The 70217-nt window shown below is 51.1% G+C and overlaps 3 protein-coding genes across 5 annotated transcripts in view; 1 reads left to right on the top strand and 2 right to left on the bottom strand.

Moving 5' to 3' along the window:
- Positions 1 to 18615, bottom strand: part of LOC309817253 (plasmanylethanolamine desaturase 1) — a 24314-nt gene extending 5699 nt beyond the window's left edge. Inside the window, exons 1-4 of one of the 2 annotated variants that reach the window (XM_082645379.1) lie at positions 18375 to 18615; positions 10463 to 10582; positions 1320 to 1411; positions 1 to 110 (exon numbers count right to left, since the gene is read on the bottom strand). The exon at positions 1 to 110 is cut by the window's left edge and continues 35 nt beyond it. In XM_082645379.1, coding sequence (XP_082501505.1) covers positions 1 to 110; positions 1320 to 1411; positions 10463 to 10582; positions 18375 to 18498 — 446 coding nt within the window. In that variant the 5' untranslated portion in view covers positions 18499 to 18615. The remainder of the gene's footprint in view (positions 111 to 1319; positions 1412 to 10462; positions 10583 to 18374) is intronic. The other variant, XM_082645380.1, reaches the window with a different exon arrangement.
- A 13178-nt stretch (positions 18616 to 31793) lies between these two features.
- LOC309816268 (protein SSXT-like) lies at positions 31794 to 34733 on the bottom strand. Of its 2 annotated transcripts, XM_082643522.1 has the most exons (2): positions 33707 to 34733; positions 31794 to 33572 (listed from the first exon to the last, which is right to left on the bottom strand). In XM_082643522.1, exons 1-2 carry the CDS (start codon positions 34707 to 34709, stop codon positions 33511 to 33513), a joined length of 1065 nt encoding a protein of 354 aa, XP_082499648.1. In that variant the 5' UTR covers positions 34710 to 34733; the 3' UTR covers positions 31794 to 33510. The 2 variants fall into 2 exon arrangements, with proteins under 2 accessions (XP_082499648.1, XP_082499647.1); XM_082643521.1 differs by having other exon boundaries at positions 31794 to 34733.
- Positions 34734 to 46501: 11768 nt separating this feature from the next.
- CEBPB (CCAAT enhancer binding protein beta) lies at positions 46502 to 48614 on the top strand. Its single transcript, XM_082645793.1, has one exon. It carries the CDS (start codon positions 46959 to 46961, stop codon positions 48000 to 48002), a length of 1044 nt encoding a protein of 347 aa, XP_082501919.1. The 5' UTR covers positions 46502 to 46958; the 3' UTR covers positions 48003 to 48614.
- The last annotated feature ends 21603 nt before the right edge of the window (positions 48615 to 70217 follow it).

Genomic DNA, 70217 nt, shown 5'->3' with positions numbered 1-70217 from the left:
AACAGCGGTAGCAGCGTCACCAGGCAGTTGTCCCCGTTGGTCTCGATGAAGTCGTGCCGCGTAATGGCTGTCGGGTCGATGTGATGCTCCCGGAATGGCCGGATGAAAGCCTGGGTTGGGTAGGGGGGCGGGAGGGGGGATCCATCCGACCAGTCAGCCTATGGTGGTCAGCCACGCTCCCCGACCTCCTGCACACACTCCGCGCGGGCTCACCTCCTTGCCTTTGAGATGCTGTCCCACCACGCCACTGCTGCAGATCCCACCCAGCCTTCAGGGTCTGGGTCTAACAGCTTTAGCGCAAGATGGGTCGAAATGACCTGGTGGGGACCTTGGGCTGGCACTGCCCCCCTGTGGGCCTCAGCCTCCTGACCTGGGCTATGGGGGGGTTGGAGACAATCTCCACCCTCCTTTCCTACCCTAAGACAAACGAGGAGGCCCCTCCCAGTGACAGGCAGGACCTTTCTTTCTTTCCAACGTCCAAGCCCCTCCTTCTGGTAACAGCCTCCCCTTCTTCTTTTAGTACCAGCTGTTCCAATGGGCTGACTCCTCCGCCCCCTAGTTAAGAGTGAGCACAGGACCCTGGCCTGGCCAATCAGAGCACCCCACCCCACTGGCCACCTTGACTGGATGAAGGATGGGTGTGTGATCCAAGCTGGGCCAATGGGAATGAGCTATGGGACTCTGGCCGAAACTATGGGAAAGGGGAGTTCTTCTACTGGGGGCACTGAGCTGGGAGGATGGAAGTCTAGGCAGCTGTGAGCCATCCTGACCACCTTACGGGGGAAAGCCTACACGAGAGTGGAGCCAGCAGAGACAGACATGGAGAGGGACTGAGTCCAAAGAATATGGTCTGTCCGTCCCACTGGACCCAGCCATGCCCTAATTTGGCTCTACTACTAACATTTTCATTACACGAATCAGTACCTTTCTTTGGTTAAGTTTGTACCAGATTTTCTACCACAATCAAAAAAGTCAGACTGACTCAAGATAAAGTTCAATGAAAACAGTGCGGTGTAGCAGGGCAGGCAAAAGAGAATAAGATGTGGCGTGGTCCCCAAATTCAAGGGGTTCCGGTGAGGTGGACATGTATCAAAGCTCTCTGTCCCACGCCTGATGCTTCCAGAAAATCCCAGGGAATTCTTGTTCTAGTCTTGGAGGTGGGGCATGGCGGGGGGGGGGTGTCAGGCTGGAACCACAGTTCCCATCTTTCAGATAGGGAAACAGGCTCAGAGAGGAAAGGGGACTCACCCAAGGTCAGACAGCCCGACCTCCTCCTGGAGGAGATGGGCTGGGCTTCGGGGCTGGGTCAACATACGCACCTTCCCCACGATGGGCAGCTCCACGGAGCCCCAGGTGTCGGCTCCCCAGTGCACCAGGCCAGACAAGAAGTCAGCAATGAGAGCCCCTGCAACTGTGGACACGAGGAGCATGAGCTGGGCGGTGGGGGGGAGGTGGACAAGAGGGATATCCCTGCCCACTCCCCACCCCAAATCAGGAAGTCACTCGCTTGCTTGCTCACTCATTCACTCATTTGTTGGGGCAGGAGGTGTTCCTTGTCTACGTGGGACACTTTGCTCCCTGTGAATGGAGCCTCAGGAATAACATTCCTGGCCTCAACCTGCCCCTTTACCTGCTCTTCCCCAGGGAGATGTGGGGCCTCATTTGCACGGTGAGTCTGGAGAGAGTAAACCAGGCGTGCTCAGATCAGCCCAACCTTTCCCTATTAGGAGCCAATGGTCCCTTTCTCTCTGACCCCCAATCGCCCCAGGTAGGGAAGCCCACTCTGCCCCAGTGCTGCTGGTAACCAGATGAAAATGTCCTTCCGGGGTTTGGTGTCGGGAAGTACCTTAGGTCCAGATGGAAGCCACATTCCCCGCAGCCTAAGTTTTATCAACAGTAAGTGGGATAGTTTGGCCTCCAGCAGCCTTTTCCTTGTCTTCGTTCTGAATTTGTTCAGAACTGGAGTGGAGTCCCCTCAGAGACCCCCAAACCATCCGCTCACTTGAGGGTTCAGTATAATACAGAGGTTAAGTGTTGTTACATCTGGACGCACATTCCAGCTGTCACTCACTAGCTGTGTGACACTGGGCATGTTACTCACCCTCTCTGTGCCCCCGTTTCCTCTAGATGGATGCGAATGATGATGATTAAAAAAAAAACCACAGCAGCTACCATTTATCGAGCACTTGCTCAGTGCCAGACACAGGTGCTTTACATGCTTGATCTTTTTTTTTTTTTTTTTTAACATGCTTGATCTTAACGAATTCTCACAATCTGTTAGAAGTTGGTACCATTTTTATTCTTACTTTATAGAGGCGGAAACTGAGGCTTGGAGAACAGAAATAACTAGACTGAGGTCGCATAGATGGCAAGTGGCAGAGCTGGGCTCTTAACCTGCCTTGGGGTCCAAATATAACACAGCAGGATGCACCACGACACTGTCCACATGCGGACACCGAGGTGGAGTGGCCAGCAAGCTGCCCAAGGTAACACACCAGTGCCACCCCCGTCACGCTCCCCTCCCTCTGTGTCTCAGCCCTACTGGCATGTTCCCCTTCCCTTACACCCCCTACATGCCTCTGGGTCTCTGCATTTGCTCTTCACTCTGCTGGAACATTCTTTCCCAAGAGGTAACACAGCTCACTCCCTCACTTCCTTCAGATCTTTGCCTCAAAGGTCCTCTGGGGACGCCTAATCTAAAATTGTAACCACTCCCATCTTCCAGCATTTCCTAGCACCTATCTTCTTTTCCGAGCACCTATCACCTTGGACTTCATTTCTGTTTGTTTACTGTCTCCCCTACAGGAATATCAGCTCCACAAAGTCAGGGACTTTAGTCTTGTGTTTATGGCTACATTCCAATTCCTCACACATAATGTGGTTCAGTAAACATTCGTTGAATGAATCAATGCAAAGCATTAAGTACAGTGTGGGGCACATAGTGAGCCCTCAATACATATTATTATTGTTGTTATTCAGTCATTCAGTCTGTCAAGTGACATTCTGTGAGGACCTACTGTGTGCCAAGCTCTAGAGCCAGAGGTGCATCAGACATTGAGCTCACGTCGTTGGGACAGAGATATGGGGGGGTGGGGGGGAGGAAGCTGTAAACAAATACACAAAACAAATGCAGTTTTAAGTGCTGGTAAATGCAGCCCACTGGGTCACATGACTTCAGGCAACCCCTCCTTCCCTCCCAGACTCAGTTTCTCGGTGTGAACTGGTTGTCCAAGGGTCAGCTGGGCCATTTAAAGGTTATTCGAGTTCTGCTAGGTCCCATAGCCCCTTAGTGACAGGGGACCAGGGCCCTGAGGTACTGTGAAGGCTGAGAAAATCCCCTAGATGCCTCCCTGGAGAGCAGGACTCATGAGCGAGGGAACAAGAGTGAGTGTGTGCGTCACCGTGGACATGCAGCTCTGGTGTGTGGGCCCGAGTTAGGGGTGGCTGTGAATGAAGGCTTTCCAGAGGCCCTGGAGCATCCACCCCACATACGCCAAACATGGGAGGGATGGCGGGGGGGGGGGGCAGGGGAGATACAGCTGCATACATTGCAAGTTCCTGGTGACAAGTGGGCCGCCAGGTGGAGACATACAGCACCTCCTGGCATGCAGAAGCCAAAGGTCAGGGCGGGGAAGGGGGTGACACTGCATGGGTCGCTGGGCTGGGGAGAGGGGAGGGCTTGGCAGGGCTCGAAGGCCAGTGCACACAAGGCCCCGCCCAGGGCTACGGAGTCATGCTCCTTAGTGACGGTGCTGGGAGGGTGGACCTGGGCTGGGGGAGGGGTTGGGGAATCTGGGGAAGCCTAGGGCGTTTGCACTTGCTGGTCCTCTACCTGGCACCCCACCTTCTCCCTGAAGATCCCCGAGTGGCTGGCTCCTCTTCAGCCTTCTAGCTCAGAGCAAACGTCACCAAAACCCTGGCGAAGCCCTCCTCCCAGGCAGGTGCTCTTGCTCACATCTCCCTGCTTTACTTCTTTCACAGCACTTGTCACCATCTGAGGTGACAGCCTCATTTATTTTCCCCACTTCTCTGATGAGGAAAGGGGCTCAGGGAGGTTGAAGCGTCACCCCTGGTCCCATGGCTTGGAAGTGGCAGCCATGGGATGGGAAGAGGTGAGTCTACCAGCCTCCAAAACCAGCATGCTTTCGTGCCCTTAAACTGTACCTCAGTAGGTCCAGGGGCATTAATAGAGCTCCTACTGCAAACTACACAGGATGCTGTGTACACACTGCCTTGCGTCTACCAGGAGGGACTAGAGGCACTGTGGCCAAGAGCTAAGGGGGAGCTAGATCAAGGGTCGGGGGCCTCACCTCTTGCTACCATATTGCTGTGTGACCCTGGGCAAGCCCTTTGCCCCCTCTGGGCCTCAGCATCTTCACTTGCACAGCGAGGGGTCAGCTGAGGTGCCTCTTGAGCCCCTGTCCCAAAAGCTTGGACTAATCCTGCCCCTAAATGCTGCCTTCAGGAGAACGCAGCCCCCGAGCAGTCCCCCTAGTGCCTCCCCACCCCTGTTCCGTGCAACCACCGATCTGCTTCCCATAATTATACTTTGGTTTTGGCCAATTCTAGAAATTTACACAAATTGATTCTTATGGTATGTGCTTTTTTGGGTCTAGCTTCCTTCACTAGCATAATGCTTCTAGAGTCATCCATGTGGTTGTGTGTATCAGGAGTTCATCCTTTTTACTGCTGAGTAGTATTCCACCATCTGGATGTACCAGAGTAATTTATCCGTTTTGCTCCTGGACGACTAGGTTGTTCCCAGGTTGGGGCTGGTATGACTCAGGCTCCTGTGAACATGCATTCACGAGCCTGTGTGAAGATCTATGCCCTCATCTTCTTAGGGTAAAGATGTCAGCTATCTATCTATTCATCCATCCATTCATTTATTTACTTATTTATTTTTCCTTGACATTTATTGAGCACTTATAGTTACCAGGCTCTGTGCCAGAGACGTTTTATAACGTTTTATCTCTCTTAATCCCTAAACTGTACCAAGGCCGGTCCTAAGCTGGTTATACATTTATCTCCTTAATCGTCCTAAGCATTTAATCCTTACAGATGATGACAATGATAATAAAAACAATATTAGAAAAATGTCTTGTGATTACGGTTAACATTGGGGTGCTTCCTGTGTGCTGGGTGCTTTGTCAAAGGTGTTAAAAAGTGCATCATCAGGTGTTTAACTCCCCACAGATTAAATATGGGCTGTACACAGTGACTTCTCTCCAAGGGGAATACAGTACAGAAGCGGGGGCAGGGCGGGGGAGAGTACCTTTACAGTGGAGAAACCTGACAAATACCACTTGGGCTAGGTGGTCAAGGTCAACATTATGGTGATAAGTCATGCTGATAGTACATACCCTTGCTACGATGTGATGAAAATGGCACTTGACCTCTGAGCGCTTCCTCCCCAAGACACATAACCCACTAAGAAAAACACCAGACAAATTCCAGCAGATGGGCAATCCTACAAAACACGAGCACTCCTCCAAACTGTTCAGACCACTGAAAACAGGGAAAACCTGAGAAACTGTCACAGCTAAGGAGCCTCAAGGGACGTGACAACTAAATGTGATGTGGAATCCTGCATGGGATCCTGGAACAGAAAAAGGACATTAGCTAAAAACTAAGGACATCTGAATAAACTATGGACTTTAGTTCATAATAATGTATCCATATTGGTGTACTAATTTTAACAAACGTATGATACTAATATAAGATGTTACTAATAAGGGAAATTGGGGGCAGGGCGTATATGGGAACTCGCTGTACTATCTACTCATCTTCCGTAAATCTAAAGCAGTCCTAAAAAATAAAGCCCATTTAAAAAAACGTGTATTATCTCACGGCATTGTGATAGGCCCCACCACATCCCGCGTGCCAGAGGAGGAAAGGAGATCTGAAGGGCGAGGACTGCCCTGAGGCGGTCAGGGCTGCTGGCGAGTGGCCAGAGACCAAGGCGGGGGCCATTCATGACGATGCTGACCCTTCACGTCCACGTCTGGGAAATGGGGATATTAATGGTACTTACTTCACTTAACTACAGTCAGTTAATAACAGTGGGCTAATGCAGGTCCTTGGGACATAGTAAGTGCTCCCCAAATGTAGCTACAGTTAGTAGTTAAATATTACTTCTCTCTCTGAGCCTCAAGCCCCTGGCCTTGTCAGGCTGCTGAGCAGGGAGGGATGTGGGCTTTAGGCAGACGTCAGGAATTTTTTTGGAGAGACAGAGCCCTCCCCTGGCCTAAGGGAGGAACCGGCTCTGTGATCTACGGGCGGTGGCTGTTTCTAGAGCAGCAATGCCAGGCCTTCAGGCCTGCTGCCCAAGTCCTCTTTAATGGGGGTAGGGGTGGCGGAGGCGGGCACACAGAAGCTTCTTTGTCCCAATGCTGGTGTCAGCGCCCGGTGGCTGGCTCACTCTGGGGGCAGCTTGGGCCTAGTTACCACCCTGCCTGCAGGACACTGGGACAGCATAGGAGATGATGATTCACTCCAGGCTACCCTGACTCACCAGGTGACCTTGAGACAGTCCCTGGGCCCCTTGGGGCCTCCATCTCCCCACAGGTCACCCGGCTGGGACTTCTTTGCGCCCTGCCCACCTCAAGGCCTGGTGTGGAGACAGAGGGGCTGAGACAGGAGCAGACACTGCTGAAGGCTGGTCCCTACGGTCCTGGGGCCCAAGCCTGTCTTTACCACCTTTCAGCTCAGATCCCGTGGAGACTTCGCACCTGACCTACGAGGCTGGCCATGACCTGGGGCCCTGCGAGTGCTGACCTCACTACTGACCTTTGCATTCACTGTGCCCCCCGCCTGGAACCCCCTGCCCCCCCCCACCCATTTGTCTGCCACAAACTCCCACTCACTCCTTCAGGCACCGGCTCAGAGCCCTCACACTTTCCCTCCAGTTTCCCCAAGTGCGGCAAATAGCTCGGGGCTCCCGGGGCCACTCATTTATTACTCATTCACACCGTCCTTGTCAAGGTCACTAATGACCTCCACGGGCCAAATCCGGTGGTCCCCTCGCTGCCCATCTTGCTGCTCTGCTCGGCTGGCTGCTCCTAGTTGATCCCTGAGTCTTCTGGAAACACACTCTCCTCTCGGCCTGTGCAAGCCTGCCCAGTTCCCCTTCCTCCCCCTTGGCTGGCTCTTCCTCCTCTCCCGGTCCCAGCACTGGAGGCCACTTGCACACAGTCCCTCGGCCCCACCCCGGGGCCCTATGCCAGCATCTGGGCTTCAAACCCCATCTCTACTCTCAGGACACCCACATTTCCGGATTTCCAGCTTCCTGCTCAACACCTTGCCTTGGCCCTCAGGCAGGCATCCCAAGCGTCTCCCCTCACGCGGGTCCTCTGTTAATGGTCCCTTCTTCCATAGTTCAGGCCACTGACTCCTCCCCCCTCCCCTCCACAGCCAACCTGACAGCACATTCTGGCGCTCACCTTTCACAGCTCACCCAGAAGCTGACGACTTGTCACCACCTCCACTGCCCTACAGGGTTCCGGGCCACCACCTTCACCTCCTCTCTGGCCCTCCCTGCCCCCATCCATCCTCCCTGCAGCATGAGATGATGTCAGCTCCCTGTGGGAAAATCGCCAGTGGCTTCTCACGGCCTGTAGAATAAAACCCCCAATCCAGACCATGGCCTTCAAGGCCCTGCACGACCTGCCCCCACTGCCCCCAGCTGTCCCTCAGCTGCCACCAACTACTTTTCCTTTGGTCAGTTTTCTCAGGCCACACGGGCCTCCTCTCTATCCTCCAAATGCTCAGGGCTCACCCCAGCCTCAAGGCCTTTGCAACACTTGCTGTTCCCTCTGCCTGGAACACCCCAGGGACCACTGTTTGCCTCCCCTCCCTCACGTCCTTCAGGTCTCTGTGCAAATGTCACTTTTCCAGAGAGCCTTCCCTGACCTCTTACCTCTCCTCTTCCCTGCCAGTTCCCCTATCTTGACTTTGCTACCCAGGATTGCGTCATCTGTCTGTATTTATTCACTGGGCACCTTTTCAGGGCTTCTGGGGCCTGCCAGGGGCACCAGGACCTCTTGGGAGACAGCAGCAGGTGGGCTGTGTGGGCTGGCACGGTGCCCTTGCTTTCGGTGCCCTTGCTTTCGGTGCCCTTGCTTTCGGCATGTCAACACACAAATCAGGGCAGCTACTTAAATCCATTAGGAACTGTGCAAACACCACTGTCAGGGGATTGTCCGCCCTCGTCAGCCCAGAGGCAAAGGCGCTGGGCGGAAGAGCTGCCATCACAGGCAGGTGCGAAGTCTCCTGGGTCTGGTCCCCACCGACCTGCCTGGGATGCCCACCCTCCCAGTTCACACAACATACACCCGGGGCTCTGGGGCTACTGATCCTCTGCCCAGACCGGGCCCACTGCCTAGAACACCCTTTCCACCTAGTGCCAACTAGAGGCTGCAGAGTCCCCGGCCAGGTCTGGATATGAAATCCCAGACTCTGCTGCTGCCCGGGTTAGGGTCGACGGGCAAGTCACCTGGCCTCTCAGAGCACGGTGATCAGACCCTCCTCACTCAGTTGCCACCAAGAGTTAAAAGAGCCCAGCATGGGGCCTGCACACGGTAGGCTTGGGAAATATCCACTGTTAGACTGACCACTGAGGCAGAAGGTCTGAGCCCTGGGGCGTGAATGTTGGGCGGTGTCCCCTCCTCACCTCTACTCAGTTGCTGCCCTCTCGGCAGTTATGCACACCTGCATTTTGCCCTCACAAAGGCCCTAGGAGGCAGGGGCTGTGAGCAGTCTCACTTTCCAGATGTGGAAGACAAGGCTCAGAGGTGCACTGACACTTGCCCAAGGCCACACAGCCAGCAAGTGGCAGAGCTGGGACTTGAACCCAGGACCGTAGGGACCTGCTCGTGACCACCCCCAGATGGGGCGTCGGGGCTCACACCGTCTACATTCCTGCCCCTGAATGTGCTGCTCCAAGGCAGAGAGGCTGGAGGTGCAGGTCCTTCTCACCCCTGGGCAGAGGGGACATGTCTGGCTCCTGTGGGCGGGGCCCAGGCTCCCTGGCACTAGATGGGTTAACCTCCTTCCGCTTCAGCTGGTCCGCCCCCAGCACATGCCTATCCCCACCCCAGACCCAGATGGCTCAATTAGCTGGCCTGAGCGCTCCTGGCTCAGGCGACCAGAATGCTTTTAATGCCACTATGGAAGCTGAACACTTGGGGCTGGCTAGGCGGACCAAGGGCACAGCCGCTGCCCTGTCAGCCTGGGAGCCCAGGGTGGGGGAGGGGATGAACACCTGAATTAGAGGGAAGAGGGGAGGGGCGGTGTGCGGAGAGGAAGGAACTGAGTCACTCCAGGACCTGGGAGTGGAGACAGTGAACTAAGAACTATGTCGTGCTCTCTGTTTTGAGGTGTGACTCTGGCCGGTCCCTTCTCTGAGGCTCGGTCTCCTCGTCTGGAAAATGATGACAACTGCAGCCTCCACCCTCCCAGTCTGTGGATGGGTGAGGACTGACCGATGGAAAACACTCAACAGGTACTAATACACTGCAGCTCATTCATGCACTGATTCAATAAAAATTTACCGAGCACCTACTGCGTGAGGCTTTGTGCTTGGGGCTGGGGACACAGTAGCAGACAAAAATCCCTACTCTCAGGGAGCTGATATTTGAGTGGAGGAGATAGGTAATAAACAAAGAAACAGACTGTATAACAGAGTGGGGTGAGGGATGGTGTATGGCAGGGCTGCTATTGTTGAGGGAGAGCCTCCCGGAGGAGGTGACCTAGACGAGGCAGGGAACCACGCAGGTACCTGCTGGAAGAGAGTTCCAGGCACAGGAACAGCATGTGCAAAGGCCCTGAGCTAGGGGTGTGCCTGACAGCACCTGGTGGAGGCACAGCGAGAGGCCACTGTGGCCGGCAGCAGGGGTGAGCCAGAGGAGAGGAAGGAAATGATGTGAGGTGGGGCTGGGGCCAGGCCGCGCTGAGGAGTTGGTGTTTTATTCTAAGTATACAGGGGACAACAGGCCAGTGGCGTGACCTCACGGAGGATCCAACGGGATTCTCCCAGCTGCCTGTGGAGAATGGACAGTGGGGGACAGAGGTGGAGGCGGGGAGACCAGGGAGGAGGCTTCCACCATAGTCCAGGCTGGAGGGTGGTGCTGGACCAGGGAGGGGATGTAGAGGTGGACAGTAATGGATGCTGGATGCATCTCGAAAAGGACAGCCAAGAGCATTTGCTGATGCTTTGAAGTGGAACATGAGAGAAAGGAACAGAGGATGACACCCAGGTTTTTGGCCCAAGTGACAGGAATGACACAGGTGCCACTGACTGAGATGGGAGCCAGGGTTCCCACAACCTGTACCCCATTTGTGTGCACACAAGCACACACACACACACGCACGTGTGTAAGTCGCCATCAGAGTGGCGCAGACACTAGGTAGGTCCCTGGCCCCCGGGCAAACCGAGGCAGGCGGCAGGGCTGCGGGCACTCACCGACCCCCAGCATTACGAGGGGCGTGTGCTCCCAGTGAGCCAGCAGCAGGAGGTGGACCGTGTTGTGGGCGATGAGGCTGAAGCACAGCAACACACAGCACCACTCCTGGAAGCGCTTGCCTGCAGGGAGAGGAGGCGAGAGGTGAGTGCAGGGCGGGTAGCAAAGGCCAAGGGATCAAGGATCAAAGCCAGGCAGAGCCAGGCCCATGGGGGCTCTTCGACTGTGTTCTGAGAGTCTGCAGTGCTGACTACAGGCTGAACGCAGGGATTGCCTGCCCATTTCACAGATGATGTCACCGAGGCCTGGAGAAGGGGAAGGGCCTGCCGAAGGTCAGACGCTCAGGGCCAAGAGTGTTAAACCAAGCCCTGCTGGTGGGGCCCTTCTGAGCGCAGGCCCCTGTGCACAGGTCTGATGCCCCTGAAGCTGGCCCTGCACATGCTGATTCTTTGGCAGACAGGATCAGAATACTGGTCTTTTGGGCCCCTTCGGGCTCCCTCTGGAGACATGTGAAGGAATTTTAATGAGCTTCTTTTTTAACTGTCATCATCCCATCACCTGTCCCCTTTTGTCGGTAATTATTTGGAGGCAGAGGCTACAAACAGCTTTTAATCATGGAGGTTCAGACCCCGCCCAACCTCCATTAAGCAGGGCTCCAGGCAATGAGTCAGGAATTAAGGAGAAATAAGGCCTTGGTTATCCCCTCTAGGGCTCCAGCCACAGGGAGAAGAGGCAGTGCTGATGAGGAGTCTCAAATTCCAGGGGCCAGGCAGGTGATTTGAAGAAGTGAGGTGGGCCGGGTGGGGACAGTGGAACACCACAGCACATGTGTCCTTTCTAAAGCAGTAGCCACTAACTGGCTGACTACTGCCAAGGGGGAGTGTGGGCCCTGGGAGGCCAGACCTTCTAATTCTCAAGAGAAGCCAGCAATCAGGATGTGGGTGTGAAATCGTCTCTTTAAATCTTGGCACCTGTTTTAATAGCACATGAGCTCAGACAAGCTGATTCACTCACTGCAGCTTTGCTGAAGGTATAGCAACTGAAAATAACCTTTGTGTCCATTGCTGGGGGACTCAGACAAATTAATTTGATTTATGGCATCTCTGTAGCCAGGAAAAAAGCCTGGTCGACTGTTAATACGTGGCTATGGAGGGACATCCAGGACAAACTGGTAAATGCAAACAGCAAAGTGCTAAACAGCCATTTATGTGAAAAAAGGGAAAAAAACCTATACGGTCAAGACTTTTTCACGTACTCCCTTTTGAACTTAAAATTTGTGAATGTAGGGCTTCCCTAGTGGCGCAGTGGTTAAGAATCCGCCTGCCAATGCAGGGGACACAGGTTCGATCCCTGGTCCAGGAAGATCCCACATGCCGCGGAGCAACTAAGCCCACGAGCCACAACTGCTGAGCCCATGTGCCACAACTACTAAAGCCTGTGTGCTTAGAGCCCGTGCTCTGCAGCAAGAGAATCCACCGCAACGAGAAGCCCACACACCGCAATGAAGAGTAACCCCTGCTCACCGCAACTAGAGAAAGCCCTCGTGCAGCAACGAAGACTCAACACAGCCAAAAATAAATAAATAAAATACATTAATAAAAACAAAAAAGAGAAGCCACAGCAATGAGTAGCCCGCGAACCGCAATGAAGAGTAGCCCCCGCTCGCCGCAACTAGAGAAAGCCCGCGTACAGCAACGAAGACTCAACACAGCCAAAAATAAATAAATAAATAAATAAATAAATAAATAAATAAATAAATAAAAGACTATTAAAGCAAAAGGACATAGAAAGACCACGTGAGTGATACAACATGTGACAGGGCCCCTGGGAATACTGTTTCTCAGGCAGCTGGTCCCAAGGACAAATCTGCTCTTTCATATCTCTACCTGGAACCTCCACCTCCAGGAAGCCATCCATGATGCCTCCTTTAACCCCCAGGCTCCCCTAGCATGGGACCCACATCATGAGGGACTGTCACTGCCTGTCTAATATCCATCTTCCCCTCCCTAAATGTGAACTCAGGAGGCCTAGGACCATGCCTGGCTTGCTCACCAGGGTCCTGGCACACAGTTGTTGCTTAATAACTGCTTGTGGAATGAACAAATTCCCAACCACGATCCTAGAGAAAGACTGCCAGGCTTTGTCTCTGGGCACCCCTCACTGAAGCACCGTGAGACGGAAATATGAGGTGTCCCACTGTTCCTGACAGGAAACAGGCTCAGAGAGAAAGGGCCTTGTCCAGGCTGTACAGCAGCAGACTGCACCCTGAGCCAGAATCCGAACAGCTGCCCTGTGAAAAGACCAAGGCTCAGAGTGGGAAAGGACATGCCCAGGGTCACATCCCTCAGCCCCTCTCATACAGATGAGGACCCCGAGGCCCAGAAAGGGCTAGGATCCCAACAGCATCACACAGCAGCAGATGCAGAAGCCCCTTGCTGCTTACTTCGCAGTCAGGGGCGGTTCCCCTTGGGCCACGGGGCCCTGCCACCCCAGGGGCCCCCACCTGGGGTCACCATGACCAGGCCCAGAAGGGCCTTCCCTTTTGTGGCTCCTGTTTGTGGCCAGGACCTGGGGCTCAGAAGCAGGAAGCCAGGAGGGGTGGTGGTAAGGGACAGGTGATTCTTCAGTACAGATCTGCTGCCGCCCAGCCTGTAGGGAAAGCAACAACAACAATGGCTAACACCCACTGAGGCCTATTATGGGCTGGGGTACAGGGTGCAGCCCACATCAGAGATGCTGCAGACCCACTCCCTCTGTCATATTTTGCTCTCAGTTTTGAAAAAATCAGCTACACTTAAAAAAAAAACACACACACACGAAATTTGTATTCTCCTACTTCCTTTGAGAACATAGGGCTCTGGCCAGCCCAAGCCTGCCTCCATCAGGTGGGGCAAGAGCTCCTGGTTGACCCCAGTCCTCTCCCCTCCTTGCAGCCTCATACTGGGCGGCTTCCCTTGGTGGCGGTCCTGGCCAAGCCCCTGCAGTCATCTGAGGTTTCAAGCCCAAGGCATAGTCTCTCAGTCTCTCATTCGAGTCTCAGTCCCTCCAGGGAGTTACTGTGTGATCCCAACTTCCTAGATGAGGAAACTGAGGCTCAGCGGGTAAAAATGAAAACTGGGTTTGGATCCTGAGCTCGTTAGCCTGGATGTTTGGGGCTGTCCTGATTCCAAAGACAGCCCAGCTCTCTCCCCTTGCCACGAAGAATGTCCCCAAATCTGAATATTTTCCCACCTAAACTCTCTCTCTGGCCTCTGAATCCTTCTGCAGAACAAGTGCCTCAACTATGACCCATAAAAAATACATCTATTATAATAAGCGGCCTTCACGGAGCACCTATTACATGCCAGGGACAGTGTCAGGGACGATCCCAACAAGCCCTTGCCTGCCGTACGCCATGGGCTGGGGGCTATTTGCCCCATCCTTCAGAAGGAGAAACTAGGCCTGGAGAGATGAAGTGTGTTGTCCAAAGTACCTCAAGAATCACCAGAGTCACAGCATGGACAGTCAGCTTGGCACGAACTGCGTGGTCAGGTGGTCTAAACGGTGTCGCTTCACAGATGCGCAGACTGAGGCCCAGGGAGGGGAAGGATTTTCCTCAGGACAGAAGGGCTCAGGCCACCTCTGGCAGAGTGCTGAGCCTTGTTTCCCTGAGCCAGCCCCTGGCCTGGCCAGGGTCCACGATCTGGGCTAAGTGACCGTAGTGACTGCCTGTTGGCCTGGGGAGGGGGCCAGGCTTGTGTGTGGAGGGCTGGGAGGTGCAGGGGAGGCCATCTCTGCTTGCCTGGGGACAGGCCACAGCCAAAGACTTGGTATCAGGCCCGACTCTTCTGGTTTCAGTCAGACAAGCCCTGGAACCTGCACTTCTGATGGTCCTTGGCCACTAGGAGACACTCGGCCTCAGGGAGGTGGGGGGACAGGAGGTAGAGAGACCAGAGAGACACAGAGGAAGAGAGACAGAGAGAGATGGGAGAGAACAGGAATCAGAGACAGAAAGATGAGAAACAGCAGGGTGGTGGTGGTGGGATGAATTGGGAGATTAGGATTGACATATATACACTAATATGTACAAAATAGATCACTAAAAAGAACCTGCTGTATAAAAAATAAATGAATAAAATAAAATTCAAAAAAAAAATCGATGAGAAACAGAGAGAAGAGGGAGACAGAGACAGGGAGTGATTATAAGGCGACAAAGAGAACATGAGTATGGCCAGAGAGGAGAGACAAAGAAATGGAAAAAGAACAAGACTGATGGAGGGAGACAGAGGGAAAGCTGGGCCAGGAGCATGACAGGGACCAGGCCCGGCCAGGGAACGGGCCTCAGGGAGGCCTGTCTTGGGGGACAGAATCCAGGCTCAGCTCTGGGACTACAGGCCAGGACCCCCATCCAGTGCTCCTGACACCCTCCACCTTCCCCCCACCCCACGCTAAGAGTCCCTGTGTCCCACAGGGCAGGGGCATCCGTAGTTAGCCAGGGTGGGTGAACAGGGGCTCTGGTGACCCCCCAAGATCCACCCCTGGAGCCTAGGTACCTGAGAAGTGGGACCCACATAGCCAGAGGTCAGTTGGCACCTGCCGGGAAGCTGGACACCTGCCTTGCCTCCAGGCTTGCCCGTGAGACTGGGGTAGACCTGCCAAGCCCACCCACCCTTCACAAACGCCGGCACCTGGCAGAGGGTGGGGTGGTGCTGCAAACCCCAAACCTGGACCCTCTGTGGCTCCCGGGACCTGGGGGAGTGCTTGGGTCAGACACTCCTTGGCCAGACACTCAGGGTCCATGGGATCAGGCTGAGGCTGCCCTGATCAGACAACTCACAGCTCTCGGCCGACGCTAGGCCCACTGTCTCTGCCGCCAGCCCTGCACGCGTGCTGCTCTGCTGACCTGGAACACTGGTGCCCCTCCCGCACACGCACTTGGGCTGGCTCACTTCCACAGCAAAGATTCGGAACACAGAACCTAGAACGCCCCGACCAGTGTTCTCGTTCTGGTCCTGCTAACTGTCTGTGTGACCGTGGGCAGGTCACCACTCTTTGCTAAGCCCCAGGGCAAGTCTTAAAGATGGACAGGGTGCAGGCAGTTCAGGCAAGCCAAAGAGATGCCGCCCTTGGTCTTGCTGACCTTCCCCTCTGGTGGGGGCAGACGCAAGCCTAATCCCAGGCACGACAAGCGTTAGGAAGAACACATGTCGGGGGTGGGCTACGAGGAGGCTACGGGGGTCTCGGTTTCCTCCCCTGTAAAATGGAGTTAATACCAGGATGCCCCTGAGACAACTGCAGTGAGGGTGAAATGAGAGCACATAAGGGAAGTGCCCAGCACACAGTCAGTGCTCAGTAAGTGTCAACTCTGTTAACTGCCTTATTAGCGCTGCCAGTTGTCATGGTGACAACCCATCACTGGCCCCAGGAATCTCAAGAATTCAGTCCTGGAACCCAGAAACTCTCCCTACTCTCCCCCGACTCACTCTGTTCCAGCCCACAGCCCTCTCTGGTGTCCTGCAAATACTTCAGGCTTGCTCCCACCGTAGGGCCTTTGCACTTGCTGTGTCCCCGGTCTGGACCGATCCTTCCTCAAACATCTTCAGGAGTCCCTCCCTTCTGGTCTCTGTTCAATTGTCACCTGCTCAGTGAGGCCTTAACTGCCCCCTCTCTAAAATGTCACTGTCCCCAACATTTCACTTCTCCCTTTTCTGCTGTATGTTTGTTCCACAGCACTTGCCACCACACTGGGCAAGTAAGGTATTTCCCTTATTTACTGGGTTTACTAAAGGCCAGCTCCATTTTTCCTGTTTTGTTCACCACTTTGCCCCCAAAGCCTAGAAAGGGCCTGGGACGACGGTGCTCAATATGTATTCAGCCTGGCCCCTTATTTTATAGGTCAGGCCCAGAGACTGAGGTTCTTCCTCAAGGCCAAGGGACACAGGCAGGCAGAGGGAGGTCTATGGAATTTGGAGAAACGAGTCTCTTCCTCCTTCACTCCCCCTCTCCAGGCACTCCCCCTGCCCTGCCCCAACTCTAGGATAAGAGGAGATAAGGCCTCTGATTGCAGGCTTGGGGCACCAGGAGACTGTCTGCAGCCTTAAATCCCTGCAGTGGCTGCTCTTCAGAGAGTGAGGGGCACTTGGGGATACCAGAATTGGGCAAAGATGCAATCATGCTGGAATGAGAAGATCACAGTCCATTGAGGAGGCTCAGAATGCCCAGGTATGATTTGGTTGAAGGTGGGTAGGGTTTACTTGAGTGGGCATAGCTGGACACCAAAGGAGGCAGGCTTTGAATCCTTACCCTTGATTCCCAGGTGGTGAGTCTGAGAAGCAGAGAGGTGAGGCAGCTTACCCCGAGACTCACAGGGAGGGTCAGACTATTGGCTTAATAATAGGGATGGCCTACTGTGTGACAGGCACTGCACCAAGGTAGACGATCTCATTTCCTCCTCCCAGCAACACTAAGGGACTGATAAACTTGTATCTTGTATCCATTTTAGAGGGGAGGAAACTGAGGCTCAGAAAGGGAAAGTGCCCTGGCCCAGGTTACACAGCTAAAAGGAAGAGTCAGGATGCCAAGTCCAGCCTGCCCCAGGGAGCACAGGAGGTTTTAAGTCCACAAGCTGGGTGTTGGGGGAACAGGCTGAAGAAACCATGGTATCCTGGGCCAGGTGCCCAAGTCAGGTATGAAAAAAGTCACACCCAGAACATGGAATTGCAAGTCCAGAAAGGCCTCTGGTGATCTAGGACTCAACAAGAAAGCAAATGGCCCAAGGTCACACAGATAGTTATGGCAGAGATGGTATGCAAACCCAGGCCAGTTAGGGAAAAAAGCCAAAGGTGGTAGTGGACCCATGCCCACCCCAGGCAAGGGCTGTGCATGGTGGTTGCCCCCTAGCAAAAGGAAAGATGTCAGAATGTTTGACAAACAAAGCTTGATGTGATGGCAACACCCAGGCAGAGGGGCCTCCCAGTCACTTGACTCTGGAGTTCTCAAAGGCACTTCCCTTAACCCCTGGGGACAGTTCGCCCTGCTGGGGCCTGGCAATGAGATTCTTGAGGCTCAATTGCAAGTCAGAGAAGGGGGTGGAGGCTGGTGCTTGCTGGAAAAGAAATGGTAGGCCCAGCAGGAAGAAACCAGAGACCTTGTCCTGGGGCAGAACCAGAGCAAGGGTCTCTGAGTTGTGGTCCGGTCTGGGGACCCCCAAGTCCCAATGGAGGGGGCTAATATATCTACATGGGGGAAGGAAACGGCTGGAATTGGGGCTTGTATATGAGAGGAGCTTAAACTGGAAGATTTGCAGTGCGCTCACCACCGGGGATTCCAAAATATAGGATGAGAGTTAATGCAGTGGGGGAATGGTGGTCTGTAGACTGAAACTATAAATCTAAGATGGGGCTTTGGAGGAAGTGCCCCTGGGGCACTCTAGCTGGGGACCCCTGAGTTGGGGTCCCCAGAGCAGGGGTCCTGACATGCCCAGATTTGAGGTCACTACCTCAGGGTCCTGGCTGGGGTGCAGATGGGGCCCTAGAGTGTGAATTTTGGATCTGGGGAACCTGGGATAGGGTGTGACTTTTAGGGGTCAGTGCATGTGGCTGAGGGGCTGCCTTCGGCTTGGACAGGGTCCTGGGGTGGGGGGGTCCCTAAGGCTAGGGGCGCGCTTTGCAGCCGCAGGTACCCCGAGCTAGGATCCGGACCTGGCTGTGTGATGTGAGCTGTCCAGAAAGCCCCGGGGCTGGGATTCTGCCTTGGGCTTGAACGGGGCGCTGGGGTGGGGTCCCCGGACTTAGGGGAGCTATTTGCAAGTTAGAAGCCGCGGATGGAGTTCTGCATCGGGGCCGGAGGCTGGGGTTCCGATATAGGGGACCCGGGGTCGCTGTCCGCAGTCCAGGCTGATGACTACAGGCCCGGAGGGGAGCTCGGAGGTCCTACCTGGTGAGTAAAGCGCGGCCAGCTCGCGGGCCCCGGCATGCTGCGCGCCCCAGCGCCGGCAATACGCCGCCTCGTCCTCGTCGACCTCCGGCTGCTGGCCCGGCCCGTCTTCGGCGCCCGCCATAGCCACTCGCCCGGCCAGCCCGGTGCGCTCTGCTGGCGGCGGCGGCGGCGGCGGCTGTGGGTCCGCGGAACCGCGGCGAGATCACGCCGCCCAATGACCGCCCAGCCCAGGCGCGGCTGCTGCGGCGGCGGCGGCGGCGGCGGCGGCGGCGGGGGCCTCGCCCGGCCGCGCGTCACAGCCAATCGGGGCCCGCGCCGGGGCCACGTCAGCCAATCAGCGACCTCCGAGCCGCAACCAACCGCGGCGCGCGGGGGTCAGGTCCGCAGCTGGCGCAGCTGGGTGCGGAAGTTGTGGGGTGGCGGCACCTCCCTGCCAGTCCCTCTCCGCCTCCGCCTCCGCCTCCGCCTCCGCCTCCGCCTCCGGCCTGGTCGCCAGCCGCACGGAAACTCGGGCCGCGTCGTCGCCCACCTCGGGCTCAGTTTACCCACCGGTGCAAAGGGCCGAGGTCTTGCGCCGGCGGACCCAGAAGCGGGCGTCTCTTCAGCACGCACAGCCAAGCGCCTATTGTGTGCAAGGAACTCGAGTGGAGGGCGCCTGGGCGGGGCGGGAGAGCCAGGGCTTGGTAGGCACTTTGAACAGTGTCCCTGGCTGGGGCTGATTCACACTGGACCGACTTCTGAGCCCTACCGCGTGCAGAGGTTACGAGGACCGAGCGTACCCCTACTGTGTGACAGCTCGTGCTGTGTGCCTGGGAGTGCCTGTTCTCTTGAGGGGGAGGACAGTAGACTGATGAGAGTCACTGTAAGATTTGGTGAGCGCTTAATATCTGTTAGGCGCCGGGCCAAGCTAGACCGCAGCATATTTTTACTCATGATAACGAGTGGTGTTGCTTCCTCAGAGGCCCCCCTCACCACGTCGCTGAGAGGTGCTCACTCCTCCAGTCGCTGTGACATCACCCCGTCTTCTCAGTGCTTGTCGTAGGCAGTGAACTTACAGTTCGTGTCTCCGCCACCAGAAAACAAGCTCCTGAGGGCTGGGACTTGCTTGGTTCACAGCTGAACCTCCATGTCTGGATCAGCGTAGGGCTCAGTAAATGCTTGATGAATGAATTAAGTCTCCGCCAAATGACTTTACTTCCTCAGCAGGTAAATGACCGGTCAAGCTGACTACAAAGTACACAGTAATTGCTCACATAAATTCCGTCTGGTGTCACCAAATGTTAGCTGTTCTAGAGGCCGTGGAGGGACCCAAGAGGTGCCCAGGGGGAGCAGGGTGGGGAGGTGAGAACCCTTCTAGAACGTCTTGGAAGCTCCACCCTTGTTCTGGTTCTCTGAGGGTTTAAGCCCTGGATTCTTCTGCTGCTAGGAAAAGCCGGTCATCCCAGGTGTGTTTCCTGGGTGTTCATGCCCTGGGAGGCCACCATCCCCAGCCAGGTCCATGCTCCTTCCCTGTTTCCTTCTATACCTTCAGGAAAGAAAAGTGTGCTTCCATGGCAGGGACAGGTTGCAGCCCAAATCCTGGTGAATGCTGGCAAAACTGGCTGGCCTTGCCTTACTTTTAGCTTAGTTCAATTTTTCAATCCAGGAGATTAAGGTGGTTTGTCTTGGTGAGGGCTGGATTTCAGATTTCAGGGAAACACCTTTCTAAGCTCTCTGCATGTGTCCCAGGCCTCCAAGCAGGCTGAGATGGGCTGGTTACTGCTGGTGTCTGGAGATCCCCTAGTGGCCAGCACAAGATGGGTGATGGACAAACAGGTCATTCATTCATTGAACACATTTATTAAGCACCAATCTGGCCCAGGTTGTTCTAGGGAAACAGCAGGGAACATGACAGAGTCTCCTGGGAGGTGGGGGTGTGAGTCAGGGGAGGCCTGTTCAAGATAGTGACATTTGAGCCAAGACCTAAAGGAGATGGAGCCAGCTATGCAAATATCTGAGGGCAAATTGTTCCAAGCCAAGGGAACAGCAAGTGCAAAGGTCCTGAGGCAGGAACATGCTTGCCATGTCCAGGAACAGCAAATTGGCCAGTGAGACATGAAGTAGGTGAGAGAGGGGGAGGTGAGAGGAGGTGAGGTCAGAGAGGAAGGGAGAGGGGCAGATAGGGTAGGGTCTTGAAACGATTTAGAGGGTTTTGGTTTTTACTTAAAATGAACTGAGAAATCTCTTCTCTGTAAGGTTTGTTTGTGGTTTTTTTCAGCCATGCTGCACAGCATGCGGGATCTTAGTTCCCCGATGAGGGATTGAACCCGTGCCCTTTGCAGTGGAAGCACAGAGCCCTAACCACTGGACCCCCAGGGAATTCCCTTTTAATTCTTTTTTTTTTTTTTTTGGGCCGCACTGAGCAGCTTGCAGGATCCTAGTTCCCTGACCAAGGATCAAACCCGCACCCTCAGTAGTGAAAGCATGGAATCCTAACCACTGGACTGCCGGGGAATTCTAAGGTTTTGAATAGAGGAGTTACATGACCTGATTTATATTTAAGAAAATAATTTTATTTTTAATATGTAGGACATTCACATGCTTTGAAAGTAAAAAATATATATATTCATATAATATAATGGAGTCATACAATATGTGGCCTTTTTTGGTCTTCTTTCACTCTGCATAATTTTTTCAAGGTTCATTCGTTTTGTAGGACTTCATTCCTTTTTATGGCCATCAATATTCCATTGGATGAATAGTCTTCATTTTGTTTACACATTCAGTTGATGAACATTTGGGTTGTTTCCACCTTTGGCTGTTATAAATAGTGCTGCCATGAACATTCATGTACGGATTTTTGTGTGGACATATGTTTTTATTTCTCTTGGGTATATACCTAGAAGTGGAATTGCTGGGTCAAATGGTAACTTTAACTTTTTGAGGAATGCCAAACTGTTCTCCATGGCAGGTGTACTAGTTTACATCCCCACCAGCAATGTGTGAGCGGTCCAGTTGTTCTACCTCCTTGCCAACATTTGTTATTTTCTGTTTTTGGTTGTAACCATCCTAATGGATGTGAACTGGTATCTCACTGTGGTTTTGATTTCCATTTCCCTAATGACTAGTGATGTTGAGCATCTTTTCATGTGCTTATTGGCCATTTATATATATCTTTGGAGAAATAAATCCAAATGTATTCAAATCCTTTGCCCATTTAACAATTGGGTTGTCTTTTCATTGTTGAATTGTAAAAGTTCTTGATATATTTTGGACACTAGACCCTTATCAGAGACATAGTTTGCAAATATTTTCTCTCATTCTGTTGGTTGTCTTCACTTTCTTGATAGTGTCCTTTGATGCACAAAAATGTTTTTACTTTTGATGAAGTCTAATTTATTTTTTTCTTTGTGCTTTAGGGGGTCATTATTTCCTCATTCATTTTTTATAACTTCATTGTATTCCACTGTGTGGCTGGACCATAATTCATTTAACTAGCTGTTTATTGGTGGACACTTGGGTCATTTCCTATCTTTGGATGTTATAGATGGTTTACTTAATGTCATTTTTGCATGTGAAGGTAGATCTGTTGGACTCCTGAAGTGGGGTTGTTTTGACAAATGTTAACTGCTTTGTCATTTTGCTAGATATAGATAAACCTATCAGTCGGTAGGTAGCCATTAGAATCATATTCTAATTTTTACTCCCACCCTCTGTGTTCAAGAGTGCCTGTTTCCCACAGTCTTGCCAACAGAGGGTAGCTAATAAAGTAAGTAAAATTAAAATTTCAGTCTTTCAGTTATACTCTGCACATTTCAAGTGCTCAATAGTCACATGTGGCTGGTGGGTAATGAATTAGTGCAGATTTAGAACATTTCCACCGTTGCAGAAAGTTCTATTGGGCAATTCTGGTAAAGAATTGTACAGTAACCTTGACTTTATATTTTAATAGGATCCTCGGGCTGCACATCAGAGGTGGACTCAGAGACCGTGCAGAAGCAGGAGACCAGAGAGGAGGTGACTGCAATAGTCCAGGTAGGAGGGGATGGAGGGTCAGACCAGGGTGATTGTGGAGGTGGGAGAAGTGGTGGATTCTGGTTGCATTTTGAGGGTGGAGTGGCCAGGACTTGCTGGCTGATGGCATGTGGGGTGAGGGAGAGAGAAGTCGAGAATGAGAATGACTCTCAGGTTTCTAGCCTGAACCACTGGAAGGATGGAGGCGCCATTGACTGAGCGGGTGAAGAACAAGGTGGGAGCAGGTTTGCGGAGCGGGGGAGACCAGGAGTTCTGTTTTGGGCACGCTGCGTGTAAGGTGCAGGTTGGACGTCCCAAGCTGAGATGTCCAGTGGCTTCAAGTAGTTTTTCTGGCCTAGAGAATGACATATAATTTTGGTCATCAAGTTAGAGCAAAGTCAGAAGGGAGGGAAGAGGCAGAATTACACACCTAAGATGGGACAAAGGCCAAGGGCGGCAATGGGCGGTGGAAGGAGCCTGGCCTTTGAAGCGTGGAGTCTCACAGCTGTGTTTCTGAGCCTCTGTGGGTCTATTTTCCTTCCGTGAAATGGAAAGAACAGCACTTCATAGGCTTGTTATGAGGTTCACAGTGAACACAGTGAGAGGTGGGGTACCTGCCAGGCAGGATACCCTGCAGAAACGTTTGTTACACTTGACTGTGGGGGCGGTGGAGTGAGATCCACACCCTCACCTGACAGTCGAGGCCTTGCTGACTCTCCAACCTTGTCTCCTGACATCTCGCGCTGTCATCCACTGTTGGGCCTTTGCCGTCACTGTACCTGCTTCCTGGTGCATGAGCTCCCCAGAGAGTCAGGTGGCTGGCCCCTTCTCCTTCAGGTCTCTGTTCTCCAGTTCCTGCTAGCTCTGAGATGCAGGCTGCAAAGCCACCCGACTTGGACACCCCAAGGTGTCACAGGGTTGGGGGATGGAGCCCCCCCCATGACTTGCCTCAAATCGTGTTGATCAGGATTGCTCCATTCACTTATTCACCAAATCTTTACTGAGACCTGCTGTGGGCCGGGTGCTGTGTAAGATGCTGGCCATACAGCAGTGGTCCCTACCCTCCCAGTTGCAAGAGAGACAGACAATAAACAGGTAAAAAGATGATCTAATGTCAGGTAGGGACAGGTGATGTGGAGAAATGAAGCAGGGTAAGAGATGGGTGGAGGATGATAGGGGGAGCTTCAATAGGTGGAGAGGAACAGAGGGGGTGATCGGCATGGGGATGAGAACAGTAATACGTGGTCAGCAATAATGACCAGCATCTATTTGAGCACTTTCTGTGTCATGTTACAACCTCACCGAATCTTCACATCATCCCCAAACAGTTGCGTAAAACAGCGTTGATTATTACTCCTTACAACTCTGTGGATTGGCTAGTGGTTCCACTGATGGTTTCACCTGGCCTCACTCTTGCAGCTTCATTCAGCCTCCAGCTGTGCTCATTCAAGCATCCAGCAATGTGTGCTGGTTGTTGGCTGGGGCATCTCAGTTCTGTTTGTGGCCTCTCATCTTCCAGAAGGCTAGATGGGCTTCTTCACATATGGTGTTATCAGGGCAGCATCCAAGAGTGCTAGGGTCAGATGTCTCATAAGTCACTTCTTTCATTTTATTCATCAAAACAAGTAAAAAAGCAGCCTGGAGGCTCCTTGTTCCTCACTGGCTCCCTTGCATCACATGCCCGTTTCTGGACCAGTCACTAGGAGGGGGAAAAGATTCCCTTTAGACCCCTCAGGCCCTTCTAAGGATTTGGGGATGGGGTCATTTTCCTGAGCCTACTGGGCTCCTGGAGGAGGCATGGACATTTGAACAAAACTGGGGCTAGGTAGGGGCCATTACTAACCACTGTTAATGCTGGGTGGAGCTTCTTTCAGGGCATTTTACAGACCCAAATAAAAGCAAAGAGAACCCTTTCTGGGAGATTCTTTTGTGTGTGTGTGTGTGTTAGTTTCTGTTTTATAACAAAGTGAATCAGTTATACATATACATCTGTTCCCATATCCCTTCCCTCTTGCGTCTCCCTCCCTCCCACCCTCCCTATCCCACCTCTCCAGGCGGTCACAAAGCACCGATCTGATCTCTGGGAGATTCTTGGGACTGTGACCTGAATGGGTCCCAGCTCCTGGGCACAATCATGCACCTTTTTCTTGGGAGCAGGGGGGATAACAGATTAAAACCACGTTTTAAAAACTAGATGGTGATTTCTAAAAACTCTTTTAAAATAATAATTTCTAAAAAATAATTTCAAATTTACAGAAAAGTTGCAAGAATAGTACAGCAACTTTCCATATATCTCCTTCACTCAGATCCCCCAATTGTCAACATTTTGCTACATTTGATTTATCATTCTTTTTCTCTGTGTGTGTAATTTTTCTGAACCATTTGAGAGTCAGTTACACACAAAAAGATACAATGTCCTTTGACTCCTAATTACTTTAGTGTGCATCTCCTAAGAACAAGGACATTCTCTTACATGACCACTATATAGTTTTCAAAACCAGGAAATTCAATGCTGATACAATGTTATAATATTCTTATTCTCCATATTCAAATCCCACTAATTATCCCAATAATAACCTGAAATCCTTATTCTTTTTTTAATAATCTTTTTTTAATTTAATTATTTTTGTTATTAATTAATTTTTTTTTTTTTTGGCTGCGTTGGGTCTTCGTTGCTGTGCGCGGGCTTTCTCTAGTTGCAGCGAGCGGGGGCTACTCTTCATTGTGGTGCGCAGGCTTCTCATTGCTGTGGCTTTTGTTGTTGCAGAGCATGGGCTCTAGGCACACGGGCTCAGTAGTTGTGGCTCGCAGGCTCAGTAGTTGTGGCTTGTGGGCTCTAGAGCGCAGGCTAAGTAGTTGTGGCACACGGCTTAGTTGCTCCGCAGCATGTGGGATCTTACTGGACCAGGGCTTGAACCCATGTCCCCTGCATTGGCAGGAGGATTCTTAACCACTGCGTCACCAGGGAAGTCCCTGAAATCTTTATTCTTAAACCAGTGACTACCAAGGTCATGGACCCCTTCCAAAGAGATAAAACGCATGCACCTGTCCGAAGAGAAGAAAATCAATAACATCTATAAATCTGCTTAAAGAATCTGTGCTTATAAACCCTGCTGCAGGCTCTGTGCATTGAGAGCAGTGATTCTCAACTGGGAATGATTTTGCCCCCCAGGGGACATTGGCAATGTCTGGAGGCGTTTGTGGTTGTCACAACTGGGGGTGATGATGCTACTGGCATCTTGTGGGTAGACGCCAGGAATGCTGCCAAACATCCTACCAGGCACAGAACAGCCCCCACCCCAGCAGAGAATTCTCTATCCCAAAATGTCAGTAGTGCTGAGGTTGAAAAACTGTGACCTATAAGTAAATTGGGGAGAGACGCCTCCCTCTGTTGCAATTGGAGCACCCCCTGGATCCACAATTCACCCCAGCAATTCTTTTTCCCCAGCTACCCTGGAAAACCCTGCTCCTATAGGCATAGGGAGGCCCAGCCAAGTCTGTTTACGATGGCTCCAAAGTGGAACCAACCCCCATGCCCAATTAGGAGGAGACTGATAAAAGAAAACAGTGTAGTCGTGCTGTGCTCGCAGCGCTTCCTTTGGCTCTGTTTGCTCCTCTGTAAAATGGGGTTGGGGAGATGGGCTCGGAAGGATGCCAAGAATCCTGGGCCCAGCTGCTGCTTTATGACTTATGGGCATAACTGCTCTGACTCATGCATGACTGATGCATTGGGATTATGCACAGACATGTCTCTGAGCTTTTATCGACAGGAGGCTGCCCTGGAATGTCTTTCCACTGGAATCGAGGGCAGGGCCTCTGCTGAGTCACCTCTGGCCCTTGGGAGTGTGGCTCGGTATGGCTCATTTTAAAAGCAGCTGCCATTTCTTTTCTTTTTTAAAAATTATTTATTTGTTTATTTATTTATTTTTGGCTGCGTTGGGTCTTCATTGCTGCGCGTGGGCTTTCTCTAGTTGTGGTGAGTGGGGGCTACTCTTCATTGCGGCACGCGGGTTTCTCATTGTGGTGGCTTCTCTTGTTGTGGAGCATGGGCTCTAGGCATGCGGGCTTCAGTAGTTGTGGCACATGGGCTCAGTAGTTGTGGCTCGTGGGCTCTAGAGCACAGGCTCAGTAGTTGTGGCACACGGGCTTAGTTGCTCCGCAGCATGTGGGATCTTCCTGGACCAGGGCTCGAACCCGTGCCCCCTGCATTGGCAGGCAGATTGTTAACCACTGGACCACCAGGGAAGTCCCTTTTGTCTCCATTTTTTAAATGAGGAAACTGAGGCTCAGAGAGGTCATGACACACAGATGGGAAAGGCAAAATTGGGCTTCAAACCCAAGACGAGTCAAATTCCGAAGTCTGTGCTATTTCCAGTCTGCTGCACCTTCTCCCACACATAGTAGGTGCCCAGAAAATGTATGAGCGTCAGAAACTGGACAGTATATTCATTGGTAATAGATCACCGAGTTTTAGAAGAAAATATGATGGCTGCTCAGCTATGTTACCTAATGACTACTGTTCCCAGCCTCCCTTGCAGCAATATAGGACATATGACTAATTCCAGCCAATAGGATGAGAGTGGAAGTGGCAAAAAACATCTGGTTTGTGCCCTTAAAGAAGTTGACTTCTACTTCCTTTTCTCTACTACCCACTGGCAGGAATGTAGATGTGATGGCAATGCTAGAGCAGCCATCTTGGACCATGAGATGGAAACTGCTGGTTGAAGATGGAAGAGCTATAAGATAGAAAATAGTCTGGGTCCCTGATACCATAAAGCCACCATCCAAGTCTGCTTTCATTCAGATTGATGTGAGAGAGGAAAGTAAACTATTTTCTTGTCTTGTAGACATTTATTTGAGCCATTCTTACAGCATTGAGCCTGTATCTCACCAATGCATTTGTTAAATGAACAAGTAGATGATTGAATGACAGAAGGAGTAGTCAGATCCAGCCCCACAAACATGTAAAAAATGCACAAAGACAGCACTTCAGCCTAGGTGGAAGTGTCTTCCAAGTGCATGGAAAAATTCATGGCCAGTGGAGCCAGTTTCAAACCTGGCCCTTGTACTAGCTTGCTGTGTGCCCCTGGGTAAGCCACGCGCCCTCTCTGGGCCCCACACTCCTGGGTTGTAAACCAGGCTAAGCAAGTTCATGGAATCTATGCAAGTTAAAGATGTTCATTGCTCTCTGGAATTCCATTTCTAGGAATCCATTCCCAGAGGAATTCTCACCCCATAGCCCATGAACACAGGTGCAAGGATGTAGCTGCGAACTGGTTTGTGGAGCAAAATCTTGGAAATATCCTTAAAGGTGATTGAATAAACTCTGGCTCCTGCTCTGGAGTGCTGGACAGCTGATTGTGGCCATGAGGAATTCTCTGGTGACACCTGCTGGCACAAAATGATACTGCAGCCCAGCTCAGTGAGGAATTGGAATTTCCAGAACAAGAGGTTCAGGGTAGCTGTGAGGGTAATTTGGGAAGCCACAGAGCAGGGAGAGATTTAGAAGGAAGGCCAAGGCAAGGAGATTGGCCTGGGTGTGGAGGTTGAGAATACAGACCTGGGTTCAAATTCCAGCTTCACTATGTACTAGCTGGGTGAACTTGGGACTTTCTCTGAGGCTTAGTTTCTTCTTTAATAAATTGATGATCCCAGGGCCCTCATCATACAGATGTCTGGTGAGGATTTGACGAGAGCATTCATTCATTTGATTATTTTTTTTCATTTGATTATTTATTGAACTAACATTAAGCACCTATAATGAATCTCATCGCGGCACTAGGGATACACCAAGACCTGAGTTCTGCCCTCATGGAGTCTCGTTGGGGGAAGACTGTAAAAAAATAAACACACATATAAGATATTTTCAGGTACTGATAACTCTGTAAAGGAAAATAAAGCAGGAGATGGATCTGTGTGGGTGGAGGCACTGTTACAAATAAGGGGCTCGGGGAGGGGGGCGTCCCTGAGGAGGTTTGAGCAGAGGCTTGAGGAAGAGGCATCTTGTGTATTTAGAAAACATACAAAATGCCAATGGAAGAGCCTGGTCCGTAATACATGCTCAGTACATGGTGGATCACTGTCTTATGACACAAAGGAAAAGCATTAAAGGGAAGACTGGAATCCATTTCCCAGGGTCTGAGGAAATCACAAAGAATGAGAGAAGATTTTTGGGGGGCCTGACGGGAGGTGAAGAGCCTGGACCTGAGTTGACCCAGCTCTGGGTGGCCTTGGGCAAATCACTGTCTGGGCCTCCATTTCCTCATCTGGAAAACAGGGCTGATAATGTCCACGTTGTGAGATTGGGGTTTATCATGGGCTGAATTGTGCTCACCCCCTCCAGTCATATGTTGAAGACTTGGCCCCCAGCATCTCAAAGTGTGACTGTATTTGGAGATAAGTCTTCAAAGCGATGATTAAATTAAAACAAGGTCACTAGGGTGGGTCCTAATCCAATATGACTGGTGTCCTTATAAGAAGAGGGGATTAGGACACACAGATGCACAGAGCAAAGAGGGTATGAGGACACAGGGAGAAGACGGCCATCTCTGAGCTGAGAGAGAGGCCTCAGAAGAAAACAACCCTGCGGACACCTTGATCTCGGACTTCCAGCCTCCAGAACTGTGAGAAAATAAATGTCTGTGGTTTAAGCCACCCAGTCTGTGGTACTTTGTTATGGCAGCCCTAGAAAACTAACATGGGGTGATATGTGAATACAGACAGGCACACAGGAGGCCCTTAATAGAAGCTGATTTCCTTGGCCAGAACCACATGGAGCCTCTCAGCTGTGCCTGGGTCCTGATTTGGGAATGCCCAGCATCTGTGTAGACCCAGAGTCAGCCTTGGGATTGCTGTGGTTCCTCTGCAGCTTGGTCCACACTGTGCCTGGGATCAGCCCTGCCTTGGGGACTCAGCACACCTAAGTTCTGCCCTCCCCTCTGGTTCTTTACGCAGTCAGTCCACAAACTTAGCATGTAGCACTGTGGCCATTCTCTGAATTATGGCATGGCTGTATTAGCGAGGATCCAGTCTGGAAAATGGAGACACTCTAGGCATTTCAAACAGAAGATGAAATACAAGGAATTGCTTATACAGATGATGGAAGAGCTGAGATGCCAAAAGGGCAGGAGGAGGCTCCCCAGGATGAGCTACAGCGGGAGGTCAGAGGGACAGGAGGATGTGGTTATCACTAGATCCAAGAAGCCAGGGCTGGAGCCATGGTGGGGACTGCCTGGTGGGAACTGGGACCAGGAAGGGAGGTCCTTTTGGGGAGGGACTGGTCCTCCTTGCCCTCAGTTGCTTGTTCGCCCTTCCCTGCTTCTGTTCTGAGTTGCAGAGGGGCTGGCCTCTGCAGGCTGCATTTCCCAGACTCCAGGTCAGCTGACTTCCATCAGCCAGTGAGAGATCCTGGTGGGAGATTGGAGGTTTGAGGAAGGCAGAAGTATTTTTCCCTGTCTCCTTACACCTTGGGCTGCATCTCCATCAACAACTGAGTGTTCTCCATGGCTCCAGCTCCCACAGGACAGTCCACTGTGTTTCCCGCTTTGCTGAGTGACCACAGGCCCCGGGCTACTGTAGTGTTACTTCCTCCCTCAGGCCCTCCAGCTTAGAAGTGGCGGTGACTTTGCTGCTGCGGATTCTGAGATTCTTCACAATTTCTTGGTTGGCTTCTGGGCTCCTGCGTCCTCTTTGTAACCAATTCCCTGTTGGAAGGTCTCTCTGTTTAAATGCTCAGTGGTTTCCTTTCCTGATATGAGTGGTTTTCCTTCCTGATATGCAAGCAAACTGGCAAGTGGCCAGCCCAGCAGGCCTTTCCAGCCCTTTCCCCCTTCTTACAGATAAGAACCTGGCAGACTACAAACGGGAGAGGCAGCTGGGTGCTGGGGATCACAGGGCAGCCCTAGAGTCAGCTACGCCTTGCTTCGTCCTGGTTCTGCCATTTGTCAGCTCTGTAAACTTCATCGAGTCACTTTCCCTCCCTGAGGCCTCAGTTTCCTCACCTGTCCTGTGAGGATAAGGATTGTACCCCTTGACACAGGGCTGTTTTGAGGATTTGATGAGATGTGGCATGGAAAGAACTTAGCCACAACCTTAGAAAAGAAGAGTCAAGAGGCGGCTTCCCCATCAGCAGTTGGAAGACGTATGCCATTATAGTAGAGGCTGTGTGGGTGCTGGTGCAAGGACAGACAGACCAGCAAGGCAGAGCAGTGACGGTGGAGCAGTCCCTGGATCCCTGAGAAGTAACGACACAAGAACGGCAGCCCCGCCGCCCAGGAGACACTGTTCAGAAGATGGTGTTGGGAAAGTGGCCTCAAATAAAACTGGATCTTTAATTCATACTGAATTTTGGGGAGGGACTGGTCCTCCTTGCCCTCAGATGCTTGTTCTGCCCTCCCCTGGTTCTGTTCTGAGTTACAGAGGAGCTGGCCTCTGCTGGTTGCATTTCCCAGACTCCAGGTCAGCTGACTGCCATCGGCCAGTGAGAGATCCACAAAGGTGGATTCTAGACGGATTAAAGGCTTCACATGAGGTGCAAAATTATAAAAATTAGTAGAAGTTATATATACACGATGGAATGCTTTTCAGCCATGAAAAGAAATGAAATTTTGGACTTCCCTGGTGGCGCAGTGGTTAAGAATCCGCCTGCCAATGCAGGGGACACGGGTTCGAGCCCTGGTCCAGGAAGATCCCACATGCCACAGAGCAACTAAGCCCGTGCGCCACAGCTACTGAGCCTGTGCTCTAGAGCCCGCGAGCCACAACTACTGAGCCTGCACACCACAGCTACTGAGGCTGTGCACCTAGAGCCCGTGCTCCACAACAAGAGAAGCCACCGCAGTGGGAAGCTCTCGCAGCACAACGAAGAGTGGCCCCGGCCGCCACAACTAGAGAAAGCCCGCGCGCAGCAACGAAGACCCAATGCAGCCCAAAATAAATAAATAAAATAAATAAATTTAGAAAAAAAGAAATGAAATTTTGACATGTGCTACAATATGGACGGACCTTGAAAATATTATGCTAAGGGGAATAAGCCAGTCACAAAAGGGAAAAATATTCTATGATTTCACTTATACCTGAGCAGTCAAATTCATAGAGATAGAAGGCAAATTAGAGGTTTCCAGAGCTGTGGGGAAGAGGATGGAAGGAGGATTACCGTTTAATGGGAACAGAGTTTCTGTTTGGGATGATGAAAAATTTCTGGATGTGGACAGTGGTGATGGTTGCACAACATGGTGAATGTATTTAACGCCACTGAATTGTACCCTTAAAGTAACTAAAATGGTACATTTTGTGTTATCTATTTTTTACCACAATAAAAAAGCACAAATGTATAAAAAGCAAAAAAAAAGAACCATTTTGACTATATCAAAATGAAGGAATTCTGACCAAAGGACCCTGTAGACAAAGTTTTTTTTTTTTTTTTTTTTTTTTAAATCACAAATAATTTATTCTTCCGTTAGAGTTGATACAGTTTTAAATAGCAACAAAGTACACAGTGGTGGAAAATTGGCACAGAACCTAAAAGCGTTTCCATCACAATAAGGCTGTCCATGCTTTATGTGTTCAAACTTGATGTCCATTTTCTACTGACCATGTTGAAAAAAACCCTATTCTGACCTTAAAACACACACTCTCTTTCATACACACACAGAGACACATTAAAATTTCTCCTTTTGATTACAGTATGTTGAGAACAGTACATTTTGCTTATTCAGATTTATCGCACCCTTTCTGTTTTGTTTCCAGTTAGAAGTGGGGAAAAAACAATTCAATTATAAAGAATATACCTTATTCCCTGGGCACAGGCAACTGTGATGAAAATAGCAACTTACCTTTGGGCTAGATCTTTTCAGATTATGCTTAAGTAACTGTGGTTATCAACTTCTCAATGCATGACTTCCTGCCCAATGCAATATCCCTGAAATCACCTAAGACAGTCAGGCACAGGACAGTCTCAAATATGATTAAGTATACCATGCTAATAAACAAAGTGATCTGAAATGCAACCTCTATGCTTTTAATACAGATCAGAATAAACATCATCAATAAGCGTTTTCCTAAACATCTCTATGTTATATTAACCAACATAAAAAAGGGAAAAACTTAGAAGTGTTCCTTCCTTTATAAATGGCATTATTTCCAGTCAATAAAGGTTTGTAAAGTCTCCTGAACTATTCTTATTATATAAACCAATTATCCTTCTAATGTTAAAAAATAAAGTTACTGAATCAACATTGACTCTTCTTTGACATCATTTATAAAACGTTTTGATATTACTAAGTTCCCTGATTACTCAAACAAGGTAAAATTAACACTTTCATTTTCAGTTATTGCTCTTTTAGGAGAGGATTACCACTTCATTTACATGAAACTGTTAGCAAGATTCTTCAGATCCAACGTGAAGTAATTCTTATTGCCTCACATTTTAAAACTGTATTATAAATGATCTTTTATAAAAAGGTTTTAACCCACAAAACTGGAAAGCTTTTAAAAAATGTCTTTTTACGTAAAACTGTATCACAGTGCCCTTGATTATCTAACACATAAAAGGGATCTGAATTTTCTCTAAAGAACATAACAGTGGACATATGGTGTGCTTTGTCTTCTCCCTCACCTTCAGCTTCACAGAACACCACTTTGAGACCAACACAATCAAGCATCCACCATGCTCCAATCCCCATTAACAGAGGACTTCTGATTCTGTCCAGTGCGTAGTGTACCTCCTTGCATATTCACCACATGAAATAAACATAATATACAAAATATTGCTGCTGTAAAAAGTGTACATTTCCCTCTTCCCCTTACAAAAGAATCTGTGGAAAAGTATTAAATTCCCTTAACCTTCATAAACATACAAAGCTGTTCACACCTTTCAGTCTGTAACAGTCCATTTGAAATACTGTTCCGAAATCATTGCAAATTGGTTATGTCATTCTATTTTCTGTCCAATGTTGCCATCTAGAGTAGACATGTGAAATCAAGAGTATTTTTGCGCTACTAAAGCCTTTTATAACTAAGCCACAAAGGCTGTTTACTGATGAAACAGCCACTTATCCACAAGGTTTTTCCAAAAACTAGATGGAATGGAAGGGTCTCTTCACAGGGAGGTGTCCACAGTGCTGAGGCGACAGTATGGCTGCTAACAGATTCTGGCTATTGGAATGTAAGTACTTTTCACTGCTGGTAATTTCCATACTGTCCCTGGTCATACCCGTAAGGCCTCTGCTGCGGGGGCTGGGGTGGCCCAGGCTGGGCTGGTCTGTAACCGCCATACTGCTGCCCTTGCCCCTGTGGGTAGTTAGGGTACTGAGGACCTGGACCACCCTGCGAAGGACCGTAGCCCTGCTGCTGTCCTGGGTAGCCCTGCTGCCCTGGGTACTGCTGCTGCTGGGCTGGATATCCCTGTTGGGGAGGTGGTCCTTGGTAAGCATCTTGCTGTTGGCCATACTGTGAATTCCCATCAGGGTAATATTGCTGGTTCATGCCTTCTGGAGGACCTTGTCCACCATGACTGTACTGGTCCCCATAATAGTCTTCCTGGCCTGAGTACTGCTGTGGTGGGCCCTGTTGCGGTGGTCTATAGGGAGGAATCTGTCTCTGTGCCATCATATGATTGCCCTGGTTAACTTGACCCATCATTCCCATAGGTGGCTGCTGGCCTTGGTAATGCTGCCCACCTCCCTGCGGCATATTGTACTGTTGAGAAGGAGGCTGCTGGTGCATCATTGGACCTTGGTTTGGTTGAATATTCATATTTGGTCTGGGGCCATAGTTTCCCATCGGCTGCCCTTGACTCATGGTCGTCTGGTTCTGTACCGGCATGCTCTGGGACGATGGCACGGAATGGCTGTAACCTCCCATGGACCCGTGGCTACTTGAAGGCATATTCATGGAACTGTTTGTCATATTGAGTTGATTGGGTCCAGGTCCCTGCATAGGCATATGGTTAGGCCCAGGCATCTGGCCGTTCATCTGGTTCTGCATGTGTGGTGCAGGAGGACCCCCAGCTACCATTCCATCTGAAGGCATGTTGTGTGAGCGTGGAGGTGGGGGAGGGCCGCTCTGATTCATCCCTCCAGGACCCATAGGCATATTCTGTGTGGGTGGTGCTGGTAAAAGAGACTGCATGTTTTGATTAGAATCTGCTATTGTAGCAAGGTAGACCAGGTTTGTATGCAGCATCTGTTGATACTGAGAACACTCTGAGGTCTTTCCTTTATTCTGATAGTCCATTATACACTGAATAAGATGGTTATTTTCATCCAACATCTTCTGAATCGCAGCGGGAGTGATCTCCCCCTTGCCGCGCTGCCTTGGGGCCGCGAACGCCACGGACATGTTGCCGCCGTCACCACTATCGGCTAGACAAAGTTAATAGGCAGATGTTAAGTGTGAAGACATTGCAGTGTTTAAGACTGCAGTGCTTAGAATATATGAGAAACTCCTGCAAACAACAACAGAAAAGACAGCAGCCCCAATGGAAAAAGGGTAATGGACATGAAGAACAATTTACAGAAGAGGAAAACCACAAGCATGGGAGGAAGGCTCAAACTCACTAGTAATAGGAAATGCGAATGAAAACAACCAGGGGCTATCCCTTTACACCTATTAGATTGGTAAGGATTAATGTTGGACAGCACCCAGATTTTCACCACTGAAAGGAACGAGGGCTGGGGTAAGAAAAGTAGAAGTTGAGCCTGGAACATCTTGTTGTGTCAGAAAATAAGGACGTGCTCCAAGAATGATGGGGACATGATAAAAGGACACAGGAGCCAGGTGAAAGCGGCTGACACTAGCCAAATCAGGGCCAATCTGAGCATCGAAACAAATAATGGTAATGGTGGATTTATAACCCCTGGAATAAAGTAAAAGCCATGAGTCCGTACTGATATAAGTGAGTATTCTTTTGTGTCTGGTGCTTTTCACTTGGCACAAGATTTTAGAGGCAACCAGGTCACTGCACCTATGAATGGTTGGCACGCCTATGATTAAAGTCAATTGCTTGAGGGGGAAGCAAACTTTGACGTTGAGGAGGAGGGGGATGGGCAATAAGGAGGGGAAATTTCTCTTCAAAGCTGGGCCTGGAGCTTCCTGTCCTGGGGTGTCTGACCTCTCAAGCTCACCACCTACACCTGCTTTCTCTACTCATAGCAGCTGCAGAGGTTGGAGGTTGGGCTCTGTCGTCACCTGTCGGTGACTCTAGACAAATGCAACCAGAGATGCCAGCATTGCGCCCAGCCAGGTGGGGAGATGGTGGGTCAGGCTAGTGTGTATTTTCCTGGGTTGTGCCCCCAAATCACTGAGCACCTACTCAGCACCTGCATGAGTCCTGTGTGTGTGTGTGTGTGTACGGAGATGACCTACATTGGGCTGACCTTGAGGGGCTCCAAGGAGAGGGAGATTACACAAAACTAACTCCAGCCGGGGCAGAATAAGATCCTAGGGTCACCGGGTGTAGGGAGCACAGAGGAAGTGGAGAGTAATTTGACTTGGGCATTCAGGGAAGGTTTCTCAGGGCATTTCTCAGCTGGAGGTGGGAGGGAAGGATGTAGAGGCAGAGGGAACAGCAGGAGCAAAGGTGTGGAGGCAGGACCGTGCCGTGCGTGGCTTTCTAAGCTCGGACAAATGGCAACAAGGTAACACGTATCCATGGTGAACATTTTAAAGTTAGAAAAGGAGGTGGGTCTTCCACCTCCCACCTCAGGACCCTCGCCCTCCTCCTGCAGTGGACTTCCTCTAGGGGCTCCCAGTGAACCAGCCTCCTGGTAGGCATGCCCTTGTGCAGTCCCCAGCCCTTGCATCTGGCCTGTCCAGTAGAACGTGACAGAAATGGTGGCGAGCCAGTTTGGGGCTTCAGCCTAAGAAGACCTAGCAGCTTTCACTTCTGTGCCATGGGGGAAGCCAGCTGCTATGTAAGGAGTGCAGCTACTGTGATGGGGAGACCATGAGGAGAGGCCACCTGGAGGGGCCACAGGAGAGAACTCCAGCAGAGACAGCTTGGACCACATGCAGGGGCCACGGAGAAAGCCACACGACAATAACACACATGCAGAGGCCACATGTGGAGGGAGAAACTACATAATGGAGAACGGGGGAACGAAGAACTCACTGGCAGACATGCTCCAGCGACCATCAGCTCCTCAGGCCAGCCTAGCTGAGGTGCCACACATGGGAATGAAGAAGTCAGCTTGGATGTTCCAGCCTGCAGCCAGCCCTGGAGCAGAGACAAGCTGTCTCCTTGTGCCCTGTCCCAATTCCTGACCTGCAGGATCGTGAGCAAACAAAATGGGGGTTGTTGTTAGCCACTAAGTTTTGGGGTGTGTTATTACGCAACATTCTGAGCACCCTGAACTCTATGCTGCCAGTGCTGCCAGTTTCTTACGGCTTTTGCAGTAGGAGACTACATCCTCATAAAACACATGAGGACATTTATGTATCTCCCCTCATTTATGTGGGGTTTGCACATCACACATCCTGGCCTGCACTTGGCCTTTTTCTCTTAACGATAGACCTTGGAGATGGTCCCAGATGTGTGTGGTTCAATACAGTCATCACTAGCCACAGGAGGCTACTTAAATTTAATTGAAATTGAATGAAGTAAAAAATTCAGTTCCTGAGTCACGCTAGCCACGTCTCAAGTGCTCAGTGGCCTCATGTGGCTGGCAGCTCCCATATGGCACAGCACAGATGTGGAATATGCCAGTCATCCCAGAAAGTCCTATGGGATAGTGCTGGTCTGGATCCTCTCCCGCAGAGCCGCCCCATTCTTTTTAAATACTTATTTATTTATTTATTTGGCTGCCCTGGGTCTTAGTTGCGGCACGCGGGCTCTTAGCTGCAGCATGCAGGATCTAGTTCCCTGACCAGGGATCGAACCTGGGTCCCCTGCATCGGGACTGCGGAGTCTTAACTGCTGGACCACCAGGGAAGCCCCTGCCCCATTCTTTTTAGCAGCTGGAGAGTATTTCCTGGAAACAACAGCCCCTGATGTTATATCACAAGATTTGCTATTGCAATGTTCATTGTCCTTGTGCAGGTGTGAGTGTCTTTGTAGTATATGTGCCCAGCATTTCTGGCCCAATGATGCTTCCCATTTTGATAGCTATGGTCAAAGTACAACGAGAGGTTGAACCACTTTGCAAAGCCACTAAAAGTGTGTAAGTGTGCCGGTTTTCCCGAACCTTCATCAACACTGTGTGAATTCACAATTAAAACTTGTTTTAGCTAATGGCGAAGGTTTTCAAGACAAACATGGTTCTATCAGGATACTGCTCTGCCTTTCTTTGACCTCACAATGCCACTGGGCATCTCTCCATGCTGACATATGAAGATCTACTTTGTCCTTTTAAAAAAATTGTGGTAAAATTCACATAGCATAAAATTTAGCAATGAAAAAAATTGAAGTATATATATATACTTTTTAAGATGACGTTATTCTTTTTTTAAATTAATTAATTAATTAATTATTTTGGGGGGCTGTGTTGGTCTTCGTTGCTGCGCGCGGGCTTTCTCTAGTTGTGGCGAGCGGGGGCTACTCTTCTCATTGTGGCGGCTTCTCTTGTTGCAGAGCATGGGCACTAGGTTCCCAGGCTTCAGTAGCTGTGACGCATGGGCTCAGTAGTTTTGGCTCGTGGGCTGTAGCGTGCGTGGGCTTCAGTAGTTGCGGCGTATGGGCTCTAGAGTGCAGGCTCAGTAGTTGTGGCGCACCAGCTTAGTTGCTCCGCGACATGTGGGATCTTCCTGGGCCAGGGATCGAACCTGTGTCCCCTGCATTGCCAGGCGGATTCTTAACCACTGCACTACCAGGGAAGTCCCTGAAGTATAGTTGATTTACTATATTGTGTTAGTTTCAGGTATACAGTGAAGAAAGTGATTCAGTTTTATATATACATATATATATTTTTTCAGGTTATTTTCCATTATAGGTTATTACAAGATGTTGAATATAGCTCCCTGTGCTATACAGTAAATCCTGTTGCTTATCTATTTTATGTATAGTAGTTTGTATCTGTCAATCCCATACTCCTAATTTATCCCTCTCCCCCTCTCTTTCCCCTTTGGTAACCATAAGTTTGTCTTCTATGTCTGTGAGTCTGTTTCTGTTTTGTATATAGATTTATTTATATTATTTTTTAGATTCCACATATAAGTGATATCATATATTATTTGTCTTTCTCTGTCTGACTTACTTCACTAAGTAAGTAAGAATATTAATTCTCTAGGTCCATCCATGTTGCTGCAAATGGCATTATTTCATTCTTTTGTTTTCTGACTGAGTAATATTCATATATATATATATATATATATGCCACATCTTCTTTATCCATTCATCTATTGATAGATATTTAGGTTGCTTCCGTATCTTGGCTATTGTAAATAGTGCTGCTGTGAACATTGGGGTGCATGTATCTTTTTTTTTTTTTTTTTACGGTACGTGGGCCTCTCACCACTGTGGCCTCTCCCGTTGCGGAGCACAGGCTCCGGACGCACAGGCTCAGCGGCCATGGCTCACGGGCCCAGCCGCTCCGCGGCATGTGGGATCCTCCCAGACCGCGGCACGAACCCGTGTCCCCTGCATCGGCAGGCGGACTCTCAACCACTGCACCACCAGGGAAGCCCGCATGTATCTTTTTTTTTTTTTTGCGGTATGCGGGCCTCTCACTGTTGTGGCCTCTCCCGTTGCGGAGCACAGGCTCCGGATGCGCAGGCCCAGCGGCCATGGCTCACGGGCCCAGCCGCTCCGCGGCATATGGGATCCTCCCAGACCGGGGCACGAACCCGTATCCCCTGCATCGGCAGGCGGACTCTCAACCACTGCGCCACCAGGGAGGCCCGCATGTATCTTTTTGAATTGAGTTTTTGCCTTTTCCAGATACAAGTCCAGGAGTGAGACTCCTGGATCATATAGTAGCTCTGTAAAATTTACTATCTTATAATCCAATAGTTTTGATAAATGTATCATGTTTATGTAAGATGCTACTATTAGAGGAGGCTGCACAGAGACTTTATGGGAATGCTGTGCTGTCTTTACAACTCTTCTGTAACCTAAAAATGTTACTAAGTAAATAGTTAAAATCAATCGGCAATTTAAAAAAGTTCAAAAAATTTACCAACTTAACTACAGTTCACTGACATTAAGTATTATATATTCACACCGTTGTGCAACCATCACCACCATCCATCTCTGGGACTTTTCATCTTCCCAAATTGAAACTCTGTACCCATTAAACAACTCCCCTTTCCCCTCTCCCCAGCCCCTGGAAACCACTATTCTACTTTCCATCTCTGTGAGTTTAACTGCTCTAGGTACCTCATATAAGTAGAATCAGACAATATTTGTCCTTTTGTGTCTGGTTTATTTCACTTAGCATAATGTCCTCAAGGTTCATCCATGTTGTAGCCTGTGTCAGAACTTCTTTCCTTTTAAAGGCTGAATAACATTCCCTTGTATGTATAGACCACATTTTGTTTATCCATTCATACATCAGTGGACACGTGTTGTTTCCACCTTTTAGCTATTGTGAATAATTGCTGCTATGAACATAGTTGTACAAATGTATTTTCAAAACCCTGCTTTCAGTTCTTTTGGGTATATGCCTAGAAGTGGAATTGCTGGATTGTATGGTAATTCTATTTTTAATTTTTTGAGGAACTGCCTTACTGTTTCTCACAGTAATTGTACCATTTGACATTCCCACCAACAATGCAAAAGGGTTCCAATTTCTCCATGTCATCACCAACACTTGTTATTTTGTTTCTGTTTTTCCACGGTAGCCATCCTTGTGGGTATGAGGTAGTCTATCATTGTGGTTTTGTGCATTTCCGTAATAATTAGTGATTGTGAACATCTTTTCGTGTGCTTATTGGCCATTCATGTATCTTCTTTGGAGAAATGTCTGTTTCTAAGCCTTTACCCATTTTTAATTGAGTCGTTTTTCTGTGGTTTTTTCCTAATAAATTTATTTATTTATTTATTTTTGGCTGCGTTGGACCTTCATTGCTGCACGCAGGCTTTCTTTAGTTGCAGTGAGTGGGGGCTACTCTTCATTGCGGTGCGCAGGCTTCTCACTGAGGTGGCTTCTCTTGTTGTGGAGCACGGGCTCTAGGCACGTGGCTTTAGTAGTTGTGGCTCGTGGGCTCTAGAGCACAGGCTCAGTAGCTGTGGCACACGGTTTAGTTGCTCTGTGGCATGTGGGATCTTCCTGGACCAGGGATCGAACCCATGTGCCCTGCATTGGCAGGCGGATTCTTAGCCACTGCACCACCAGGGAAGCCCTTTCTGTTGTTGAGTTGTAGAAGTTCTTAATATTTTCTGGATATTAACCTTTATCAGATATGTGACTTGCAAATATTTTCCCCTATCTTGTAGGCTGTCTTTCCACTCTGTTGATTTTGTCCTTTACTGCCCAGGAGTTTTTAATTTTGAATGTATCAAATATATCTCCTTTTTTTCTGTTGGTTGCTAGTACTTTTTGTGTCATATACCTTGTCCCTTTAAGTGGCTATAGAGTGGTCCATCGTGTGGTTGTTCTGTAACTGGATCTATCAGCAAATCCTGAAGGTTCTACTTTTTAAATTTTTTAATATTTATTTATTTATTTGGCTGTTGGCTGCGCCGGGTCTTAGTTGCGGTACGCGGGATCTTCGTTGCCGCGTGCAGGATCATCGTTGCGACATGCAGGATCCTTAGTTGTGGCATGCGGGATCTAGTTCCCTGATCAGGAATTAAAACCCGGCCCCCGGCATTGGGAGCGTGGAGTCTTAACCACTGGACCACCAGGAAAGTCCCAGGTTCTACTTTTAAAATAGATTCAGACTATTTCTCACCACCTCCATGGCTTGGTGGAGTCCCCTGTCATCTGCTTTCATGACTCCAGTTACCTCCTCACTGGGCTGCCTGCTTCTGCCCTTGCTTCCAGGACAGTCCATCCGTCATAGGCAGCCGGAGGGATTCCATTAGAACCGAAGTCAGATACTGTCCCTCCTCTGCTCAGAACTCTCCATGGCTCCCACTAACCCAAAGTGAAAGCCCAAGTCTTTACAGTGGCCCACAAACCCTTGTGTGATATGGCCTCCACTATTTCTGTGAGATAATTTCCCGCTACTTCCCCTGTACTCCACCCACAGCGATTACATGGGCCAGGCATGCTTCTACCTCAGGGCTTCTGCACTTGCTCTTCTCGCTGCTGCTATCTGCATGGCCCACTCCCTCACTGCATTCATGTTTTTGCTCACCTGTCACTTCAATGAGGCCTCCCTGGACCAGTCTAAAGTTAAAGTAAAATCCCCCAACACTCCCCATGCTCCTCCTCTGCTGTATTTTTCTCCATGGTGCTTACCAGAATATAACACTTTGTATAGTCGACTCATTTATCTTGGCTATTGTTTGTCTTCCCCAAGAGGAATATCAATTTCATGAGAAAAGGAATCACTTCTGTCTTGTTCATGAATATGTGTCTAGGGCATGAGCCACAGTAAGTGCCAAAAATGTTTTTTTTACACACATTTATGAATGTTTATTTAGGCAAATTTTCCAGAAATGGAATTGTGAGTCAAAGAGAATGCATCTTTTAAATATTTTTAACCACGTTGCTCAGGTGCCAAAAAATATATATATATTTTTAAGAAGATGTTGGGGGTAGGAGTTTTTATTAATTAATTAATTTATTTTTGCTGTGTTGCGTCTTCGTTTCTGTGCGAGGGCTTTCTCTAGTTGTGGCAAGCGGGGGCCACTCTTCATCGCGGTGCGTGGGCCTCTCACTATCGCGGCCTCTTGTTGCGGAGCACAGGCTCCAGACGCGCAGGCTCAGTAGTTGTGGCTCACGGGCCTAGTTGCTCTGCGGCATGTGGGATCCTCCCAGACCAGGGCTCGAACCCGCGTCCCCTGCATTAGCAGGCAGATTCTCAACCACTGCGCCACCAGGGAAGGCCCCCCAAAATATTTGATGAATGACTAAATGAAAGTGAGTACCTTTCATCTGTTTGTTGGATATTTTTATTTCTTTCAGTGATGGCTTGCTCTTATCCTGTGAGCATCTATTATATCCACAGTGCTGACCTCTATATCCCATAAGCAAAGTACTCAGTAGGTCCTCCATCAAAAACATTCATTTAAATCACTCCTGCATTCCCAGATCTTGCCACGTGGTGGCAGCATAAGCTCAGGCAAATTTCACTAGCCAGCGCCAAGGGTATCCCAGGATTCCAAAATTCCGGATCCCAGGACACTGGGCCTGTCATCCCTCGGGGATGTAACCTAGGTACCATTCGGCAGGCGGGGAAAGTGAGGTCTCAAAGAGGAGGCATGGTGGGAAAAATCTCGGACATAGGAATCGGGAAATCTGGCTTTTAAGTTCGGCTCTTCTACCAGTTCACTGTGATCCTGGGTGGGGGAAGTCCTAACCCACTCTGGGCCTGTTTCCCACCTGCCTGATTTGTGAGGTTATCATGACTTGCGAGGTCAGGCCCTCTGTGGGGCTAAGGGGAGGTAATTCACTCTCATGTGTCGAGGTGGGTCAGTGTGAGGGGGAACAGTAGGCCCAGACGCCCAAGAGAGGGGATATAATTACCCGCATTTAATAGACCAGGGATTGAGGTCTAGAGGGTGCCACAGCCAGGAGGGTACAGAGCAGAAACAAAAGTCCTTCCCTGCAACCCCCAACCCCAAATCCACTAGAGACAATCTCCATGGACCATCTCTGATGGTTCCCCCTTCAGCCTTATTTTTCGACCTGCTGGCTGATTTCTAAGCCCTTTCACCTCTCTCTGTCAAGGAAGCAACAATGGCGCTCCCTTTGGGCAAGGTGCCGTGGTTTCCTCCTGGAAATGGGGCTAAAGAAAAGCTGCAGAGACTGGGAGAAGGAATTCTGAAAGCAGTTTGGGGGCAGAGGAGGGGCATGTATCTGGGTAGGAAGTGCCTGTTCTTCCACAGTCCCCGCCAGGCTCCTGCCCACCACTCCTAGCCATGTGGTCCCGGCCCACGGCTTCCGGTCTTACAAGAGAAGCTGGAAGTTTGAATTTTGATGTGAAGTGTCTTTTTAAATGTTGGCAATACATTCACTAAAGAACAAAACAAACACAAAATCTGGAGCAAAATACTATGGGGTCAAGCTGAACACGTCTCTGGGTTGGATAGGGCTGCTGGCTGCCATTTTGAGACCCTTCCCCGCCCCAGGTTCCTACAAACACCTATGCCAGACGGTGACTGGGAGAAGTCACTGTGGGTGGTGTCAGGTGGATCCTGGTTTCTGGGCCCTTGCTGCCTGCAGGCCCGCTGGGGCGTGTTCCAGGCCTCTGGGCCATAGTGGTTCAGCTCCCATCACCGCCCTCCTCGGGGAAAGGCTGGGCATTAATGGTGGGGCAGCAGGCAGGGCCTGTTGAGCAACGAGGCTTGGGAAAACAAGGGCTTACGTCACCCGTGCACGCAGCCTCCCCGCAGGACACCTAGGGTGGCACTGGGGTGGGAACGGCCACTGATTTCACTGTCAGGCCAGGGCAGAGTGGGAAGCAAAAGGCTCAGTATTTGTTAGGTGAGGTCAGAAGGGCAAGACCCCAATGGGACTGAGTCGGGTCCTTGGGGGCTGGTTCCCAGGGTCTGGGTTGCCCCTTGACTCGCTGTGTGACCCCAACTGCCCTTATCTGAGCCTCAGCTTTTCCATTTGGAAAATGGGGCTCCCATAGCCAGACCTGTTATGATTTGTTACAAACCCAAAGCGGGAGGTCGGGCTGGAAAGACTTTAATCCTTCCCACCCCTTGAATGTGACCTGGGACACACTTAGCTCTGCTGGGCCTCAGTTTCCTCATTCGTAAAGTGGAGATAATAATAGTACCTGCTTCCTACCAATTATCGGGAGGATTAAATGAGTTAATATATGTAAAGAGCTTAAAATATGGCTCAGAGAGGGTGAAAGATTGTGTGAGGACACACACAAATTAGCTGCAGACTCCCCAGGTCTCACTGCATCTCCCCAGAACCCTGAGAGGTGGGGGTGGGTGCTGAAGCTCAGAGAGGGGAGCCATCTTGTCTGAGGTCACACAGCCCAGCTAATGGTGGGGGGAGCCTCACCTTCTTCTCAGCCTCCTCCATTTATTGAGCACCTCCTGTGTACCAGGCACTGTTCTAGGCACTGGGGGAACCGCAGTGAATAAAACAAACAAAAATCCTGGCCCTGTTGGAGCTGACAATGGGAGAGGGCAGTGGGGACAGAAATCAAGATGCGTAGGTGAGATAATGTTGATTGTAATTAAGAATGGTGAAGGAGATGAAGCAGGGGGATGCGAAAGGAGTGATCAAGGGCCTAGGGCTTTTGATGGGGAGGTCAGGGAGGCCTTCTCAGAGGAGGTAACCTTTGGGCTGAGCCCTTAGGAGCTGCCTTGGGCAGAGCTGGAGAAACAGCAGTCTTGGTCCAGAGGCAACAGCAAATGCATTCGTCCCCTGGTAAATTTTGAGCATGCCTGATCCAGGAGTTCCCACATTTGAGGGCTGGCACTCATGGAGGGGTTAGTCTGGAGTGGGACTGAGGCAGACAAGACAACTAGGATAACGGTGGCTGGAGATAAGGGCTGGGAAGGAAGTTCACCAGCAGGTGGGGCAGGGAGGGCCTCCTGGAGGCAGTGGCCCTCAAGCTCAGCCCTGAGTGTCCCATTTTGCAGCTTGGGAGGCCTGGCTGGGTGGCCCTGGGGCCTTGGATCCCTCCCTGGCCCAGAGGCTGCTGGGAAGGCCTAGAAAGCCAGCAGGCTGGGCCAGTGTTTCATCCTGTTCCTCCCTGCCCCCCACCCCCCAAGGGCACTCAAGAGATGTCATTTCTCCAGCTCTCCAGGGCGGAGGTCACCCCAGCTCAGCAGATAACGCTGAAGGTTGAGCAATGTCCACCTGCCCGCCAGGGCCAGGGCTGGGGTCAGTGGGCTGGGGGTCAGCAACCAGGCAGGCTGGGAGCTCCTGCCTGGGCGGCCTGGGCTGGGAGTGGCAGAGGGGTAGGCCCAAGGAGCTGCCCAAATGGCCGCGGAATGGCTCAGGAGAGGGTAAGGGGCCGCTGGAGACCACTCTGCAGGGAGGGCCTCAGGCCTAAATTCAGATCCAGGTGGGCCATCTTGTTTCCCCATCTGTGAACCAGGGGCAGTAAGGGCATGCTTCTGGCAGGGTGAAAAAGCAAACTCTGGGTCCAGGCCCACCCTCACCGCCCAGTAAGGACCTGATGAAAATAGGGGAATTTCCTTTTCTCTCCTGCATGGCCCCTCCTGAGCCTGGCTGGTCCCCCACCCCACCAGCCTCAGAAACAGGTGTTTTGGCCTCGGGTGCAAATAGGTCTGAGGGTGCCTGGACAAGGGCTTTCCTTCCAAGAACAGTGGGGGACATGAGGCCATGTGATCTTGGGTGTGCTGTGGGCCTCTGGGCCTCTTTGTACCCTGGGAGAAGGCCCTTCTTTATGATGTGCGTCCCAGAGCCGTAAGCCCTATGTTTGGGAGTCTGTGGTGGAGACAGTAATACAACTAATAATAATAACAGTAATGACACCTTCACGGACTGAAGCTTGGAGAAGTGAAGTGACTTGCCCAAGGTCACACAGTGTGTTGGAGCCAGGCATCCCCGTCCCCTTCCACCCTCCCGGGGCCCATGTCCGGGTGTGGTGGGGCTGGAGAAGACCCGGGTGTGGTCTGAGGGGCGGGCAGGTGCGGTGGGCGGGGCTAGGGGAGGGGCGCGGTCGACCCAGGCACAGGCCTAAGTGGAGCTCGGCCCTGACCTGCAGGGCCCCAAACCCAGGTCTTCGTATTTAAGACAGGAAGTCGCCACAGGTGTGAAATTCCCTCCTTCCAGGATCTGGGGATGGGGGGCAAGTTTAGGGGCGAGGCTGGACCCAGAGAAGGGCCGTGGAGATGGGTCACCTATCCGGGAGCCAGAGCTGGGGTCTCCAGCATCCCGCCTGGAGCGCGTCCCTTCGGTGGGGAGTCGGGACTGGTTGCAGCCGATCCTGAAGCCAGCGCCTCCTCCAGCAGGGGGCGGGCCGCGGCCGTGTTTGGGGTGGGAGAAGAGGATCACGTTGCCCCCTCCCCGGATTCTCCCCTCCCTTCTAGTATAGCCTCCAGCCCAGAGGGGGCGGTCCGGGGGCGGGTTAGCGCCTTCTCTCGCTCCCAATCCCGGGGCCGCCGGGTGGGAGTGGGCAGGGGGCGATGCCGCCCCCCACCGGGCCGAGGGACCCCCGAGGGCGCGCTCCGGGTCTCCAGTCTGGCCACTACGCCTCACCGCCGCCCTCCCGGGGGTCTCGGGCGGCCACAGCGTGTCCTCTGCGAGCCTGGGGAGGGGCTGGGGCGGCCTCCAGGCGTGACGCAGCCGTTGCCATGGCCCGCCTTATAAATAACCGGGCTCAGGAGAAACTTTAGCGAGTCAGAGCCGCGCACGGGACCGGGAAGGGGACCCACCCGAGGGTCCAGCCGCCAGCCACCAGCCCCCGCACTAATAGCGGCCACGCCGGAGGGAGCGGCAACAGCATCAGGGACACAGCAGCGACAGTTCGGAGCTGGGAGGCCGCGCCACCTGCGGGCCGGCCGGAGCGGGCAGCCCCAGGCCCCCTCCCCGGGCACCCGCGTTCATGCAACGCCTGGTGGCCTGGGACCCAGCATGTCTCCCCCTACCGCCGCCGCCTGCCTTTAAATCCATGGAAGTGGCCAACTTCTACTACGAGGCGGACTGCTTGGCTGCTGCGTACGGCGGCAAGGCGGCCCCCGCGGCGCCCCCCGCGGCCAGACCCGGGCCGCGCCCCCCCGCCGGCGAGCTGGGTAGCATCGGTGACCACGAGCGCGCCATCGACTTCAGTCCATACCTGGAGCCGCTGGGCGCGCCGCAGGCCCCGGCGCCGGCCACGGACACCTTCGAGGCGGCTCCGCCCGCGCCCGCCCCCGCTCCCGCCTCCTCCGGGCAGCACCACGACTTCCTCTCCGACCTCTTCTCTGACGACTACGGGGGCAAGAACTGCAAGAAGGCGGCCGAATACGGCTACGTGAGCTTGGGGCGTCTGGGGGCCGCCAAGGGCGCGCTGCACCCGGGCTGCTTCGCGCCCTTACACCCGCCGCCCCCGCCGCCGCCGCCGCCGCCACCGCAGCCGGCCGAGCTCAAGGCGGAGCCGGGCTTCGAGCCCGCGGACTGCAAGCGGAAGGAGGAGGCCGGAGCGCCGGGCGGCGGCGCCGCAGGCATGGCGGCTGGTTTCCCGTACGCGCTGCGCGCCTACCTCGGCTACCAGGCGGTGCCGAGCGGCAGCAGCGGGAGCCTCTCCACGTCCTCGTCGTCCAGCCCGCCCGGCACGCCGAGCCCAGCAGACGCCAAGGCGCCCCCGGCCGCCTGCTATGTGGGGGCGGCGCCGGCGCCCTCGCAGGTCAAGAGCAAGGCCAAGAAGACCGTGGACAAGCACAGCGACGAGTACAAGATCCGGCGTGAGCGCAACAACATCGCGGTGCGTAAGAGCCGCGACAAGGCCAAGATGCGCAACCTGGAGACGCAGCACAAGGTCTTGGAGCTCACGGCCGAGAACGAGCGGCTCCAGAAGAAGGTGGAACAGCTGTCGCGCGAGCTCAGCACCCTGCGGAACTTGTTCAAGCAGCTGCCTGAACCCCTGCTCACCTCCTCCGGCCACTGCTAGCGCGGCCCCCGCGCGCGTCCCCCTGCCGGCCGGCCTCCGCGCTGCCGGGCGCGCCGCGGCCACCGAGACTCCGGGAAGCGCCCGCGCTCCCGCCCCCGCCCCTGGTGGCGCCGGCAAAACTTTGGCACTGGGGCACTTGGCAGCGCGGGGAGCTCGTCGGTAATTTTAATATTTTATTATATATATATCTATATTTTTGTCCACACCAACCGCACATGCAGATGGGCCGCCCGCCCGTGGTGTTATTTAAAGAAGAGATGTCTATGTGTACAGATGAATGATAAACTCTGCCTCTCCTTCTGACCCCTCTCCAGGCGCCGGCGGGCGGGCCGGTTTCGAAGTTGATGCAATCGGTTTAAACATGGCTGAACGCGTGTGTACACGGGACTGACGCAACCCACGTGTAACTGTCAGCCGGGCCCTGAGTAATCGCTTAAAGATGTTCCTACGGGGTTGTTGCTGTTGTTTTTTGTTTTTGTTGTTGTTTTTTTGGTCTTTTTTTGTATTATAAAAAAATAATCTATTTCTATGAGAAAAGAGGCATCTGTATATTTGGGAATCTTTTCCGTTCAAGCATTAAGAACACTTTTAATAAACTTTTTTTTTTTTTTTTGAGAATGGTTAAAGAGCCTTTTGGGGGCAGTAGTTGGCTTTGATTTTTTTTTCCCCTTTATTTGGGATTTATGATTTTATATTTGCTTTTCTGGTGTGTGTGGGGTTGTTGTGTGTGTGTGAGCTGTTATTATTTTTGGCTCTTTAGGTGGTTGAGTGGGGGGGGTTGCAGCTGCTCTTTCTCCTTTGCTACTCCCCCAGGGCCTGTGCTTGGAGATGGGGGTACCAGGCTGGGGTGGGGGAGGGGCAGAGGAGTGCTGGGCCAGGCTTTCAGGGTGACTCAGTGCCGCTGGGTGCTGGGGAGGAGTGACTCGGAACCTTGCTTGGGGAGGGCCTTCAGGGCCTCTGAGTGCTAGGCTTGGGTTTAGACGGGCCTGGAGGGCTCTGACCTCTGCACAGTGCTTGGGGACCCAGCCAGCAGAACTGTGACTCTGAAAGAGGAGGGGATACAGGTCTTGGTCCTGCTGAGCCCAAGTTGGGGCAGATTCTTTTGGAAAGTGAAGTGGGGCCGGCTGTTTAGAAAATAGTATGTGTGTGTATGTGTATTTTTAAGAGAGTGGCCTGGGTGGCAAGCTTGGGTTTGTGTCCCTGGCCAGCGGGAGGGGAGAATCCGGGCCAGGTAGGGGAAGTGGGGGGAAGGGTTCCTGTACTTCCACTCCTTTTCCTAGGAGTGGGAGATGTGCCATTTGTCCTCTTTGCCCAGTTGTGGACACTGAGGCCCAACCTCACCTGCTCAAGGCGGCTGAGCCCAGGTGTGAACCCAGGACGGCAGTCCCTGATTCCCTGGGACAGAAATGGCCCCAGGCAAGGCTTCTTCCCTACCCCCTGATACCCTCCCACCCGCCCTTTTGCAGTGCACCTCCACCCCTATTCCAGCCCTGGACAGCATTCCTGAGAGTTGAGGATGTAGACGGAGGGGTTGGTGGATACACGTACAGTGTCCCACGGTGCCTGGCACGCAGGAGGTGTTATATAAGCATTTGCTCTTGTTATTATTTTTCTCTGGGAGGCTCCTGGCATTTGGCACTTGAGTCTAAAGCGCAGCGCGAGCATGGCCAGCGCTTGCCAGGGGCCAGTGTCCAGTAAACCCTGGACCTGCCCCATCTCATTTAAACCTCACAGCAACCTTTGGAGAGGTTGCTACCATTACAAGGCCTGCTTTTAGAGCCGTGGAACAGCCTTTTGGCTGTCAAATCCCAAAGGGTGAGAAACTGGTTTGGAGGCCCCCTGCTCTAGGAATTCAGGGGTGGAGGGAGGGTGGAATGGGGGGCTTCACAGCTTAGTTTGCTGAGGGCCTGGGGCAGCCTGGGATCTTGGGAGCAGCTGCTGATTTTGTGGTTTGAGAAGGGGGAAATGCTTTTGCCCTCCCTTTCCCTTTGGAGGCCTGGATGTTCCTTCCCTGTGGGAGGCCAGGATATGGGAAACAGAGACACTCAGCCCCCACCGTTATGGAGCTGAGGATCAAGGCAAACACCATCTCTCTAACCCTAGTGTCTCCTGTTCGTGGCCTGAGGGCTGTACAGAGCGCTGGGCCCAAATAACCTCACTTTGGTCCTGGGCCTCCAGTGTGGCCCCGGACAGGTCTTAACCTGGGCGGCCTGATGACTGATGGGAACCTGGAACCTCCAAGTCAGTCCAGTATCAGCACGAGCACATCGGATCAACTGCCTCTAGGATTTACCTGCTGAAGGGCAGAGCCTGGGGGCTGGACCTAGGGAAGGAGGTAGCTCAGGCTTTTGGTGGGGAGGCGAGTTGCCATTTAGGAAGGAACCTCTCTAATCCCCACTCGTTTGGTCGTGGAGAGCTGGCTGCTGCGTGCTGCTCACCCATTTCTGTCACCAGAGGATGCAGAGGTGGTGAGAGGGGAGCAGCCTGGTCAGAGTGACCCCCAGGCTCCCCTTTCCTTGAGTGCTGCCTGAGAACCAGTGTTGAGTGCAGCTCTTTACACACTCACACCCTCCCTATAATCTGCATAAGCACCCAGGGAAGGTGCTACACTGGTTTTACAAAAGTAAACTGAGGCCCACAGTAGCGGGGTTAGTGCTCAGGTAGAGCAAGGGTGGAGCCAGTTAGGAAGATAAGTTGGACCCCCAAATCTCTGGGGAAGGCTTGGGGCTGAGAGCCTGGCTGGTCATCCCAGCGCCCACCCCAAATCCTGGGCCCTTCCTGGAGGGCTCCTTGCCCCACCCCGGGCTTAGGCACCCCAAGTGCCAGAGTTAAGTGACTTGCTTATGGTTTCACAGTTTGGAAGCAACATTAAGGGAGTTTGAACCCAATCCCATCTGACTACCCCTGAGGAGGGCTTGGAGAAATAGTTAACAGGTTGAGGGCTCTGATGGTGGTCCTGGTGGCCTGTGGGAGCACTGTGGCCAGAGCTGTGCCCAAAGGACTAGAGGAAATGTCATAAATGGGGGGACACCCACCCTATGGATCACTAGGCTAGGAGAGCTAAAGGCTTGCAGGGAGGAGGGGCCAGTCCGTTCAAAAGCTGGGAAACAAGAAAGAGCTGGATGGCGTGAAGCATGAGGAGGCCAGGGACGTGCCTTGAGGAACAGGAATAATAGTGGATGCAAGTTCAGTGTTTATCATGTGCAAAATAGCATGCCAAGGCCTTGGCATAGATGGATTTGCTGGTTTCTTCCAACTGCCCGGGAAGGCTGGTCGTGTTAACCACAGACCCATTTAGTGGGGTTGACCACTGAGGCTAGCTGGGAAGCCCAGCCAATGTTTGCTCAGGACAGGAGAGTTGACAACACATTTACACCTCATAATCTTGTGTAGTTTTGCCCCACAGCCTGGTGATCTTACCAAGGATAGAAGTGGGTGTCAGAAATGAAAGCTGGAGACACTGCCGGGTGCCGGGCTGTGTGCTCTTGGAGGCCATGGCTTTTGTTGCTGGCATTTTCCTGCCAAGCCAGCAGGCTCAGAGAGGGGAAGTGACCTGTCTAAGGTTGCACAGCTAAGAACGGTGGAATTTGTGGGTAGGAAAAAGAAGCGGGACTTCCCATCTAAATACCTAAAGAGTGTGTCCTCCTCCACCCAAACCATGTCTAGACCTCCCTGGGACTGTTTTGTCCTTGTTTCTGAGATATTTGTCCAGTTATTTTTTTTTTACTTATTCAGTAAACATTGAGCACCTGCTCTGTGTCAGGCCCTATGCTGGGTGCTAGGGACATGTGGTGACCAAGATGGAGGTGACAATTTATGGGGAGAGACAGTATCTAGTAACTAGAACAAGGTAATGACAGGTGGGGGGGACAAGGGCTCTGAGGGAAGGAAAGTAGGGCAGGGAGGGGTGGGGAGGTCCAAGAAGGCCTCTCCTAGGGGGGTGGCGTCTGAGCAGAGGCCTGAGCCAGGTGAGGTGTGAGGGGGGAAGAGCCTCGGTCTCCTGAGCACACACTCTAGGCCAGGTGTTACCGTGTGTGCCTTACGTGCCTTTTATCCTTGCGATAATCCAATGACTTGGGTGCTGTTTATCATCCCCCTTCCCTAGTTGGGGAAACTGAGGCACAGAGAGGTGAAGGCACTGGCCCAACGACTGGTGAGTGACTAGCACGAGGCCTTCTCCTCCTGCCTCCCCCTCCATGGCCCCAAACCTCTCATCTGCTCTGTTTTCCTCTCCTGCCCCCCACCCCCTTAGTCCTTTCTTGGCCTGGCTGACCACCTGGGTGACTAGTGATGGAGCCCCAGTGGCCCCAGCTGGCTGGCCGGCTGGCCGCCCCTCCTTGGGGGTTTTCAATCTTGTATTGGCCGTAGTCATGTGCGGGGGTGGGGCAGGCCAGGGTGGGCTGGGGAATTGGGGGTTGGAGTTGGAGCCCCTCCCAGGTGCCCTCTGAGAGCAAGAAGTAGGAGTCCCGTTTCAAAGAGTGGAGACCTGAGGCTCTGAGAAGGGACATCACTGGCCCAGAAAGCAGAAGAGTTGGGATTTGAATCCATGTCTGTCTGAGACCCAGGCGAAGCCACTTTCCTGTCGGCTAGTTACTGCATGTGGGGGAACAGGTGGGAAAACCTCAATTTTGCACTCTTTGGCCTGTCTTTGAGTAAGAGCCAGGGGGAAAAAAAACCCTCTGAGTTTTGCCCCTTAGTTGCTGGGTGACCTCCGTAAGATTCTTGACAAAGTTGGGCCTGGGCTTCCTCACCCATGAACAAAGAGCAGTACCAGCTTCCATTCACATATTCAGCTAGCGTCAAGTGAGCCCAAGACAGTCCCTGTATCCCTGGGGCTGACATTCTGCTGGGGGAGATGGGTGATGGATTAGCAGGCTAATTTCAGACTGTATTAAGGCCTTGGAGAAAGTGGTAGAGGGTGACTGGGGAGAGTGTTTAGAGAGCATTCCAGGCGGAAGGAGCAGCAGGTGCAAAGGCCCTGAGACAGGACCAAGCTCAGTGTGTCAGGGAAAGAGTGAGAGCCAGTATGGCTAGAGTAGAGGCAGCCAGGGGTCGAGTGGGGAGAGGAGGACAGTGGGGTGCAGGGTCTTTCTTGCAGGGCCATGGAGGCCAGGGCGAGGCTCAGAGAGGTTGTTATGAGGATGAATGAGCAGGTGTCCCTGCCAGGGCTTGGCACCCAGAAAGCCCTTGACAAGTTTGTCGATGGGATGAAACATGTCCCTCGGCCTCTGGATTAGGCAAAGTGCAGTGGGTGAAGAGCGGAAGGAGCCTGCCTGCCTGGGCCCAGGAGACCTTGTGGGTGAGGATCCTCTGACCCAGGGCCTGGAGCCATAGGGAGCTGTTCACCAGGCAGGAATGAGGGGAAGGGCATGCCAGGAGTCGGGTAAGGGAGGAGCAAAGGCTGGGAGCCAAGAGAGGGAGAGTTCTTTGGGAAGCGGGGACTGCAGGGGAGAGGGCACTGAGGAGGGGAGAGGGGAGGCTGGGGAGGGAGGCGGGGCCAGGCGTCCCTGAGGCCTCTGGGTGGGGTAGTAGGTGGCTAGGGGGAAGGCAGGAGGCTGTACTCCAGGAGGGGTGTTTTCTTTTTATTTGATTTCCTAAGTAGTGTACGATCATGGTGGGAGGGTTAGAGAATACAAAGTATCAATAAAAGAAGGGAATAAAAAGCACCCATAATTCTACTACCCAGAAATAAACCCTGTTAACACTTGCTGTGTGGCCTTGGGCAAGTCAGTTTACCTCTCTGTGCCTTAACGTCCTTGTTTCTAAAATGGAATAATGATCGTACCTGCCTCATAAAGTTGTTGTGAGGATTAAGTGAGTTAATCCATGCAACATATTTTGAACAGTGCCAGCACACAGTAAGAATTAGCCATCATCATTGTTTTTAATAACATCATTAGCATCTTGGTGGGTTGAGAGCCCAGATGCTAGAATTGGCTGCCTGTATTCTAGTTCTGAAGTTACCATTTCCTGGCTGTGTGGTTCGGGGCAAGTGACTGTATCTCGCTGTGTCTTAGTTTCCCCATCTGTAACAAGAAGAGAATAAAATTCTTTATAGTGTTTGGTAGAGTTTTGACAGGTTAATTCATGCAGGGTGATTGTAGATAGAGAGAGACCTCTAGGCAGCAGTTATTTCCTTCCAGAATTTTTGTTCTATGTGTAGTTTTTCTTCAGGGTAGCTAACGTCTGTTTGATACTCACACACCATCCCCCTTTCCTCCTTAACAATGGGACTTCTCTATTGTTGGGGGTGAGTGCCCTACTAAGACTACATTTCCCAGCTTCTCTTGCAGCTAGGGGTGACCAATAAGATATAAATAGAGGTTGTAGATGAGGTTTCCAGGAACGTTCCTTAAAATGGGCTGACTCAGCTGTGAGATACATTCCCTTTTGCCTCCTTCCTCTGCAATCCCCACAATCCCCACTCTTTCTACTTCCTGCCTGGAATGTGATGGCTGGAGCTTCAAGGACCATTTGGAACATGAGACAGACATTGAAACATGGATAGAGTGGTGAAACCAGAAGATAAGAGGCATTTGGGTTCTTGATGGTGATGGAACAGCAATACCAGTCCTTGTCTTCCTTGCTCTGGACATGTTTACATGATAGGAAAATAAATCTGTGCTTATTGAGGTCTCTGACATTTTGGCTTCCTGTTACTGGCAGCTGAATCTATTTCTAACTGATATATTTGCCAAAATAGAATCAACCTATGTGAGCTATTTTGTGACCTGCGTTTCTTAGTGATGCCCCAGTGCTTCCTTGTCTGAGAATGTTCTACTGATACTATTGCACATGAGCTCAAAACGAGGGGCTTGCTCTTTGCTTAGGAAGAATAATTCCCATCAGATGTGGGGGAAGGATTTCTTTCAATTCATTTTAATTACAGAAGTAATACATGAAGATACCTGTCATGAAAGTTCTCTGCCTGTCCTCAGGTGTCTCCTCTGAGACTGAATCTCAGTGCCTATTAGGACAGGCTTGAATCAGGCGCTTGGAATGGACAGAATCTGTTCTGCCAACCCCAGTGAGCTCAAATCCTGCTCCGCACTTTCCATATGTGATCCACCAAGGAGGCCCTCAGGTTGAAAACAGAGAGGGTCAGCCCCTGCTGCAGCTCACAGAGCGTGTTGGCAGCTGCGCTGGGACCAGATACCCCGCACCACCCCAAATAACCCCTCTGCTCTGCTGAGCCCTTGGCCTACCAGTGCTGGGAGGCACTTGGCCAGCCTGCCTGGGGCATGCCCAGCTGGGGTCTCTGCGACGTGAGTCTGTAGGCCAGAGACTCCTACAGACTTCCACACACCTGTGGGCAGGTGAGTTTTTATTTTTACAGCTGTCACCAGGTTCCTGCCGCACAGGCCCCAGCCCTTGGAGCCCTGGAGGTTGGAGGTGGCCAGGGAGGAAGATGGCTCCTCAGGGAAACTGGTGGGTGGGGGTCAGTAGGCTGTGAAGGAGAGAGAACCGGGGTAGGAGTTGGGGCTGCCTGGGCTGCTTTACCCAAGCCCGGCCTCAGTCCTCTCATGCCGAATGGGACTGGTCATCAAGCTCAACTTGCTGAATCTCTCTTGAGTTGGTGAGGGACATACAGATGATGGGGACCCGTTTCTTCCTTGCGTCTTGAAACTCAGGTGTAGAACGGTAACTAATCACGCTTCCCAGTTCTTAGGACGAGATTGCTGTCAGTCCTTTCAAGGTCTGCATTGCGTTTTGTTTTATTTTCTGCCTTCATCCTGGCTCCCCACATCCATTCCACCCGCTTCTCATAGCCCTCACCCCAGTGTGGTTAATGTCTATCCTTATTTACGCATCTCATCGTTTTATGTCTTTTCTTCCTAGTGGAATATTCACATACAGGAAAGTGCCCACAACATAGGTATACAGCTCAATGGATTTTCCCTGTGTGGACCCATGTGTGTAACCAGCATCCAGATCCAAAAACAGACCATTTCAGAACCCCAGAAGCCCCTTCTAGTCACCCCCACCACCTAAGGGTAATCATTATCCTGATTTCTAACCGCAAACATTAATTTTGCCTATTTCTGCACTTTATACAAATGGAATCACACAATATGCATTCTTTTGTGTCTGACTTCTTTTATTCAATATTGTAACTGCGGCATTGATCCAAGTTTCTGTGTGTATCAGCGTTGTTCCTTTTTGTTACTGAACGGAATTCCACTGTATGGATATACCACAATACATTTACCCATTTTATTGCTGAGGGACATTTAGGTTGTTTCCAGCTTTTGGGTCTTAAAATTGGGGCTGCAATGAACGTTCTAGAATACATGTCTTTGGTGAACATAGGTACATATTTCAGTGGGGCATATACCTAGGAGTGCCTAACTGAGTCATAGGAAATGCTATGAGTATGTGTTTAATTCCTATTAATCATATTCAATCCTAGATCTTATTCCATTTCTTACTTTTTTTCTGTTTGAAAAAAACTTTCTTTCTTGGTCAGTTTGGTTGCCATAACAGAATACCATAGACTGAGTGACTTACAAACAACAGAAATTTATCTCTCACAGTTCTGGATGCTGAGAAGTTCAAGATCAAATTGCCGTCAGATTTGGTGTCTGGTGAGGTCCTGCTTCCTGATTCAGAGATGCTGTGTCCTCACATGGTGGAAAGGGCAAGGGAGCGCTCTGGGGTCTCTTTATAAGGGAACTAATCCCATTCCTAATGGGACCTAATCACTTCCCAAAGACCCTACCTCCAAATACCCCCACATTGAGTTATTTCCATACATGAATTTTGGAGGATATAAACATTCAGTATCTAGCACTTTTTATTTTGCAAAAGATCTCAAATTTATAGAAAAGTTACAAATATGGTACAAAGAACATTTTTTTCCTGAATTATTTGAGAATCAGTTGTTGACCTGTTGCCTGATCACTCCCTGATACTTTGGTGTATATAGTTCCTACAAACAGGATATTTTCTATACAACCACAATATAACCATCAAAATCAGGAAATTAACATTCTACATTACTGCCATGTACTCAGACCCATTCAAGTTTCACCAGTTGCCCTAATAATGTCCAGTGAAAGGATCCAGTTCAGAATCACATGCTGTAGTTAGTTGCCATGTCTCTTTAGTCTCCTTTAATCTAGAAGAGCTCCTCAGTCTTTCCTTGATTTTTATGACCTTGACACTTCTGAGGATGACAGGCCAGCTATTTTGTAGCATGTCCCTCACCTGGTTTGCCTTTTGTTTCCTTGTGGTTAGATTCAGGTCATGTGTCTTCAGGTCAGGCATATAAATCACAGAAGCGATGCTGTGTTCTTCTCTTTGTCCTATTGTTGATGGTGTTTACTCCCCCTTCCCCAGTTTTACTGAGAAATAATTGATGTATAACATCATATAAGTTTAAGATGTACAACAGAATGATTTGATACATGTATATATAATGAAATGATTACCACAATAAGTTTAGTGCACATCCATCACCTCACATGGTTACAAAATTTTTTTTCCTTGTGGTGAGGATGGTGATGTTCACTTTGATCACTTGATTGAAGAGATATCTCGGGGAATTCACATCTGTAAAGTTACTTTTTTCCCCTTTGCAATTAATAACTGTTTGAGGGGAGGTACTTTGAAACCATGTAAGTATCCCGTTCCTCATCAAACTTTCAATGATTAATTTATTTTTTTTTTGAGCTTCTTTGCCCTTTTGACATGTCACCATCATTCTTTGAGCACTTCTCTTACCTTCTGGCAGGAAGTGTTCCAGGTTCAGCTAGTGCTTTCCCTGCTGCAGCCCTGGAATTAGCCATTTCTCCTAGGAGCCCGGGCTCCTTTTAGTAGAGAACAGTATTTAGAAGCCAGCGTCTTGGCAGGAAGTGTGCTCATTGCTGCTGAGGTGTCCCTACTCCCAGGCTCTCTTAGGGCTGTGTGTGTGTGTGTGTGTGTGTGTGTGTGTGTGTGTGTATTTATGTATATAGATGTATATTTACATCCATATTATTTCTGCATCTATCTATCTATCTATCTATCTTCATCATTATCATCCATCATCTATTTAGAAGACTATGAGTTTACAGCTGATAACTCTAGTTCCAGTCCATCACCACAACATTTATTCTAATTTTCTCTCTTTCCATATTAGGAGCTCTCTTTTCAACAGTGAGAAAATTGGCTCCCATTATCCTCAATATATTTACTTATTTGACAGTCCCCTGCATGTAACCAATTTTCTGTCTCTGCACACACACCCTTGGCCCCCCTCCCCAGTTGGACGCCCTCCTTACCCTCCTGTGATCCCCACGCTACGTCACCTCTCTTGTGGCTGATTTCAGTTGAACTCCCCCATGGCCTCTATGCATTTTTCTTTTGAATTTATTTAATTCAAATATATAGTATATGTTCATTGTTCAGAATTCCAAAAGGTATGAAAGGGTTTGCAGTGAAAATTTGGTCTCCCTCTCACTTCAGCCCTCACACTCTCAGTTCCCTTCCCCAGAGGTCACTGCAGTTCCCAGCAGTTTTTCTTGTTTCACATGGTCTGTGTGAGGTGGAGCACACGCACACGATATTTACACACATCACACTGTGGCGCTTTCCATCGTGGTCTGTACTTTGCTTTCTTCACTGAACAGTGTATCTTGGAGGTTGTTCATATCAGTGCTACTGTAGAGCTGCCTCAGTCTTTTTAATGATCACACAATATTCCATTGCACGGATGTACCACAATCATTGAACCAGTCCCCTTTTGATGGGCATTTAAGTTGTTTCCGACCTTTTTCTAGCTCAGGCAATACTATAAGGGACAACCACATCAAATCCATTCCTGGAAGACTATGTTTTAGAGATGTCTCCATGCTGCTCTTCATTGCCTTTTACTCTGATGCATAACATTCCTCTGATGTATCTGCCACATTTTAGTGTACTTTTCCCCTTATGATGGACACTGATGTGGCCTCCAAGTCCCCACAGCCACAAACACTGTAATGATGTCATTGAATGTGTCTCTGTGTAGGTTAGGTTGTCTGGATACTGAGAGGGAGTTTGGGGGAGACTGTGATCGAGGGATGAGGTTGACTGTTCATGACCCCCCTGCCAGTGTCAGTTCTTCCTCAGCGCCCTTTGTTCCTTCTGTCTCCCTGTGGGGCTCATGAGTCAGATGGGTGTGGGTCACTAGGTGTCTGTCACTTAGATGTTTGACCTGGAATAAATGACCTCCCCTTCTAAGCCTCAGTTTCCTCGTCTGTGCAATGGGTCTCTCACATTCCTGACTGTTGTGTAGCATGGAGCTTGGTGGAAGATAAGCCCTTGATAAACAAAAGGATCCCATTAAAATAGGGTCCCTAGGCCTTTGTGGCATAAGTCTCTACCTCAGGCTCAGGTTTGGGGACACAATCCCTTAAGGCAGTGAGAGGGAGAGGGGCTGACCTCTCCCTCTGGAGAGGACCAGGGAGTCGGGGGGTTGGACTGGGGTTGTTATGCCCCAAGAAGTGTTGTAAGCAGACTGTTGATTCAGTAATGTTTGAAGGAAAAACGCTAATATAGATGGGGACTGGTATTCATTTCATTTCATTTCATTCATTCATTCATCCATTCATGTTCCTCTTAACAGCTTGTGACTTTGGGCAAGTGCCTTAACTTCTCTGTACCTCGGTTTTTTCTTCTGCAAAATGGGGATGGCAGTAATAGTACCTACCTCATAGGTGTGGTGAGATTAAATAAGATGATACAAGTGAAATGCTTAGAGCAGTGCCTAGCACATAGTAAATATTCAATAAATATCAATTATTATCACAATTCATTTTGCCTACAAATTGTTTACTGAGCATCTGCTACATGCCAGTGTTAGTTGTCTCTCTCTGCCCAGAACTAGAACCACCTGGAGCCTCAGATCCTATAAAATCAGAGCCCAGGGCTTCCCTGGTAGCGCAGTGGTTGGGAGCCCCCCTGCCGATGCAGGGGACACTGGTTCATGCCCCGGTCCGGGAGGATCCCACATGCCGCGGAGTGGCTGGGCCCGTGAGCCATGGCCACTGGGCCTGTGCGTCCGGAGCCTGTGCTCCGCAGCGGGAGAGGCCACAGCAGTGAGAGGCCTGCGTACCACCAAAAAAAAAAAAAAAAAAAAAAAGAATCCGCCTGCCAACGCAGGGGACATGGGTTCGAACCCTGGTCCAGGAAGATCCCACATGCCGCAGAGCAACGAAGCCCACGTGCCACAACTACTGAGCCTACGCTCTAGAGCCCGCAAGCCACAACTACTGAGCCCGCGTGCCTAGAGCCCATGCTCCACAGCAAGAGAAGCCATCGCGAGGAGAAGCCCATGCACCACAACGAAGAGTAGCCCCCGCTCGCTGCAACTAGAGAAAGCCCGCACGCAGCAACGAAGACCCAACACAGCCAAAAATAAATACATTTAAAAAATTAAAAAAAAAATCAGAGCCCAGAAATGAAGACATAATCTCAGGGTGTAACCACCCCTACCCATCAATCCGGCTGCCACAGGTGGTTTAAGATTCCCTGTCCCCTGCATTTCCAGGCCAGGGCTCCTGACGCCCCTGTAAGCTCCTACCACCCAGCTCCCCAGAGGTTGTACATCCTCAAACCCTCTCCAACAGCACTGATCTGAACCCTTGTGGACTCAGGAAAAAAAGAGACTGAGGCAGCAAACCCCTATTTGTGCAGTGGGGACTCCTCTTTTTAAGCCCTAGATGTTGCTGAAGGTCCAAACTGCCTTTTCTTTGCAGCCAGTTGGGTCCTGGGAGAAAGTAGGCAACGTAAGTTGGCCAGGGCTCATCTGGTGCCTGCTATCATTAGTTCAGTGTGGACCAGGGTTTCTCAACCTTGGCACTGTTGGCGTGTGGGGCAGGATCATTCTTTGTTGTGGGGCTCTTGGGCATTGCAGCATCCCTGGCCTCTACCCACTAGATGCCAGTAGCATCACTGCCCCCAGCTGTGACAACCAAAAATGTCTCCAGACGTTGCCAAGTGTCCTTTGGGGGGAAAAATCCCCCTGGGTTGAAAACCCCTGGTGTGGAGGATGCAGCGGCTGGGCTGAGTCCCCACTGGCTCGCTGGGTGACACTGGGGACTGTACTCTGTACTCTCAGGGCCTCGGGTCCCCATCCCTCATGGGATCAAGCTGAGACAGCACGAAGGGGCCTCCAGTCTGGTCTGACTAGAATTCTGGGCTTCTGCGTACCCCTGTCTCTCTGTGCATCTTGGTTGCAAGTTCTAGGAGGCAGGGTGAGGGTTAGGGCCCAGGAGACAGGTCTGGGTGGGGACAGCCGTGTGTTTGTTCTTCGGCCCCATGCCTGGCCCTCCCTCCAAATGCAGGAGAGATAATAATTACAAAAGCAGGCCTTAGGTTGTGTCACTTAATCCTTGTAACAGCTCTAGGAGGTGGGAGCTTTTATTACCCCTATTTTCCAGCAATAGGACAAATCACAATTGTGTGCCACTTGACAGGACACGCAGGAAGAATACAGCATCACTTCTATTATATCCCTGCAAAGATGCATAACCTGAATCTAACTAGGAGGAATCATCAGACAAATCCAGAGTGAAGGACATATTGCAAAATAGCTAGCGTGTCATCCTCAAAAGCAGGACAAGAAAATCCAGGAGAGGCTGAGGAACTGTTGAAGGAGTCTACATACAACCGAGGGAAGCTAAGAGTGATCCTGGACCAGAAAAAATTCATAAAGACCATTATGGGGACGATTATGGAATATCGAATTGGTGTTACGGATTCGATAGTAGTGCTGCATCGATGCTAAGTGTCCTGAATTTGATAATAGTACCAGCTGTGTAATGGGCGGTCAGGAGGGTTTAGGAATAAAAGGACATCGGTTCTACAACTGACTCTCAAATAATTCAGGATAAGAGAGAAATATAAATAGAGGGGAAGTGATGAAGTAAGTGGGAAAAAATATAAACAATCTGGGTGAAGGATATTCTGTATCCTGGGTGAAAAGTTCCTGTAACGCTTGTAAGTTTTTCTGTAAGTTCACAAGTTACACCAAAATAAATTAGAAATACAAATAAAAAGTCTGACCTTCAGTGTACCTAAGAGAAATGAAAATACGCGTCTGCAAAAAGACCTGTAAGCATATTCTCAGCAGTTTTATTTACAATGGCCCCAAACTGGAAACAACTCAAATGTCTTTCAGCAAGTGAGAAGATCAACAAATTGTAGTCCATCTATAAATGGAATACTGTTCAGCAATAACATGGAGTAAGCGATTGATTCATGCACGTTGTGGATGAATCTTAAAAGCATTATGCAGAGGGAAAGAAGCTAGACCCAAAAGACCACGTACTGTGTGATTCCTCTGATACGAAGTTTGAGAACAGGTCAGACAAATCTAGAAGTCACAGTAGCGGTTCCTTTTGGGTATAGAGTTATTGCCTGGGAAGGGACATAGGGGAGCCTTATGGGCTGCTGCAAAAGTTCTATGTCTTGATCTGGGTGATGGTCACATGGATTTATACATATATGAATAGGCATTGAGGTAAAAATTCACTGAGGTAAAAATTCATTGAGATAAGTTCCTGTCCTGAACTTTATCCTACATAAGTGAATAAAAGTAAAGTAATTACAAAAAATTAAAGATACACATTGGACATATGAGCATGAGGTGGGCAGGGCGTGGAGAGTGGGGTTAAGGGGCATAAATAAAACCAGAGAAGAGCCTTGCGTGGACAATGATGACAACACTGTGAATTGAGGAATCAGCTTGGATAACTTGGCCTTTTGTACCTCAGGTTCAAAAGGAAAAACCAAAAAGACACAAGAGCTCAGAGAGGGGGCTTACCTTGCCTGAGGTCCCACAGCTGGTGGGTGGCAGAGGCAGGATTTGAACCTGGGTCTGGGTGACCCCGGAGTGTGCTCCTTACCCAGTGCTCTGGCCTGGACTCAGTGGGCTGGACAGCCGTGCCAGGCTCCCAGAGGTTCCCCAGGGCCTGGTAGGGGATGGTGAAACCACTGCCTGGCAAAGGCCATTCCAGCCCAGAGCTCAGGGCTCCAAGTGGGGAGGGGAGGTAGTGGGACAGAGGGCAGCCCCGCCTGCCACTCCCATCCCTGGAGCCTCGTTCCCTGGCCCCCGGGGCAGCTCTGCCGATCTCCGCCCGCCTCCCACCGGCCTTTGCCTTCCTTCCTGAGCCAGCGTGTCAGCTCTGTAGCCCCACAGGCTTGGGTACGAATCCCAGCACTGCCCCCATCTGATTAGGTAACCGGGGCTGAGCGGCTCCTCACTTTGTGCCCCAGGTTCCACTTCCAGAGCCCGTCCACGAGAGCATCTAGCTAACAGCGCTGTTGGGCAGACTCGAGGAGTTAAATGTGTGCACATCTCGAGACAATGCCTGCGCGCGCTAAGTACCCAATAATAGTAGCTGCTCTTGGTGGTGGTGTTATTGCTATTTGTGGGAAAGGGGGAGCCCATGTTGCCCTTAGGCCTTACGAATACCAGCATGTTAAGACGGCTGGCATGGAATGGAAAGCTCTGGAGAAAGGAGCTTTCAGACCGCCTGAAGTTACTCAGAAAACTCGCTTAATTCCCACTCTGAGTTTTGAAAAAGTTTTTGGTAAGCTAAGGCAAGACCAGTGCGGGCTTCACGGGCCTGCAGCCTGGGCAGGTGCACAGGGCCCTGTGCTCGGAAGGGCCCCGGGCTAGGTTTAATGCTCTGCTGTTGCGTCTTGAGATTCCTAGTGATTTCAGAACGAGGGTCCCTGCGTTTGCACGTAGCTGGTGCTGTGGCATCCAGCGAGGTCAGCAAGCACTGAGTTTCTCCTTAGATGTTCAGGAACATTCTTTGAGTGTAGCTGTGCCCATCACTGACCTTGCTGACCCCAGTTTCCTCACGTGGGGAGTGGGAAGAAAGACTTTGTGCAAGGCCACAGGGAGACGAGAGGAACCCAGGCTCCTGGTTCCCAGCTTCCATCACTGGCTGATCTAAGGTGAAACTTGGGAAGATTAGGACGTGGTGGGCCTAACCGGGTGCCCCTGGAGTGCACAGTAGGTGTTCAATAGATACAAGTTGCTCTTTGATTCCCTGGCCGACCTGTCTTTTTGCCTTTTTCACGATTAAATTGTGATTTCAAATGATGCTGGTAATACTGTACATGCATTAATTCTCTTAAGATGTGAAAACATTTCTGATGAGGCTGAAGTCCATCTTGGACCACCTGCCCGAGGGCCAGCCCCTTCCTCACCCTCCCAGGACGGTTTTACGATTTTGGGGTGCAAACTTCCAGACCTTTGTCTGTGCATTACTTCAACCTGTGTGCCAATGTGTCTTTTCCTTCCGTCTTTTTTTCTGTTATACTTTTTAAAAGGTAAACCTTTTATGGACGTATAACCTGGGTCCAGAAGAGATGATACATTTTCACCAACCTCATCACGTGCTTGGTGCCCAATAAGTAAATGGCTGGTAAATGAACTAATGGAAACGAAAGGAAAAAACAAACAACAACAAAATCCAGTTCTGGGTCATTAAGGGTCCCGTTGAGGTGGGTTTTGTTTAATTGGTGCCTTTTGTGAAACCTGTGAAAGCACAGACCATACAGTATCAAAAATAACTAAGCCCAGCATTTTCCAGAGAAGAGTAATGGCACTGTGGATGTCACAGGGTCCTTGGAAGGAGCTGATGGGATGGCACTGGGGGAGTGGGGCTGTGGCGCTAGTCTGTGGGATCAGCTATGCCTCAGGCCTCCGGTATTTTTCTGAGGTCCCGCAACTGGGAAGTGACTGCATGAGGTCCTGGACCCAGAGCCTCTGATGCCACTTTCCACAATGTTTCCTTATTGTTCTCTGCTGTATCTGCAATCACAAGTCTGGCACACAGAAGACTCAAAGATGTGCTCCAGGAATGAGCACCTGCCATGTGCCAGGCATTGGGCTAAGCCCCAGAATACAGCAGAAAACAAGACAGCCCCAAACCCTGTCTTCATGGAGTTTACATCCTCATGGTGGGGGATATAGCCGGTCAGATAGTGCTGTGAAGAAAAATAAAGAAGAGGAAGGAAAGGGAATTCCCTGGCAGTCCAGGGGTTAAGACTCTGTGCTTTCACAGCCAAGGCCCCGGGTTTGATCCCTGGTCAGGGAACTAAGATCCCACAAGCCATTCGGTGTGGCCAAAAAAAAAAAAAAAGACTTTATTGACATATATACATTAATATGTATAAGATAGATAACTAATAAGAACCTGCTTGTAAAACTAAATAAATAAAATAAAAATTTTTTAAAAGACAGCAATAAAAAAATATAAAAGGCTGATATAAAAAAAAGAAGAGGAAGGAGAGAAGGAGTGCTGGGGTGTGTGTGTGTGTGTGTGCGTGTGCGTGCGCGCGCGTGTGTGTGTGTGTGGTGTTGCATTTAACTACAGAGGTCAGAAAGGGCCTCAGTGAGAGAAGACTGTCTTTAAGCAAAGACCTGAAGGAGGTGGGAGAGAGCCATGGGGATATCTGGGGAACAGGAAACAGCAAGTGCAAAGGCCCTGAGGTGGGGTCATGCTTCCTCTGTCCAAGGAGCAGCAGGGAGGCCAGTGTGGGGGGACTGCTGTGGGTGAGGGGAGAGAAGTAGGAGAGGCGTTGGAAGGTGTGTGGATGTGGTTGTGGAGAGGTAGGATTCTGAGCAGAGGGGGGATATGATTTAATTGCTTCCTCCCAAGGTGATGGGATGGCGGTAGCCAGGAAGAGGAGAGACCAGAATGAATGAACTGGTGGAAAGTGCTGAGCCCAGGGTTCGGTACACAGTAGGCACTCAATAAATAGCATCACATTACTGTAGAGGCTATGTGGAGGATTTGAATGGAGTGAACTGCTAAGCTTTAATGGGTTTCTTGCAGGCTAGGTAATGCCTAAGGGGACCCCTAATGGAAGGCTTGGTGCCCCCTGATGAGGTGGGGAGGCAGGGGCCCAGGGAAGACCCTTCGGTGGGGCAGGAGTGGCAAGGGAGAGGGAGGAGGTGGCCAGGCCAGGGCTGGCAGGGGGCTGGAAACTGGTGGCGGCACCAGGGAGAATGTTCTAACTCCCTGGTGGACAGGCCGGGGCTGGTTCTCCTGGGGGGAGAGGCAGGAAGCACACCTTGTCCTGAGAGGAGCTGCCCAGCTTCCCAGTGCCTCTCCTATGTGGGCTTCCCAGGAGTCTGAGTCCTGGCTTGGTGGTCTCTGCTCTGTGGCTCCTATCCCAGGCCCTCTGATCCTCTCCCCACCCCTCTTCCCCACCCGCCATAGCTGGGGCTCCAATCAGACTTGTCCTCACTGTGGCCAGTGTGTCTCTGCTCAACCCCCTTCCTCACCTCCCACCCTCCCTCCTCTCTGATTGTCCCCCATCCCTCCAACTCGCTATTCCTCTTTCTACATGCTTTGCCCATGCTGTTCCCTCTTCAACAAATGCCTTTCCCTTCCCTTTCTCCCAAGTTCATGCCGACTTCTTACTTGATTCTCAGAGGAGAGGGTCCTCACCCAGAGAGGACTTCCCTGACCCCCTACTCACTCCCCTCCATTCCTGTGCATGGTATTCACAGCTAGGACCCCATTTGGGGTCTGTATGGGTGTGATTATCTGTCTATGGCCAGTCTCTTCCATAGGCGCTGAGATCTTGGGGCAGGAGCAGGTCTGTCATGTTGATCTTGTGCTCCCAGAGCTTAGAATGGCACCTGGCACTTAGTAGGTGCTCTGAATCCTGGGTGGAGGCTGCAGGATGGGTGGTTGGATGAGTGTCTATGCACAGAGAGATGGAGGGACAGATGGATGGGTGGACCTGGATGGATAGGGTGGGCTGGGTGATGGTATGAACAGTGAACAGGTGGAGGCAGATTATTGGGTGGGTGGATGGATAAGCCATGTCTGGCTGACAGGAGACCGGACAAGGGTGGTGTGGAATGTGGCAGAAGACTCACGGCCTAAGAGTTAGGAGACCTGGGTTCAAGTTCAGCCTGGCTGCATATCAACACCAGGGCCTGTGGAGTCTTTGGCTTGTCCTATTGCCTTCTTTGCCTCTGTTTCCCCATTTATTGATTTTTCAGCTTCATTATTGCTTATGTTTCACTGCATAGAGCCCTTTTTATTCCCCCAAATTTTTCTGGAGCCTCACATGAACGGAACAAAAAGGAGACGCTGAGATGGGGGGCAGGGCATCCCCCAGGGCCTTGTGAGCTGGGAACACAGCTGGAAAACACAGCTGGACAGTCCACTTTACCATGGCCTCTGGCTCTATGAGTCCTTCCTCTCTGGGGGTGTTTGCTGAAAATACAGATTCCAGGGTCCCTCCACCCAAGCTTCCACTTCAGGTGCTTTGGAACATCCAGAAGTCTGCAATTTTAATGGGTTCTGCTCCAGGATTCTGAGCTCATTCCTGGGTAAGACTCACTGCCACATTTCTGGACGACTGGATCCTATAAGTCAGCAGCCTGGTGTGTGTGTGAGCGTGTGTGCACACACATGTGTGTGTTGGGAGGATGGGGGTCGCTGTGACATTTTCTAGGTATATATAAAAAAAGGACTGGAAACAACCAGGATGTCCATTATGGGGCTGGGTGAGTCCACTGGGGCTAGTCCACTCCCTGGAGGACCCAACAGGCGTTAGAAATAAGGAAGAAGGCTTTGATAAGATGAGATCTCCAGGATATGGTTAAGTGAAAAGGCAGGTGCAGAACAGCATCTGTTGTTTTACCACTTGTGTTAAACCATTCATAAAAGAAGAGAAATATGGATATGCATGGATGATTCTGGAAGGACACACAAGAAACCGGGACCAGGGTGGCGTCCGGGGAAGGAAACTGCTGGACCAGAAGCTAGAGGGGGACCACTGGTTACGTCCGAATCCCTTCCTGAGTCCTGGGTTCAAATTCTGACCCTAATTAGCTTTGTGGCCCTAAACCCTCTCTGAGCCTCACTTTCCCCATGTGTTAATAGGGCTGTAAGTTTCCAGCTCTGGCCTGGGCTGGCTGGAGGGCCCGGGCAACTTGATCCCGCTTCCCCTTCTGTTTTCCAGGATGCTCCTGGTCAGGCCTCACCTTCTAGCAGCCCCACTTGGCCCAGGGAGGGTGGGTCCCCTCCCTGGGGGTGGCCCAGTCCAAGGTGGGGCTGAGCTGGAAAAACCGGCAGGGTTGGAACAGTTTGTGCAGGCACCAGCTTCCCTCCTCTGCCTGCAGGCTCTCAGGGACACTCACTTCCACCCACGCCCCTGAGGGGCTGGGACCGGAAGAGAATCCCCCAACCCACACTTCAGGCCGGAGACCAGGGGGAAGGGGAGAATGACTAGGCTTTGAGCCAGAGATAGGGGGCAGGGAGACAGGGAGAGACAAAGAGGGGGAGAGAGACAGACAGGGAGAGACAGAGACAGAGAGAGACTGAGGGACGAAAGAGAAAGAGACACGCACACACACAGAGCCAGGTGCAAGCTGAGAGAGGCGAAGAACCGGAGTGAGGAGGGAAGAGACGGTGGAACTCTCTGGGTAGGCATGGGGGCTGGCCAAAGCAGGGAGTACTTGGGGGAGGGAGGGTGTGGGCAGGGGCAGAGGGTGCTGGGGGCATCCCCAGCAGGGCGTTTTCTGCACCTCTGGGTTGCAGCTGCCGTTCTCCGTATTCCTAGGAACCAGCTCAGGGGCCCCTTCCTTCTTGCCCCTCCAGCCCTCCCTTGGGACCTTGTACCTGGAGGCTGTCTCCCCAGGGGGCCCTCTCAGAGCAGAGCTGGGAAGGCCTGAGGTGAAACTGGGCTAATTAGTGCTCAAAACTGAGATAATCGCTGCCTGGAATGTCCCGTAGGAGGTCCAGGTGGGGGCAGGCAGCCGGGGGCCATGGGTACCTGGGATTGGCCCAGCTGGGCCTCTGCCTGCTGGCTGCCAGAGCCCTGAATATTGGAAGGGGGAAGACCCAGGAGGCCTGGAGCCTCAGGTCTTAGAACCTGAAATGGCTCAGGCCCCTTCAGGCCATCCTGTAGAGTAGATGCACTGGACTCCAGTCTGATCACCTCTACCCTACCTGCTGCCTAAAACCTTCCATAGCTCCCGATGGCCCATAAGCTAAAATCCCAGCTCCTCACCTTGGCCTAGAGGCACCTGCTGATCTGTTTCTGTTCCTGCCTCATCACTCTGGCCCTCCCTTTCCACCCTCTTAGCCCTGAACCGTCCACACTAGGCCCACCTCAGGACCTTTGCATATGCTGTATCCCCTCCCAGCATGCTCTTCCTCCTCCTCTTCCCAGAGCTCTCCCCTATGTATCCTTCAGGGCTCAGCTCAAAGTCACCTCACTGGGGAGGCATCCCCTGCACCTCTCCTTCCCTTCTTTTAATGGGACTCCTGATTTGATGCCTGCTTCCTCCATGCAAGTGTCAGCTTCCTGAGGACAGGCACCAGGTCTGCTTTGTCACCAGTGTGTCCCACAGGACCTGAAACAAGGCAGGCACTCCAGTGCCAGCCAGTGACCATCAAGAAGTGACCTGGACATCTTTGCTGTGTGGATTCCTTCTAGGAAGGGACCTGGGAGGAACTCCTGGGTCTCTCTGCACTGTCCCCACCCCTCTTCCAGTCCCAACCTCAGAAGATCCTGCCTCTGAGTCTTCAGAGCCATGGGGCGGCCCTGGCCATGATGTTGTAATGAATCACTGGTCAGAATCCGGTCTCGATTATCTCTGGGCTGTGTATGGCCTGCCTGACATCATGGGGGCTGGGACCTCAGGCCACCCTATCAGGGGCCTCAGGTGTCCCACTGGGCCTCTTGCCTCTGGCCACAGATAATAGCACAGGCCCTGGTGTCCTCACCTCAGCTGTAGGCACCTGCACCAAGGACATGCTAGGTGGCCTCGGGCAAGTCCCTGCCTTTCTCTGGATTGCCAAGTCACACAGGGTGGAGTCCTGCCCTGTAGGAGAGAGTGAGGAATTGGGTGGAAATGGGATCTGTGGCTGGGAGACCTTGCCTGTAATAATAACAGTGATTTCTCAAGGAGAGTGAAATGAGAAAGTGATTGGTGACACAGGATGGGATTCCCATGTGTCCCCGACTGGGGGTGGTGAGAATCCAGGGTGACTGATCAGCCCAGAGGTACCCTGGGTGCCTGAGGTTTACAAGTGTCCTGAGGCCCATTGAGGTGGGGCAGAAAGCGTTGGCAAGTGAGCCATTTCTTGGGCGTTGATCTCACCATGCCTCAGTTTCCTCATTGTGAGGCAGGAATCATAAGAGTTTCTACTTCACAGGGATGTCCTTAAATGAGATACTCTCTGTGAAGTGCTTGGAACAGCG

Source organism: Mesoplodon mirus (genome assembly GCF_964341445.2).
Source record: "Mesoplodon mirus genome assembly, chromosome: 15".
Taxonomy (NCBI): Eukaryota; Metazoa; Chordata; class Mammalia; order Artiodactyla; family Ziphiidae; genus Mesoplodon; species Mesoplodon mirus.
Note: the sequence above shows the minus strand (reverse complement) of the source record. Positions and strands in the feature narration are given on the sequence as shown.

Excerpts from the sequence above, each read along its gene's own strand:
- CEBPB (XM_082645793.1), top strand. The coding sequence starts at position 46,959 with ATGCAACGCCTGGTGGCCTGGGACCCAGCATGTCTCCCCCTACCGCCG.
- LOC309816268 (XM_082643521.1), bottom strand. The coding sequence starts at position 34,709 with ATGTCCGTGGCGTTCGCGGCCCCAAGGCAGCGCGGCAAGGGGGAGATC.